Source organism: Oreochromis niloticus, linkage group LG23, assembly GCF_001858045.2.
Source record: "Oreochromis niloticus isolate F11D_XX linkage group LG23, O_niloticus_UMD_NMBU, whole genome shotgun sequence".
Lineage (NCBI taxonomy): Eukaryota > Metazoa > Chordata > Actinopteri > Cichliformes > Cichlidae > Oreochromis > Oreochromis niloticus.
Genome location: NC_031986.2, coordinates 21,584,179 through 21,656,267, shown reverse-complemented (window position 1 = coordinate 21,656,267; position 72,089 = coordinate 21,584,179). Strand labels below are relative to the sequence as shown.

The window sequence follows — 72,089 nt, the reverse complement described above, 5'->3', positions numbered from 1 at the left end:
ATACATTACAGGCTAGATTGCCAAACCAGATCACTTTAAAAGACAAATGCATACAGCAGCTATGAAAGTGAACCCTGTTATTATGGCATATTAATTGATGATAATCTTTTGTGCCAGTTCACCACTTAGAACCGGGCGATCTCTGACCTGTGCGGATGATTAATATAGATGTAGAGCAGAAAAACACAAATGAGCGAACGCATACGCCGCAAATAACTCAGAAGAGTTGTCATATGCTGTGCGCACACGCGGCTGTGCAGACAGCGACAGGACGAAGTAAATAAAGATGAAATATATGCGATGTAATTGTTTTACCCCGGCGTTACATTTAATGCATGAATTATGTCTACAAATGGCAGGTCTCTTCCTTTCACTTTGGAGAGAGAAGTGTATTTACAGACTGCTGGTGGTCCCTGGAGGCCCCCGTTTCCCCTCTCAGCAGTATTTAATACCTCTAAAGTGCATAATTGCTGATCAGAGAGTCTGTGATGCTCTGTTTGGTGTGTAAAGGACTTCTTTCAACAAGGAGAGGAGAAGGGAAGGGGGAAGGAATGCTACACCTCCAGTATCATGTGCCATATTTGTTCACAGTGGCTGGTAGTAGCAGGGGCAAATACAACGGCAGAGTGGCTGTCTCAATAGCGAGCCGGTATCTCTTTACCGGAGTCTTTTTGTGCAAAGGAAGAGGGTTGGTTGTCGTGTAGTGCTGGCTGACCACCGGGTGCACAGAAAGCCACTTAATAAGTAAAAGCTCAGTGTGATTCTGATCTGGCACAGTGACCTCTGGAGAGGCACACCCACCGGCTCTCTCTGTCCCTCGGTGTCCATGTCCCCCCAACCACAATGGGTGGCGGGGACGTGACATCAACATTATTTTCCCCCCACTCCCTAAGCGAGCACCTGCTCAGCCGGCAACCACCACCACCAACAACGCACCGCTACCCCCCCCCCTTCCCTTCAAGCCCCCAGAGTGGTGTCCCCAGCCAGGGCCAAGGCCACGGCGCATTCCAGCCCGACACTGATGCGAGGTGACCGGACTGGACGGTTCACACGGCCCCTCCAGTGGTGCTGGGGCTGCAGCCAGAGTCGCACGCAGACAGCTGGGGGAGATGGGAGAGGCGGAGGAGGAGGAGGAAGAGGACGAGGAGGATGCAGGGCACAAACAGCCATAAGAAAGAACAAGTGGAGTTAAAGTTGACAGGTTCAACAGAGCAGCTGAATGTCAGTAACAGCGGCCAAAGCAGTGCTTGAAAGTAAACACAAAAAGTTGTTGTTGAAGTGGTAATCTGTGTTGTTTATGCAGCTTTTTTCTTTGCTTCTGTCTTAAGTGTTGAGTGTCTGTGGTGTTTTCCAGAGTTTAGTTAGCTACGTGGATGTGTTGTTAATGATGTTTGAGTATCAGGACTTAAAACTTAGGCTAAAATCCCACATTGTCCAATATATAAAATTATATATATAATGTTTTTAATTTTGAATACATAAAGAATATAACATTTATATACTTTCAAGTATATAGATTTTAAATAGATATAATTGTGCTTCAAACATATATTTGCGGAAACCTATATTTGCCCAAATACACTATCCTTCAGGATAATATGAGCACCAATCGACGCTAACACTTTGTTTTTTAAGTTAAAACCTGTGTTTTGTTAAGCAATAATAAGATAATAACTAATTATTTTGTTTAAATAAGGTTTTCTATAGCTATGCATGAAAGAAAATTCTTAAGCTAAAGCTACTGTTATTATTATCTTATATTTTAACGAACTGAAAAGTTTAAGCTAATACTTTAAAACAAACAAACAAAAACCTGCAAAAGAACCTAAGTTAACCATGACTTAAACCCTAAAAATCATGATTAGGTTACAAGGAGGACGTGGTGAAAAATTTTATCAGTTTACATTTGAGTAGCAAAAATTAGCTTTTTAGCTAGCTAATATTGCTAAACATGTAGCTGTTTCTGACATAAAGCTAATATGCAACAGTCTGAATTCTTCGTGTCCTTATTTGTTGTTCTAGAATAAAAATATCCAAGTAATAGACTACATGTAACTGGATCATTAGTGGGTTATGTCACAATGTCTGTTTAAAAGATAAATTAAGCCAGTGTGCTAGCTAAAAGTCATCTTTTCACTCGATTAAAGTACAAAGGCATGTTTTTTGTCACTTATCAAAACAGTTTGGGGTTTTTCACTAAAGGAAAATCACAAAAACTGTGATAATATTTTTAACCTGCGTGAGATTTTAAATATGTTATAAATAAATAGCCAGAAATAGAAGTCCATTAAGTAAGGTAACAGATTCATTGCTTGAATTACATATAGACCAGTTTTGCTTATGTACATTTTAAGGCCTGGAAGGGGTAATTAATTAACATGAATATTTAAAACTATCCGTAAACAACAGGACAAAAATATCAAAGCTGAGGCCTGTTGTAGTTTATCTACTCCTGAAATTAAGCCAAAATGTCCTTCGTGGACTCCAGAAATAATAAAAGTAGCGCTGAGACATTTTCATTCCAAGCCATTCACTCGAGTCTTTAAACATCACTCATGTTGTTAGTCTCTCAGCTTTACTGTTGAACAAAGAGTTGTTGACTGAAGAGGATAATCTTGAGAAGAGGATAAAATATTGAGAAGGTATCATGCTAAAGTAGTGCTTTGCACTGATTCAGTAGCACACTTAAATATTTTCAAACAGTGGGTCTATTAATTATTTATGGAAAACCCCCGTGTGTTCAATTTAAGGCATTATTGTAAGTTTTACGTTGAAATAAAAGGAATGCTCACATTGTGCTTTTACACTGCTACATATACACAGAAATAAAGAATTTACTGTCATTTTTTAGAGCTAAATCAGCAAATATGATAGAAATAGACAATCTTCATGTCTTAATTAAACATATCTGCTCTACGGCGACAAATATTTCACTCCTTCTCAAATGCAAAGATCACTAGCTTGTTCTCCATCAGGAAAGTGTTAATTAATGAAAGCTCGGTGCGCATATATGCAGGCACAACGGCAGCTCCTGCACTCAGGCAGCCACTTATACATTCACACAGCCACACACACAGACACGCAACCTTATTAGCCGCTGTCCTCATGTGGGATCACCGTTTGTTGGTGAACCGTTGCTCCGCTGAATGAAAGGGAGAGAGGCCTGAAATAATTTGTTTAATTTGGAGCAGCTCCCAACTCAGCAGGTGAGAGGAAGGGAGAAAAAGAGTGTGTGTGCGTGTTTTCTTTTTGTGTGCGGTCGTCTTATCAGTGTGTGTTTGGCGGCAGGTCAGGGTCTCACTTCACTTGCCCCAGCTGCAGACCCTCAATTTGTTGGTTTGGGTCACGATGACATGTGGAAACCAAAATCTCCTCCACCCCGTCCACCCGCCCTCCTGCCACTTCCTACCTCACCCGTCCTCTGTTCCCCGACCCCCCCCCCACAAACCCAACTCCTAATTATCTCTGAATAGCAATTTTATTGAACCCTAATTTGTGGTAATGAATTGTGATAGGTGGCGAAGCAGAGAGAAAGAAAAGAATAACTTCACCCGCCTCCTTCCACACACACACACACACACACACACACCTCTCTTTGTTAATTGTTAGGGCAGCCACTCTCACCCAGAGCTGTTGCTGATAATCAGTGTTATTGTCCGTGTTTCACCCTCGCTGACCACAAGATGTTCATATGACGTCCCATTCAGGGTTAGCTACACGAGAACAAATGCAAGCGAGTCGATTTGCCTGTAAAGGTGGGGGTCACGCCAACGCAACGTGACTTTGAAGAAATCTGGCGCCGCACTGGGATCGATGCTGAATAGCAACCCCGTGGCGACCACCTGCATGCAGAAAACAAACACACACAAAAACAAACACTGATGTGTTGCTTTGTCATCTGAGGGGATTCTGAACTGTGGACCTGTGTTTTGGCAGAGCTCAGCCACTTGAAAAGCGGTGAGTGAGGCGGCTGAAGGGCACTCGTCCAGTCGCAACAGGATTCTCCTCTGCGGAGCGTCGTCAAACGGAAACAAGAGTTCTCATCAGCCGGGCCGGGGTCACGGGGTCAAACCGGAGGGCTCTGACACAGATGAGTCTTTCTTTCTACTTTCTCTCTCGGAGAAAGGCACTGAAGGTGCATGCATATCCATAAAGAGTGGACTGCTTCTTTGATATCTAAGGATTTTTTTTATCCCCACTCTCACCAAACGCTTGCTTTTAAGGGGACTTTGGGTTTTTATTGTTTTCTTTTCTATAAGTCTTGCTGGACTTTGTGGTGTGCTATAAACACAATTATTTTGAACACTCTTAATTAGTCAGAATTTTTCTGTGAAGGTTAATTTATTTAAAGCTACTGTTTCTGACCTTTGACACGTCTCAAGATCGATGCAATTTGGACTGAAAATCTTTTAAGAATTTGTTAAAGTTAAATATTATCATTGCAATGCAAAGTAAATATCCCAGATATCAAAAGGGATATTCAGGATATTAGACAGACTGGAAGTCAATGGACCCACTTCCCATCTGCACAGGTCCGTTGTTATTACATTACTGGCCTCATGTAATGAGTAAGTAATGGTGTTTAATAATGTTGTCTTATACTGTAATGTGGCCTTAACAGCATCCTATTTTACTCTGAGCCACCCTCACTAGTGTATCCAGCCATATCTAAAAGCCTTATTTACATTTTTCTGACAGGAAATTAGCAGCATAAACACACCATAGCTCCTCATCTTTCCCATTTGCAAACCATCCCGAAGAACATTATCTCAAGCCATGTGATATCTGAAAACAAAACAACCAAAATGGAATAACACTGTGGGCTTTCAGATGTCTAAAAATCCCAATAATTTAAAGACTAGCTTTGTTTCTTTTTCTCTTTTACCTAGCCAGAGTGAACAAAGCCCCACACAGGCCAACTTTTCCCCCTCATGATTGGAAGGGATCTGCAGCCTATATCTGGTCATACAAACACTGTTTGCTCTGGGCTTCCTGTCTGTGGACTTACATTACAATGTGTAGATTTAGAGATTGGGAAACTAAAGTCACCAGGCTTTTCAGTTGGATAACGGCTTCCTCTCTCTCTCTCTCTCTCTCGGCCCCCCTCCTCCCGCTGTCTCCAGCCCACTGTCTGTCACACTGTCGTCCAATACCAGATGGTAGGCGTTCAACACGGAGAGCAGCGCCGCTAAGCTAAAATACCTGATTACAATTCACCAATACAATTCAAATATCATGGGCAGGCTTAAGGATAATACCTCTGTAACAATATCATTTATTTTTTCTCTGTTCCCTTTATCCTTGTTTTACTGGGAGAAGAGACTGCAAAGCTCTTTCTCAAACAGATAAAAGAAAAGATAACCTTTTTTTCACCCCCCCAGTCCTCTTCCTCTGTTCCTGTGGGGATTATTACTCCCTCCCGTCCCTGTGCCAATAAGAAAAATAAAACCAATAGTAAAATTGAAAAAAAGGGAACACAACTTTGTACTTTTTTATTCCACATATAAGAAAAATTAGCACAAAAAAATAATTCGAGTGCAAATATTTATAGTATGTAAATCTTGCCTTAGCTGACATTTCAAAGACACGACAATAATGAATGAAAATTTTATGCCAAATTCATATTTATGCTGTTTATTCATATTTGACAAATGTATTCAACTCCAGTACTGTCATACATATACATTGTTCTTGTAAATGCATGAAGTGCACTAATAAACTTCACATTAGTGGTGACATATTGAATAAAACCCATGGGCAGTTTGTATATAAATAACAATAATAATAATAATAATAGATACAGTTACATTATAATTTAAGATCCCTATTATAATTTTAATGAAATATTCTGAATGATACCAGAGGGAAAACACATTTTAAGTCAGCTTTATTCAGCATTAAAATATTTTGAGATAGTTCTAAAAGTAAAAATAAATAATTATTTTATTTAAGATTTACTGTATAAATTGATAAAATAGCATATTTTATTCCAAGTTAAGCTATTTAGTTTAATGTGTGTTGTTTTGCTAAAAAGAGAATTTGTAATTCATGCTGTAAATTCTGGTTTTTGATACATCTGATGAAATTCCAAGTTAATAAGCAGCAAAATTCAACATATTTAATTCATTTTTTAGTTGTTTTTTTTGCAGCTTTTTCTTTCAAAAGGATTCAGCAAACATTACTGTACAATGCAGCATATTTTGGATGTTGAATGAAGCGAGACACAGATAAGAAAACTGATCACGCACTCGTCAGTTTTGACATTTTAGGACATTTTGCTTCCATAAGAAACATAAAATGAAAGGAAATGTCTCATACAAAAGTAGATGTTTATTTCTTCTTATTTTACTACACGTTATGTCTTCGTTATTTAATTTAACTCTTGTAATGCAAAACTATATGTGTATTGCAAAGTAAGTCATCAGATGAAATGGAATTTTCAGTTTTATCTCTTAGTTTGTCCGTGAATACAGATTTTTACTAAAAATGTATGTAATTGAACACAACAAATATATACATATATATATATATGTGTGATAGAATACTGTATTTTCTAAAAGTGTGGGGGAAAAATTCCTGGTTGCTGCCAATAACAGAAAACAGATTTTGTCTGCACAGTAAAAACTTCAGTGTGTTAATGAAATAAGAACTTGGTACCTGGCTTTATCCAATGCTCAGATATCCGCTTTGGAAAATGTTTCATAATTGGTACATTTTTGCAAAAATATTGTCTAATTTGCATATTAAAACAGAAAAGTTCTTGTAGTTTAATGTAAGTAATCAGCTTTTTATTCACCTGTAATATCTGTCTTTAAACAACATGCTTTAAACAATAAGTTCATATTAGTTATAGCATCTTGCATTGTTTCATGATAAAACCCTTTAAGAAACCATCGTTTTGTTAAACAACGTAAAAAGAGATGTTATATTACTGTTAAATTTTAAAATTTCATACTCAATGTCAAATTTGAGTTTATACAAAGCAGCAGTGACCTTATGCTTTTTGAAAAAATAAAATAATTAGGTTTTATTAATAAGCGAAAATCAAGATGTGCGACTGGAAATTTGTAGTTTAAACAATGGAAATGACAGTAAACACACGTAAATCTAAAGGCACTTTTCACTCGCACTACCGCGAGTTATAAAGAGTGTGCAGCAATGACAGGAACAAAAAACCCACTGTGAACATTTTTACTTTATGTGTACTGTTACACCACTGACTGTAAGATTTGCTCTACAGGAACTAAACACGAGAAATGATCCTCACACAGTCGACACATAACTTATACATGCGTTAACTTTATACAGACCTGCGATGTGAATGTGTAACAGCTGACACTTGTGTTGCTGCTGTGATGCAGGACCCTCATTTCACCATTTTCAGCTTGACCCTAACGTGCTTGTTTTTAACTTTCTCCAGCTGGTTTGGGGAATGTTCACAAACCCAGCAGTTTTAGGAATTTTCCATCACCCAGAGGAGCACATAAGCTTCAACCAAACACATGAACCCCTTTCCCAAAAGCGGATTTGGGAGGTTTTTCGACTGACAGGCTTTAAAGACAGAAAACAGCGGTTGTTCGCTGTTTGGAGGCGAGGATGTTATTCTTCCATGGCCAGAGTGTGTTTTTCTCTCAGAGTGTGATCTCTGGTGTGGGCAGAGGTGCGTCTAGCCGCCCACACCGCTGGCACTGCTGCCCATGTAGCACCCATAACACTGAACCATTAGTGGCATGGCAGTCTACCCACATCTCAACCACCTTCATTAGTCATTCAGCTCCTTATTTTTGTTTGGTTTCCCCTCTGGCTCCTAATTAATGCTTAATCGAAACTGCTGAACTGAGCTGGTAGAAAATTCATGAATATTAAAATCGACCCTGACGTTTTTTTCTCACTTTCTCCTCATTTTTTTTCCGTTTTCCTTTTTCACTCCCTCTCTCTCTTTTTTTGGTTTTGGCTTGTCAACAGTAGTAGCCAGGCGCCATTAATTTCTGTTGCTGTCACAGATTTAAGACGTCATCTTTTTTTTTTTACTGCTGTGATGGAGGATAGTGGGCAAGATTTTGCCAGTTTGAAGTGAACTCTGAGTTTTTCTTGTCGCTTTGATGTATGTTTTTTCTTCTTCTTTCAATTCAAGGGCACTTGGATGTAGTTCCGCTTTGATGGAGGCCCTTAAGTTGAGCAGACAGAAAACTCATCAGGTTTTAGACCCTCGACGGTGCTACAGATGGAAACAGATAAATGCCGTAACGTCGTAAATTCAAATCCCGTGATGTGTTTGCGGATCATTTTTAATTCACAGAGGAAACTTGTTAAAGTTTTCTTTCAAATCGCATCCCCTAAAACTGATTTCTATTGACCCGTGCTGACAGAGCTGTTTGCCGGCTGGAAGCTCTGCCACTCAATATTTGGTTTTATAAGTTTCAAACTGCCGACTCAGCATTAGCTCTGTTATATGACCAAGGTTACTAAGTTCATTTCCCCCCCTTAAATCCTCTCAAATATTAGTTTCTGAATTGATCAAGCTCTGAAGACTGTTTTTGTCTGGAAGCTTAAAGAATTAAAGGAAGTAGTTTCCAGGCTTGGAAACGACTTTCAGGAGAATAATTCATATGATGAAAAAGGCATGTTTAATATTTAATATCGTATTTGAAAAGTTACAATGTAGCAAGAGTCCCTCGGTTCCTCCAAAATAAAAGCTGCGATTGGGTTTTTATTTATAAGTGCGAAACTTTAGATTTCCAACGATGGCTGCGAGGGAATCTTTACAAATGAGATACGTAAGGAAATGTACAATTACCCAGCTATTCATGCAGCTTACAGAGGATTGCTCCTAAATGTGTTTTCTTGTTACCTCTAATGGGACATGATTATTAATATTTCCTCGGAGGATGCCCCGTCAACTCTGTTCAAAGTTTGTGCGCAGAAAACCATTTAAAAAATATACGCTAGCCCCCGCTGTTTATCATATTTTATTAAAAAAAAAATCTGAATCTGGAATGAATTTATTCCAGCCTCTCTCTCTCTCTTTTTTTTGGGCTTTCATTATTCAAAACCCCACACAAGATGTACTTATATAATAATGTGTGATTGTGGAAGAGCAGCAACAGAGCAGCACAATCACGTCGCTGTTTGTAAAGAAATAAACATATGTCTATATTTGTTGTGACTAAATTGATGGTGGCAGAGCAGGCAAACCAAATTGAAATCTTAGTGACAATTTCTCTGAAGTTGCTCAAATACAATTTGACTTCTGACAAGGGGGGATGCAATTTATAAAACAGAACATGCCATCAGTGGAGGCCGGCATTTGCATAATGAGGATACTTCCATTTCCGCCAGCAATGTTTTTGACAGCCTCTAACTAAAAGCTGTGGCGGAGAGGAGTGAGAAATGTCGATACAAATAATCCAGAAGAGGCAGAAAGAGGGGCGATCAGGGCAGCCACCGGATCCATCAAAGAGCTCGGCGAGCAAAACAAACACAGTTTGGCAAAAGTCAGGGAGAAAAAAAAATGGCAGAGTGCTCAAGCTGCAGTGATGCTAGGTGACCCTGGCATAAAAGGGACAGAGGGGCCTTCTGCCCTGAGCTATGGCGTTGACTTTGAACGCACCGGAGAGGAGTTGGACCGCAGGAAAATCCACTCCAGAGGTTGCTCTGATAGGTTGACAAATATGACTGAACTGACGCTAATGCCATGCAGCTCTTTTGCTCTAATTGTTGATTCAATTTGCTAATGACTAATTTGATTTAAGTGGCAGGCACATCTCCATGTGTGCAGGACATGGAGAGGAGAAGCATAAAAAATAAAAAAAATGGACCGGAGGTGGCGTGATGGCTTGTCACGCAAAGGCTGCGCGCCTATGAATATTCCATGAGAGTTCACACTTAATTGTTTCTGATTTGTTTATTTTTTTCAATACAGTGCTTTAGCACACACTCCATCAGTCTCTGTGTTGACACCCCGTGCACCAACCCACCCCACGCCCCCCCTCCCTCCGCCTCACCACTACCGCCGCCTCCCGCTCATGCCACCCTCTCCTCACCATCCCCCACACTTTCACAAGTGGTGCTCAGATGTCCATCAAACGCAGCAATGAAGGATCACTATAAGTTGTTGGAGCCTGTCAACAAAAGCACTCTACCACTTTGTCCCCCCCCCCCTGCACACCAACACACACCCGTTCTCCCTTGTTGAGTCCTCTGATGTGAAGGAGCAGATGAATTTCTAAGCAGACATTTTCGGGGCCCCCATCGAGAGCCCGCTACCTGTTGCCAATGCAAATGGATTCCGAAACTTGCAAAGATCCGAAAGGAAGTGCATTGTTCCACATGCCGAGCTGAGCTCGAGTCCGCTTGCATGTCGTTTGCCTCTCGGAGCGGACGACGAGATACTTCGGGCGGATCGAGAATAAAGCTCGAACGTGACCCCGGCGCTGCTCTCGAGCACACGGCGGCTCAAAGCGGCCGCCCTGTCCAAGTTTCCAGCGGCGCAGAAAGAAATGGCGAGAGCCAGGATAAACGTTTGAGCGGTGCAAAAACTGTTTGTGCTGATATTAAACGCGTTCCAGAAAACTGTAACATGAGTATCGTATGAAGAGTACTTACCCACATGAAAGCCATGAGGGACGGCCTCAGACTGAGCTCCTCTCCTCTCGCTTACTGGAAGTACTGGCGTCCAACCGTTTGCTGTTTGTAACCGCTCCAAGCCTGTCGAGAGTTCTCATGTAGGGTTTTTTTTCTTTAAAAACCCTGCCTCTCCTATACCTTTTTGTTCTTGCCTTGTTCTGGCCGGTCTTGTAAAGAAGCGAATCGCTTTCCGTTTTGCCTTTTATCCTCTCCCTTGATGGGCCTTTCGAGCTACATGACTTGCAAATCATGCGGTGATACTGAATGGGATTGGCATTTTCGGATGTAAATACATAGAATATTTCATATTTGGTAATGGGCAATGGAAGGCAGATGGAAGTCTAATTATTGTATAATGATATTTTTCCCCTCTCTGTCTGGGCCGGCGATGGTGAATAAATATAGCCGCGCATTCATGTATTAATTCGTCTGTGTGGATATTTATTTGGTGTTTGCTCATGTATTCATTTATTAATTTATACACTTGGGTCGTCTTTGCATCTGGACAAACGAGGCCGCTGCGAAACGAAGAGCTCACCCTCTGTTTTTGAATCGTGTCACCGGAAATTGCGGGGAAGCAGCCAATCAGACGACACTCTAAAAGAGTTTCCCGAAACTCTTGCAAATAAAAGTCAAACTTTGCTCATTTCTGCAAGTTCTCCCCCAAACCCCTCTTCTTCTTACTACCGGATGCGAGTTGGCGATGCAAAGCCCGGAGAAATCCAAGGCAGGTCACAGGAGAGTGACAGTTTAGGGCAGTTTATATTAGTATCGATAAATAAACATTATTTAAAACATCTGTCAGGCCCGGTTAAATATCTTCCGTGTGGTTCAGTGACTTCACCAACCCAGGGCATCGAATATTTAATTATTGTACTAACTGAATAATGAAAAAGTCAATTTCCAGACCGGCACCCCGTATGCAGAAGACAATTGCATTTCTAATATCTGCATCTGAAATCTTCTTCACACACCCTCCCCTTCCTGCGTCCCGTCTCGATGCCTCGCAGGGGCTGCGAAGTCTCCCGCATTACCATAGCTCTCTTCCTGACTAAGTCTGTTCCTCATATTCACTTGTCGTGGCTAATTACGTGTTTAACCCTGTGCTGGTGAGCTTGTTTTACATTCAAATTTATGGGGACCTCGCTGATCTGAAGAAGCAGGAATGAGTGGGGACGCGACAGCCGAGATCAGTCTTCTGGTAATTGATTATCCTCTTAGAAAAAGCGACAGCTTCCAGAGGACTGCCGTCTTGAAGTTGTTGACCTTTGACCTCTGACGGGTTGGAAATGCAGAACGTAAAGGTCACAGGTGGACGGTGGGAGAGCTAGCTGTACGTTCTCTAAAGTATTTAATTTAACTGTTTTTTGGGGACTACTATTACTATTATTATTATTATTATTATTATTATTGTTGTTTCTGTGGAATTTCATTTACATTTTTATTGCCAGCAAATGGGAAAAAATTGCGCTGTTTTCATATAAACACAATGCTGCAGCAATAATTTTCTGATCTTGTTGCTTGTGGAATAAATAATTACGCATATGTTGTCAATATTTACATTTCCACTGTTTAATTTAATTCTAATGGAAGTCCCTGGGCGATACGAGCAGCAGCTAATAGAAGCGAAATGATTAAAGCCCTTTCTCCGTAATAACCCTGCTGAAAACACAACTTGCTGTACTGTAATCTAATGTAGCATTTCGGTGTTTACAGACTTCTGTTGTTGATTTAATTTCCTGATGTGATATTTTTTCAAAGCCTCTTTAAAGGCGTCTTCTCTGATAGGTTTTTATTAGTTTTGGAGTAAAACAACAAGAAGACAATTCCCTGCGTAGGTTCCTGCATTGTAAATACACTCCTTGGACTCGCCTTTTTAATCATTACCACACACCCTCCCCTCTGTACAGTGGTTCCATTGTGTTGTAAGCGCCGTGCATGGTGTGCGTTTGTGTGTGTGTTTGGCATTCAGTACCAGGCTGGGTCAAAGCAGCTTAGTTCCGATCTGTTGGGTGACCTGCCCGAGCCTCGCTGGCCTCACTGACCCGCATGATTTCATTATGGAGAGGTGTGGTGCATGGCCTGTGCACGCACACACACTCGCACACACACGTATGGAGCTACAGCTGGAAAACTAAGACATTTGTACATACACTCAGGGAAAAAAAGGAGCAGGAACATATGTAAATTCATGAAAGGAAAAAAAAGTCTTTCTTACTTCCTGGAAGACGTGTACACGCCACACAACCGGTACTTTGAATTTAAGTCAGTTTTTCATAGTTTTGTGCTTTGACTTAATTCAGGCAATTCACTTTAATTAATCCATGAATTTTCCATTCAAAATTGCATCTGAAAAAAAGGTCAAAATAAAGGTTTCCTAAATTCTAAAAGTAGGTGGGGTACGGTGCTGAAAAACAAGCTGTCCTATTCAAAAGTGCGCCAACGACAAGCTGAAAAAAGTTTTTAAATTCTAAACATCTTGTGGATACACTAGTAACAAAGAACATTAAGAATTATTTCGCCACAGTTCAAAGAAATCTTCAATAAAGAACAAGATTCAACACCCAAAACAGGTTTTATCGGCTCCATTCAAAATTCCTCTGACGAAAGTCTAAAACTGCATTTACAAAATCAAGACATGAGGAAGAAGACGATTGTTGAATGCAATTTGTAACTAACGTGTTTTTGTTTGTAGAAAACCACTGTGGAAATTACTGCCTTAACTGTCGACACCAGCAACGACAATGAATCGATCCTCGGTCCAGCAGTCAATCAGCCGCTCACAGCGATGTCCGATGAAAAGCAGATTTCTGCAATCACACACACACACAGACATACACTTAAAAGAAAAAACACATGTAATTCCATACAGTCACTCTTATTTCTCTGATGTGCTTGGACTGTGTGTTGAGGGTGGTGTACAGCACACCATCACTAGATGGCGATCTAGGTTAAAGCAGGGTGCTGCTGGGAAGCTTGGAAAAGCAGACCGCTGTTGCGTGGCGAGTGATCCTCCTTACTGAAGTGTACACACTAATGGCATGTAGAGCTATGGAATAAGACTAAATTATTCCTGGGATTGGGACTGTCTTTTATACTCGTGAGTGATCCAAGTTCTGAAGGCACAAAAACAACAACAATACAATTTTAATTGCACTTGTTGGGAACACACTACTTCCAATATCTGATTTTTAAAAAATTACGTGAGATTGTGTTTTGACTCTAGCCAACCCCATTTAGATTTAAGCAAGATCAGGATGAGAAATTCATGTCTGACTGTGTTTACAATGACAATAAAGAGGACTGCTTAAAAATATAAATCACAAATATATCAAGAAGTAGTAGAAAGTATACTTTCCATTATTGTTTAATAATGAACATGCTGTTACAAATTTAAATGTTTATAAGGGGAACCAGTGCATATGGCTTAATGTGAAGTTATTTTTAAAAATAATTGTAACATGCAGATGATCATAATCATCCAAAAGCTGTATGAGAGCATTTTTCTGAGTCCCGTAACCGGTGTTGCTGTGGTATTTAATGAAGTGTACGAAACATTAATGGACATTCTGACTAGCTCCGGAGTAGTAAAATGAAAATCATAGGAGGAGAGAACAAGAATGAAGATGGCAAGCAGTTAACAGTTAGTGTGTCCTCGTGCATTGTTATATAACTGTAAAATGCCAAAAGTAAAAAGAAAAAAATGGAGCAAACTGTAGCTGATATACTGACCTGCTTCAGTGGAGTAATATGTGCTATAAGGCGACATGGTTTTCCTTCCAGCACCTTGATAAAATTCTCTGTTGTACTTACCTGGATGGAGAATCAAAAACACAACCAAAAAGCAACCCATGAAGGTAAAACTGTGGCATGTATTTGAGGAAGTTTTTTTTTTTTTCTTTTGCATGCAAAGCTTTACTTTTACAGTTGACCTCTTTCAAAGCGCACACAGTGGACTTGATTCGGAAACCGTTGTCTCCCAGAAAACAGCTGTAAGTTGTCAATATGACTTACAGCTTGGATTTAAAGTTAGGCAACTTCTGCAATAGCATGCGAAATGTGCACTGCTGTCAGCGCCTCTATGGTTAACTTTGTAGTTTCTCTGCTTAAATCTAGCACAACAGTGAGTTAGCAAACTTAAAAGTGGTCCCAGACAACCCTCACACTCAATCTTTTTTTGTTGAGTTTTGGGTCAGGTTGCTCCACTTCCCTTCTCCTTCTTCATAACATAGACTTTGTCTCTCCCTTTGTAGATGGAAATGCTCCTGCTAATCTAGCTTGAGGACATGACCTATCCAGAAGGAAAAGAAGCCATAGACTAGCTTTACTTGGCTAGGCTAAGTACCTCACCCTCCATATCTTACTCTTTGCTTCTTTATTTGAATACATTTTTGTTCTTTTTACTACCAGAATAGCACACTTCCTGCTAACAAGCAATTTATTTTACTAAAGAGCAGGGCCATGTTTTAGCTTGATTTAAGCTAATTCAACTATTAAATTTGCTATGTAGCTAAAACTGTGATAAAAGTTAATACTATTGCTGGTCATTACTTAATTCAAAAGACTAATACTGAGCAACTTTCTGTGAAAAAATACTAATATTTCGGGGGGTTTTTTGGTCCATTTTTATTACAAAAGTGTTATTTCTTGCTAATCTGATGCACAGCATACACTAAACAAACTGTGAGACATTAGCATCCTGTTTTTGCTGGATTGTCACTAGTTCTGCTGAACAAGCTAATAAACTTACGTGGAAGCTGAGATAAACTCCAGGTGTCATAAATTAATAGTAAGAACAGGGCTTGCTTATGTTAGTCATGATGATGATTACTTAAAGATCAATTAAAACACAAGTAGGGCCTATTCAGATTCAAATTTTCTGAAAAAATGAATAATTATTTTTGTGGCTACTGTTTAGATATTTAAACAAACAAAAACAGACAGTGAGAGGGCACTTGCTTCATATGCATCTTCAAGTTACTTATCTAGAAAGAAAATGAATATCTCAGCCAGATGTTTCAAGTTTAGACTCTACACATTGCTGTGATGTTTCATGAACACACAAGACGAGACGGTGTAGGAGAGACGCAAAACCAAAAGAGACCGTTAACAGAAAGGAAAACAATGAAAGGGAATCTATGTTTAAGGCCAAAGAATCAAAGCTCTTTTATTTGCATAACCTGCATGCAAGCATTTACCATACACACACACGCCCCACACGCATACATCCCATCACTGTAGTATCTCATCACTTCTATCTCCGCCTCTTTCCAATCTCCCTCGCCTTCTTTACATCAACTCTTTTTTTCATCCTTTTCTTGTATTTCTCCTCTCTCCCCTTGCTCTCTGCCTATGCAAGTTGTCATTCTCTCACCATAATAGCGCTTCTGCGCCTTCATGTTGCTGGTTGTTTGCTTGAAACGTAATCTGTAGATGTAACAGAGGAAGAAATTGAGTCTAACAAATGGCTTGAAAGGCTCACGCGGCATATCAAGCCCAAACCAACAAAGGCAGACAAAACGCCCGTCTTTTTTCCTCCCCTCAACATCTGAAGTTGATATTTTCAACAGAATAGCGCGCGGCTGACGTTCCCTGAATAAAGAACGCTGCGTTCGCTGCTGTTGTGTTGTGTTACGCTGTCATTCTGACTTGAATGGGAAAGTTGAGGCCCGTTTGTTTGGTTTAGCTGTTGAGGAGAAATGGGTTTGTTTGATTAACATTTTGCTCGCGCATGTCAGTTTCAACTGCATAATTTCTTTGCGGAAATGAAAAGAATTGAGACTGAGGCAGAGTAAAATGTAGAATCTATCTATCTATCTATCTATCTATCTATCTATCTATCTATCTATCTATCTATCTATCTACCTGGTGATTTTGCTCCTACAAGGTGATTTTCAAAGAACTATTATCTGACAACATAAATAATTTGAGTAAACTGGACACGTGATGGACAAAAGAAGTGTCTGTCAAGAAGTCTGTGAAGGTTCTCAGTCATCCAGGTCATCGTAGTCTAAGGAGCTTGGAAAGAAAAGCGTCTGGACTTCTTTGAGTTGCTTGATGATGAGAGGTGAAATGTCTTCAAGCAACTCAAAGAAGTCCAGACGCTTTTCTTTCCAAGCTCCTTAGACTGTCTGTCAAGAAGCCATTCATAAGGAAGGGAAACAGGGAGAAAAGGCTCAGGTATGGAAATTACACAAGAACTAGACTTAAAGCAAGTCATCTGAAATAATGAGTATACAACTTTGTTCAAATCACTGTCAGTGTATACAGAGGAGGTCAAGAGAGAGAGGTACGACAGTGAGTGTCTACAGCCATCTGTAAAACACGGTGGAGGCTCAGTCATGGTTTGAGCTGCATTTCAGTCAGTGGTGTTTGAGATCTTGTGAAAATAGATGAATTATAAACACAGAAAAGTACCATCAGATTTTGATCCACCATCTGGAAAGATTTGGATAAATAACAGCTTCATCTTTCATCATGACAACGATCCCAAACACACTGTCAATGCCGGAAAATCATACCTGGATAGAAAAAGACACAGTGGAGCACTATCAGTCATGGATTGGCCTCCCCACAGACCTCAACATCAGAAGCAGTGTGGGATCATGTTGACAGAGAACAGAACAAAAGGCAGAAACATCCAAAGAAGAGCTTTGAATGTCCTTCAAGAAGCCTGGAGAACTATTCCTGAAGACTACTTAAAGAAATGACAAGAAAGCTGCCTTAGAGAGTTCAGACTGTGCTGAAGAATAAAGGTGGTCACACCAAATATTGACTTTCAAGCTCTCTACAATTGTACAAACTCTGTTTTTTCCCTGCGTGTTTGCATGTTTCAGTAAATCACTGGACATATTTCCTTTCTTCCCAGCAAAATGTAAAGAAATTACAATAATTCAAAACTTTTGCACAGTATTGGATATATAAAATGAAATTGCTCATGGGCTTCAATAGGCTCATGTGAAACGAGCTTAACTGTAACTGTGATTATGGCTATTACTGCACACCGTGACCCACACATTACTACACATTACCTCAAAATGTGTGTGCCTTTACGTGTGTGTCTAACCTAGACCGTCAGCTCTGCCGCAGCAGGTGTAATCTCTTGGTTTCACTAATGCGCAGTGATGACATTGTTTTTGAAATCTCAAAATTGCCTCCCAGTTCACAAAAATCACATTACCCATCCATGGAGTAATGTCCCATTTGGAGAGCAATGCTGCTAGCTTACAGATCAGGCAGGTGCTGCCTCAAATCTCCTATAATGCACTGTGATGTAGAACGCCATAAAAGGGCTGTTTTGCTGCACACAAAAAAATGCTCATTGTTGAAGAATGAACCTCCTATGACTGCATAAAAGCACAGAGTATAAATGTTCAAATGAAACCAGCTTTCTTTCTTTTGTTAAAAATATTCTTTCCTTACATTACAGCTTGCCTCTCACTGTCACTTCCATAGATTAAATCCCAGCTGTTGCTTTTACGGAGCCAAAATACCACTTATTTCGTCTTCACACAAGCTTTTTAACTGCCATTATCTATACATAAACCCAGTCCCTCGTCTGTCACATCTCTAATGGCAAATTCACACAAACCTCTTCCCCTCTCTCTTACACCTGTTTAATTAGCTGTATTGTTAATCACGGGCAAAGTCACATGCTGTATTCAGTGTTGTGAGCAATCTGGCATTTTGATGGGTTTCCTGGGTGTTGATAACAAGTTGGTTTTAGTATTTGTTGGTTTATTATTTTAAATTCCTTTAAAGGGTCTTTTGGGGTCTGACCTGTTCATGTGTAAGTGAGAAAATGTTGATGGTAAAGAAAAACAACTAAACCTGTATCATCAATCCAAAGCAAAGTGGTGGGAAACTTCTTAGACATTTCATCTCATTAAGTCTACCTTAGGGGAAATGCAAAACCACTGAGCAGACATCCAATACAGTACACGTGACATCCCTAATTTCAAATGTATATTCTTCATCTTTGAATTGGGATATTTTTTTTTAGAGTATCGTGAAGACAGAGATTGTACAGGCAGGTAAATACTGAGTTAAGATGTCAGCGTGTTCTTGTGTCAACAATATACATAAGGTGCTTATTGTTATGATAAATGATGAACGGCAAAACAGAGGAAATTGCTCCACGAAGCTAAGAGCTGCAATGAACAAGTTAAAGTACTAATATTACAAGTAATGCAATATATTAAAGAATAGCTCTAACAAAAGTAGCTCTAATATTTAAATGTCTCGATATATTATCCAAAATTGAAATATAAAACATAAAAAACTTTAGTTTAAGTGCCCTTCTTATCATGCAGACAATTAGCTTTCTCTGTAAAGGTTGTGCAGATATTAGGGTGTACAGCCTTTGCAGTGTGTGATTCCTTGTGTTGTTCATTTATGCATTTGGATATCCTCAGTCTCCTGTGAAAGGTAGGTGAAAGGCATTGCCCAACATCGTCCTTGGACAACATTCGTCTTTGCTCTCATTGGTATTGACTCATGTCTTCAGCTTGAAGTTGAGAAAAGTTCAGCATGGGACCGGCACAGTTGACATTGTCCCCAATTATGTTATCTGTCCCCCCTTGAACTCGTTCAACACTGACTTTCTGCAGTCTCTGGTCACCACATGGCTGCGCATCACTTCCTTTACTCTTCAAGTCTCACTGTTAGCCATTTGTCTTTGGGTTACTTCCTGTTTTAGTTATTTTCCTCGGTTTTCATGTTCTTGCCAGCCATTTCTAGTGTCACAAGGGTTGATGGTTCCACCTGTGTCTTTGTACATTCCAGATACCTCAGGAGTCAGAACTCGGTAATTACATCAGTCCCTTGTTGAAATCTGAAATCCTTGAAATCTGAGTTGAGGAGGAATTTTAGATGAAAATTCTAACTGTGAATTCGGAGATTCTGGTTTCTGAATGAGTCTAGAATGCACTATCAAGCCTGTTTGTATATATAGTCTTGTCTTTCCCTTTATTCTTGAAAATGATCACACATTTGCTTGGTGGGTAAAAGATCACTGGTTCAATTCCAGCCAGGGATACAAATCTCCTTTGGGGTTGCGTCTGGAAGGGGAGCTGGCGTAACAAAAAAAGGCAACTCTGAACTAAAATACCAAAAGTAGTACTCATTAGTCACCATGCAGCATGATCCAAATGGTCCATGTAATTACATATTGTATACTGTATTGTAAGTTGAAATTAATGAGTCTCAGTGTGAAAACATCACTTTTGTGTTGTTACAGCTAATAAAGTGGCAGTCTCAGAGGTTTCCATTAAAATATGCATTGCTATATGAGTACTTTGGAGTATTATGAAAGTATGGGAGTATTTATATATTTACATTCCCAGATTAAAATGATTCATTTTAATTAATGTTCAGAAACAGCGACAGTCAAGCCATTTAGTTAGGCTTGGGCACCAGAACTAGTTGGGTAATATTATGCACTTGCCTGATGGTACCTACCTGAAATAGGGATTGACAGTGTGATCGGTGCGTCCCTCTGAGATGTCACCAGCTTAGTGTAGATGACACTTAGGAGCTAAAAACACTGAACAGGAAGAACCAGATACAGTGAACTGTTAGAAGAAGCGCCCCAGGCGAGAGACTTCTCGGAGAACTTTCACTTTCACGTTGCTTTTTGCAGACTCATGGCTCACTTATTTCTTAAGTCCAACTTCACAGAGAGAGTTAAATCTATGACATTTTTTTGAGACTACAGCTTCATGATGTAAATAAGCCTTTATACGTGTAGTGCTTTGTGTCTGCTTTAAGCTATTTCAGATTTTGCATCATCATATCATTTTCTGGTTATATTTTGTATTAGTGATCAGAATCCATAAAGTGTGTGTGCTAACTGTAATAGCAGTGCTGATATAATAAATTTAGTGGAAGGAGGAAGCCAGTTGTTTTTAACAATCATCCTGCGGTGATGTTATTATGACATCATGTTGTGTATGATTGCATTTTTGGACTGTGATTTTACATCTTTGTAACTACACCACATTAGAAGAAAGAAATGTGTGTCTGACCAGCCATTAGCCAAGACCCAAGTATTTGAAGAGACAGCAGGGTGAAGCCATTAATGACTCTTCTCCCTCACTCATTTCTACGTCGAGTAGGTGGGAGGCATACCTTGCATCTGGTCATTAACCGACTCACCTCCGTCATTTCTTTCTTGAAATGATGCACTAAAAAAGAAGGAAAAACTTTGCGTATGTTGCATATAAGTGACAAGGATGGATGATAGTGAAACAATTTGATAAACTGGTGCTAGCCTCATATCCATACAGCCTCCTGTGAGTTTACCTGTTAGGTACAGTGCAGCTGGAACAGATTTTTTCCCCACAAAGAAGCTTTATTCTAAGCTGTGACGCAAAAAAATGAACAGAGTGAAGCCAAACATCACAAAAAGCTCCGGCTCTCAGAAACTGACCGGTGTGCAATATTTTTAGAGACTCAAAGAAACAAAAAAAAGAAAAGTCCAATGAGATGTGAGATGATTGCTGCAGCTTTTAAAGAAAAAACAAGTGACTAATATTTGCTCTTGAACAGCATTCACCATGAATCACCCTGCAAAATGTATTGTAAGCTATTACAAATAATTGCTTTTCCGCTGCCTTCACTTGCACTCATTTCCCTCAATATCTAATTCTTCTGTAATATTTGTGAAACCATATTAGAATCACAGTGAATGTAATACAATGTGTTATCAACCCATTACCTCCCTTCAGGAATCAATAATTCAATCATACAGCGATTTAGATGGAGTTTACACCCTCGCCGCGGCCCACACAGTGCACTGTACATTGCGTCCTTTCCAAGGGGACGCTCCTCTCGTGCCCCCAAGACCCCTTGACCACCCCCACCCCGCCTGTGACTCTAACTGCGCGGTGGGGATCAACCGTGGCCCTCCTCTCCTCATTAACCTCATCTAATTAGATGGCAGGGAAATCCATTGTTCGCCCTAATGAAGCCTCAATGGAAAGACAGGGCCTCGGCTGGCTCTTCTGACACTGCTGTGAAATTACAATCCCTGATCCTCGTCCTCCCTCCCACCTTCCTACCCCTGGCCTCTTTCAGTCTGCGTTGGGGTTTCTTGGAGAGCTTCACCAACGTTGGAGGTTGTCTAGCAGATAGATTGAGAGACAGATGCAGCAAGCTGGCTTTTTTCTCATTCCTATGCTGCTAATTTTGCTCCAGCAGCAAAGCCCAGGGTGGCATTAGCTCTGCTTAACCCTCCAGTATGGATCCCATCCACTAATTACTTAGCTGCAGTGGTTCGCTGAGATTTAAGTACCACCTCAATCCCATTATCTTCCATCCTTACAGCTAGCCCCTGTTGCCCGGGCTCTTTGTAGTGCAGGAGCGGAGGCTGCGGGGTTATTGATATGGGCCTCCCTCGCAGATAAGATCCATGGCGGTGCGAAGGAGGAGGAGAATGGCGGCCTTGGATGGAGAAACAAAACAAAAGGGGAGGGGGGCCTGCACCTATGTGGGTAAACCGAAGGTGGCAACAGGAACACCAGGTTGTGACTCGGGGAGGGGGGTTAAAATTGGATGGGGTGTTTGGAAAGATTATTTGCCCTCCAGTGTTTTCACTCTCTCTCTCTCTTTTTTTTTTTAAAGAGGTGGGGGTTTCGCTCTCTGCTCACCCCAGAGCAACTAATTACAATTCACATGTCACACACTCCACACATAATAAGAGTTAGGAAACAGAATTAAAATATTCCAAAGGCCTGCAGGGGGTGTCATCTCGGGAGAACGAGGGGAAAGTGTGTCTCTTTTTTTATGATGGGGTGGGGAACTGCGCATGTGTTTGTGAGCCAGTGCATGCAGCATGTGCGTGCGTTTGTCAGGGAGAGGTGGGTGGATCGGGGGTGGTGTCGGGGGGGCGATTGGCGGGAGTGCGAAAAATCTACAGCACTCCCCGCTCTGTGCGTTCCCGCCTGCTGCCGTCCCGTCGGCGAGCCCGCCGCCCCTCTTTCTCTTAACACGTCGCCTGCTTGGCACGCCGGCATGGCTGCCTGTTAGGGTGGCGGCGGCTCCTGGTGGTGGAGTTTTCGAGGGGGTGAGGTGGAGGGCAATTGAGTGACATCTGCTCTGCTGAGACGAGGGGGCAGGCGGGCTCCTGGCATCAGCGGCTGTGGTGTCGGAGGCGTTGGCACGAGGCTGGCTGGGTACAGCAGGGGTGGTGGCGCCGGCAGCAGGCGGTGGATGGCCTTAACGGAGAACCGTTTGCTCAAACAGCATGACATCTCCTGGAATGAAAGCACACACGCACACACACACACATGCACAAACACCCACTTTTTTTGGCAAAGCTTGTGCGCTTCCATGCACACAAACTGGCACTCCATCCTTCTCCTCGTTCTGTCACGTCCTCCTCTACTCGCCTGTCTCCCACCTCACACTTCAGGTTTCCTCAAAGCCTTCCCATGTCCAGCGCACACTCGCCGCTCAATGCCCGTTTTCTTTTTTTTTTTAACCCATGTTTTCATCTGCAGTCTGCAAACGTGGACGGTGTCGGCGGCGATACCGGGGTGTTTCATTTATGTCCCCAATTACTTTCTAACTCTCTTCCATCTCTGTCTGTCTTTCATCCTCCTTCTCTTCAGGTTTTCCCCCCTCAAACCAAACACCCTTAATGAACCGTGAAGCTGACACCTGCGAGAAAGCAACAACTACATTAAAAATGAGCGGCAACGTCCCCCAAAACCTCCACCTCGTCACCTGCCACCTCCTGAACGGGACAGGGAAGTGAAAGCACCACGAAGGACTGGGTAGTTGATGCTTTGCTTTGGTTGCTATTAAAGTTTTGAGTTATTAGCAAATAGTAATTTTGAGTAGAGGACAAAGGATTCATGTAACCTAGAAGGTGGTGGTGGTGGTGTGAAAAAAGACGAAGAAGAAGAAGATGAGTGACGTTTATTAGGTTGTATCTAAACGAATCCACCACTCTCCTCTGTCTTGCTCTTAGAAGTTGTTTCCCTCCACTCTCACATCACCGCTGTTGTCGAGGCAACTGTGATGCTGATGCGCTGTAAATTGATTTCCCCGAAAGATGTGATGGATGAATAGAGAATGAACATCTTCATCGCTGACCCCGCCGCCGATTGCTTCTCCACCCTGCCCGCGCCAAAGATGATTGACAAGGCTGCTAACGAGTGCCGTCGCCGGTCGTGTTATAATTTTTTCTTTTTTTCTTTTTTTGCTGCGTTGAAAACAGCCGAGATCTCGCTCGGTCCCGAGGTAATGAGCTTCTGGAGGAAGGAGAGGGAGGAAGAGGAAGAGGAGAGGCTCACCCTGGGAGAGGTGAAATAAAAGAGTGGGAGTAAATAAAAAAGAGAAAAAAAGGGGAGACAAAGCACATGAAAGTAGATTAGAAAGAAGTTGAGGTTATCATCGACTTGAGAGGGGCCATTTCATTGTTTATCTGCTGTCTTGATGGATGTCTTTCAAGCTGGGGCTTTCTTAGCCGCGGTACATTCGTTTCCCAATCGCTGAGAGGCAAGAATTTTCAAAAGGCCCCCATAAAACGTGGTATTTGCATTAAAAGTATTTGATGTAAAACAACAACAAAAAAAAAAGTGCTACGCGCTGCAGATTGCATATCAGGACGCGCACGCGTGCGCACGCTCGGCCCCGTGTGCCTGTGTGTGGGCAATGCATGCATTTATTGTGTTTGCATATGCATGTAGGCATGTGTAAGGCTCTGGCATGTGTGTGTTTGCGTGTAATTTATTCCTCCACGTGGGGGCTGAGGGCAGGTCTCCCTCTTTCCCTCTCTCTCTGTTTATTTGGATGATTAGGAGGTGACAATATGTTGCTGATGATCAGGTTTATAATCAGCTACCATCGCAGATTATTCTAACCTTGATTAAAGACCTGCGGTCTCCCTATCATCTCCCAGCTCAGCCTAACAAGATAGGACGACGCTCTGATTAATGCCAGAGAGCGACTAGTCATGACACAAAAGGACAGGCCTGCATCACCGCGGGAGGACTGTCACGCACCACACTTTGTCTTTCTGATTTGTCTGCTTGATGCAGGACCTTTGTCTTAATTATTTGCCTTTAACAAATGAATCCGTGTGAGACTGATTCACTTTTCATTACCGCAGTAATAAGGATGGCGTTGTTGACGCCTGCCATGATTACATGGCTCCAGAATCTTGCCGCGGCACATCCACAAGCCCCCCCCCCTTTACAGAATAAGTCATGAACTCGTCACCAAACTTTTCTTTTGTCTTCGCTGACAATCATTACTGCGACATGTGCACGTGTCTGTGTGTGTGTTTATGCGGGGGTTTGTGTTTTCCTGGCAGAGCGTTTGATTCATTATGCTGCGAGGTGTTGTTGAGGTCCCGGAGGTGTGTAGGAGAGGATTGAATGAATGAGTCGCTCTCACAGGTTGTCAGATGATGGAGGCGCTGATCCAGCGTCTCTGGCAATCAACCGGACGGAGGCAGACACAGAAGCCGCTGGCCTTTGATTCACTTCAGCCACTCTCCCCCTCTTCCTGTGGGAGTGGGATCATCACATACGGATACTGCTGGCGAAAACAAACCTCTAGTTTAACGGCCGTGTCACACCGAAGAGGAGGCTCAGTGATCCACCATTAGGCACAATTTGTTTCCTGTTTTCTTTCCTGAATCACAGTAAAAGTCAGATCTCGCATCTGTGCGTTTGACACTGGATACGTGTAACCTTGGCAACTCCACATTACGATGGTAAATGGTAGCCTGCCTGATGATCTTATCGGAACACGATTATTTTTACTAAGAGGCTAAAGCTACTCACTGGCTTTCCCCCAAAGCCTTCATTTACCACCTTTTTACTTCAGTGTGATTTTTCTTTTTACAGCCAGTGTTAGCTTCAAAGTCCCAAACAACCAACAAGATCCTTCGTCTAAGGCAGGCGTGGGTAACATTTTTGTTCAGACGGCCAGACTCACTTTGGTGTGATAAGCAAAGGGCAGTAACCACATAGAGGTGTGACATGCTAGGAGGCCCCAGTGGCCTAATGGATAAGGCACTGGTTTACTAAGCCAGGGATTGTAAGTCCGAGTCCCATCTGGGGTGATTTCCAGCAGAGTGGCGCAGTGAGAGTGTGCTGGGCCTGTAACGCAGAGGTCGATTGAGCGAAACCAGGCCCTTTACACAGCCAGCTTTGTGTCATTAAGGACACTATTTAATGTGTCCATTAATGGTCACTGTTTATATATGTACTTATTGGCCAAGTCATTCCTAGTACCTGTTTGGACCCTGCCTTAATTCTTAATGGCACAGGGTGCTGGAATCATTCGTCATAGATTTTGGTCCATGTTGACATGATGTGAATCTCCTGTTCCACCACATCCTAAAGATGCTCTATTGGACTGAGATCTGGTGTTTGCGGAGGCCATTTGAGTACAGTGGACTCATCGTCATGTTCAAGGAAACTCTTTGATTTGGGTATATTCACCCTGCCCTGAGACTCATCAGACCAGCGAACGTTTGCCAGTTTTTTATGGTCCAGTTTTGTGTTTTATAGCCTCAATTTCCAGTTCATAGCTTACAGGAGTGGTACCCATTGCGGACTTCTGCTGCTTTCAGAGATGCTCTTACACATACCTTGGTCGCAACAAGTGGTTGTTTTAATTTACTGTTGTCTTCCTATTAGCTCAAAGCAGCCTGGCCATTCACCTCTCATATCAACAAGGCATTTTCTCCCAGAAAACTGCCGCTCACTTTTTCGTATCATTATCTGGAAACACTAGAAATGCTTATGTGGGAAAATCCCAGCAGATCATCACTTTCTGAAATAGTCAGACCAGCCCATCTGACACCAACAGCAATGCGACGTTCAAAGTTGCTTCAATCAGAATCAAAAATGATGTTGGTCTTGAAACTTGATTGTCCAATTGCTTTTGAACCTCTGAAAATGCGGAACTGTTTATAAAAAAAGCTGTGAAGCCAACAACCTGCACTTCAGTCACATGTTAGTTATTTGATTTAAAACACGCTGTGATGGTCTAAAGTAAAAACGTCCACAAACTTATGGACCTGATTGTATCTAACAGTATAGATGACCTTCTCACTTATTTACAGCCCTGTCATATGTAAATTATCAGTCCCATTGCTAGTCCCGGTGGTCATGCTGCCTTCAGGTTTGAGAAAAGTTTAACTTGGGTCACCGAGGGTTATTTAGCCTGTCGTTGCTAGTCTTTGAATTTCAGTCCTCAGTCTGATTAAATATACAACAGTGTGGGTCTGTGGGATACAAAGCTAAGGTCAACAAAACAGCATTAATCATTACTGCAGCCTTCAAACGTATTCTTTTACCCGTTTTATTATTCATGTTGAACTGTAATATGGCTTTTGTAAACATCAGCATTATAACATCAAGTACATAAAAAAAACACATTAAAACATACAAACCTCAATTTTTGTTATTTTTCCCAATTTTTTTAAGGGCGGTTCAAGTTTTTAGGTTTTCTCTGTTAAAATTTATATTTCATATTCAAACCACATCTTTATTTTTCATCATAAAACACAATGCAGTTTGTAATCCCAATATCAACAAACAAAGGTCAACCAATTACCAAAATTCAAAGCGCAAAAACAAACTCATTAATTTTATCTAATGAAGTTAATATTAAAAACGAAATTTCAATTATTACACATCGAGAAACTAAAATGTTTATTCTCCGTGTGCAGATTAAACAAACTTTTCTTGTGCCTTTCGGTGACCGTAGCAACGCCGTAGTTCCCCAGATGGGCAAAAATAAATAAATAAATAAATAAAAATCAGCATTTCAGCTTGTTTACTCGAGGACAGAAACCAAGTGTGCTCTATTCGTCCGAATTGTTCTCGCGTCCAGGTGCTCTTTGGACAAGGTGCCTTGCATGGAGCCACGCTGAGCTGTGGGACAGTCTAAATGGAGGAGGTCCAGCCACTGATTGTCCCTCTCCTCTTTGATATTAAAAGCATTCTAGTGAGAATAATTTGTGTTTAGTGCCCCGCTGCGGATCGAGCCGTCCTGTTTGACCAACCGAGCTGACCTAATTCATCCTCTCCAAGAGCGCACAAGTGTTTGTGTGCTAAATGCAGAATAGCTGTTGTGACTAGCCGGGCGCACACAGAGCCTTGTTGTTGTTGCCGAGCGAGCCTGTGTGTGCGTTTGAGGGCCACTGAGTACGTGACCTCTCATCTAGCATCTCCAAAGCGCCGGCTCAGCGGGCGGGTAATTCATGCCAAAGCTTCGGCCGCCCCGCTGCTCGGAGCACGTGCCCTCCCTTCCCCCCGCCCCTAGCAGCCCCTCCCACCGAATGCCCCCTGACCCATGTCTCCGTGGCAATGGGGTGTCCCGTCACAGTGAACACCTGGCACCTGGCCACCCCGTCTTCTTCTCCTCTTTCTTTTCTCTGTGTTCCCTCCCTCACAGGCCTCATCGGGGGGTTCTATAATGAAGTTTCACATCTTCATTCAGGGAGCGACAGGAAGTGGTCCAAGCCTGGAGCGCTGTCAACATGTTGAAGGATGTTTCAGTTCTCGGGAAAATGCTTTTCGTCTTCCTGCAGGACTGTTCTGTTTTTGTGCCCTTCAAACTTCACGGACACGTGAAGTTTGGCTGGATCTTGATCTTCGCTGTGGGCTTCTGTCAAAATTTAGTTGTTTTTAATCAGGTCAGTCCAAAGACCAAAATTGACGTTGTCTCTGTTTAACCTTTGACCTCTGCTCTAACCTTTCCGACTGTAGTGGCAAGAAATCTGTAACCCTGCACAGATTAAAGCCCCGATCGTTCCCTTCTACTTTTATTCTTCCCTCTTTCCTGCTTTCCCTTCCGCCTCCAGACATGACATCATGCGGCCACTGTCTCGGCGAATCGCTGGGCTCCTGTCTCATCTCTCTCCTTATTACATGCCGATTAGCCCTACAAAGTGTTATAAAAAGGTGTCTAATGCAATTACCCTAGTTAGGACATTTTAATAGTGTGCTGCGCCTCAGCGATGTATGTGCCGTCCAGGCGCTGACATTAAATCAATAATCAGCCTGTCACGCCTGCTTGTTAATTCACAGCTTTGCATTTTATACCCCAACATGGTGAGATTGATTATTGGTAGCGGGGGTTTTGAAGTGGGGCAAAGGGATTTATAATGATATGTGTAATGGAGTATGGGCCACGTTGCTTTAATTTGCATGGTAGATACTAACTGAGATTTCATCTGTGGGATGCTCGCAGCCTCTAATTTGTTCGGATAAATTGCGATATGGAAGAACAGTAGTTTTATTGAGTGTGCAAATGACTCTTTGTACTTGAATGTGTGTATGTGTGTGTGTGTGTGTGCTGGAGGAAGGGAATGACTGAGTGAGAGCACTTCCTTTGTTTCTGTGTCCCCACCACAATCATAACGCCATTACTCAGCACTCATTTCTAAATTATCTTACTTATTAGTGGATAAATGCGAGTATTCATAGCTCATTATATCACTGTCACATTTTCCCCCCTCAAACTGGCCACTGCAACTTCTTTAATTTGAAAAAAATGGGAGATGGGACAGAAGAAGTGTGACAGGAGTGGGTGTGACGGGGATCATAACAACAGAAATCAGCTTACAGGCAAGTCGAAGGTTTTAAAGAGTTTATAAAAATCAAGGATAATAGAGTTCAAACTCAACAGACTGTCTGTGAAATACATTTTTTTCCCCATTTTGATTTGTGTCGTGATAGTATTTGATACTATATTATTTAATATTTTATAGTGTGCACTATACTTTTCTAGTAAAGGGTCAGACCCCCTTTTTCCTTCACATCTTAGTTACTCTCTGATCCTCGTCTGGTTTCATGAGTCTCCACGAACAACAGAAACACCACCCAAATAAAGTGGAGCTCAGAGCAAAGCTCAGGAGCTCAATAGACATTTTCCACATTCTGCTGCAGGTCACAATGGATCAGCTGTACACTGAACAATATGCAGCTCACTGTCTGCAGCCCCAGTGACCTAATGGATGGCCTCCTAAGCCACGGATTGTGGGTTCAAGTCCCATCTGGGGTGATTTCTAGCACCGTGGTGCAGCAGAAGTGTGCAGTGCCCATAACCCATGGGTCAAACCATCCCCTGCTAGCACTTTTAAACAAGCAGCTTTCTGTCATTATTGCAAAGGAAATCTTTATAAATGCACTCACTGCTAGAACATGGCTGTATCCTGATATAGAGACATGGTGAGCGCGTCTTCAGAGTCTTAAATCACCTTTCTTCCCTGTCCTCATGCTCCGTTTAAACTTCAGCAGGCTCTCTTCATCATGCTTACATGCACCGAGTTGCTGCAAGGTGATAGGCTGATTGGATATCTGTGTAAACAAGGACATTCATAAACTGATAAAGTGAACAGTTAGTGTATGCTACCTAAATCTGTAAAGATGTCCATCAAATCACAGAGCTGGATATATGCACAGTCAAAGATTAAACACAGTCTCAGTGGAATGTTTCTCTTTTTCATTTTATGTTTTTATTTTTCACATTTTATCAAAAAACAAAACAAAATCATCTGAGTTCCCCAGTGAGCTGCTCTAAGTTGAACTTTCTTCACAGTGTTGATATTGTGCTTTCTACCAAATATGTGCAATCTGATCCTCGCTCACTTTGCTACTGAATAAATGTTTCAACAGCGGCCCAGTGAGAGGAAGACTAAATCAACAATGCACCTTTAAAGCCACCCAATGAGTGATGAGGACTATTTATCAAATTCATTTTACATTGTGGGCCACAAATAACTCGCTCAAGTGGGCCCGACCAGTGAAAGTCCCCCTTTCTCTCAATAAAGAGAAATAAAACTGAACATTTAATCCCAGAGGGACTTTTAACAGTGCAATTTCAACAGCGTGTCTCAGTTTTTCCACATGATAAAGAAATGTTGGTGTAGTAGATAAAAGAGCTCTGTTAGCATGACTGTTTGGGCTTAAACTGTAAGAAATAAATGAGTAAAATTACAGAAAAAGTTATAAAACATAAAGAAAATGTCCTTTCTTTTGTTCAGACTCACTGTAAAAAAAAACAAAGCAAAAGTTTCTATAGTCAGTAGTTAAAAAGCAAACAAAATCAGAAAATTTCTGTTACTTAATTTTTTAAGTAACAGAAATTAATTTCTTTTGGTGTGACATGAATCACCGTGCTCCTTCACATTTTCCAAAGTCCTCCAGTCGGCTGGATAGGAATCGTTGTCAGGCAGATTCTGGGCCCCAGGCCTTATGTATGTTTTCCCAGAAAAAGATAAAGAAATGCAGGATGGCTCAAAACGTTTGCACAGCACCCTGCATCTTACTACTCAGCAACAAGCAAGAATTAGTGACAGGTAAATAGCTTCCTCACTGGGCTTCTGTGATATGGCACAACACTTTCACGCCCGAAGAAAGCCAAGTAACACCCACAGGAGGTGTGAGTGTCACGGCGCCCCGAGCAGACCTCCATCATCGTCTTCTCTTAGTCTTAATTAGACCTTCATCGAGGGGAGTCACTCACTATGGCAGCGAGTATTAGCGGCCCCTGAGAAAACACGATCCCATGGCTTCCCATTGGAAATGACCAGCTCCTGCTCTGCCTGCCACCCCGAGCTCTGCAAACTCTGTTTGGGCTCCATTTATGCAAAAGCACACCTCAGCACTCCCCAAAGGGAGAAAGAAAGCCTCCCTCTAACTTTTAAAATCTCCAGCATTTGTTTCTCGGTGCGTCCCGACGTCTTAGCAGATGAAAGGTATGAGAAAAGTGCGCAAATTTATCATTTATCACTTTAGAACTTGGAACAGGAAGGAGGTGGGGGGGGGGACGACAACAACCTGCTCAACCTTGGAGGAGCGGCATGGAAATCAAGATGAGGCTTTCATGAATGTGACAAAGTCTCAACACTTTCCTCCTCCCTGATGCATAAAGTATGTTTCGCCCTTGCAATTCAAGGTTGTGAATAATGTGTTTTTCTCTAAACATTTTAATTAAAAAACATCCATATACGGCGATTCAAAGAATTATGATGCAGCTACCCCTCCGCCCCACCACCACCACCACTCCTACCCACCCCTCCCTTCTAAGCCGAAGTAATTCTGCAGCGACGCAATGACGCCTCAGTTTCCTTCAAGGAGATCGCTGAAAGCCGTATTAATCATTGTCTGGTGCTGGCCCACCTTCCCCGGGTGTTTTGCATCCCGCGACATCACTTTCAAAGTCTACCTCCTAAACTCGGGAGAGTGACAAAGTGGTTCTAAAAGACTAACGGCGTTGAGCATATGGCAGAGGGTGGTGGTGGTGGTGGTGGTGGAGTGGTGGAGTGGGGGGACAGCCAGGCTCCCTAGCCAATCCAAAGAAGATGAAGGAAGGTGTTGGGGGAAGGAGGGAAGAGAAAGGATGCAGAAATGACGATTCTCATAAAGAACAAGCACCTCATGTTTCCAACTCTACTTTCTACCCTTTGCCGGTGAAACTCCATGCTAAGCTGCGTCTGTGTGGATGAAAATGTCCCTCCTCAGAGCGGGAGGTGATATTTTCCAGGGAGCAACCTGCACACATGCATTAATAAATACACATTCTTAGTATCTTGGTGAGTGTTTGCCTCACAAACAAATGAATTCCTCTCCATGTTCCTATTTCCTGGCGGCCTCTGATTGGTTCTGACAGATATTCGGGGTTTTTGGTGAAGTAATTAGTGAGCCTCGGGGTGCGAGCTGAGGAGAGGCCTTCAGCGCTGGGTTACTTCACAGTCTTTCCTCTCTCCTTCTCAGGTAATTGCTAGCAGCTGCACAGCCTGGGAACTGAGTTTAAAAGGAGCTTTGCATCGATTCCCTTTATACCCCCTCCTTTCCCACTTTCCTTCTCCCGTTTCCTCATCCGTGCCAGCACAGCCTCCCCAGTGATGCCTCAGATCCTGCAGACCGCTCAGATGTGCCCGATGCTGCAACAAGCTGGAGCCACTGCCGACACAAGTACTCGGGTGACTGCAGCCGAGTAAATATTACAAATTTTGTTTACCTACGGTATCCTAAAGGGGCAAAACAGAGAGCAGTTTTATGTTTTTGTATGAAAGAAAAATGCACTCCAACCTCTTTCCCTCCAGAGGAAAACAAACAGAGTGTGTCTAAGTAATTGTTCATCACCACCTACAGGTTCGCACAGGCCTGCAGAGCCCTGGACCGCTTAGGATGCACTTATGATTCTCTTCTTTCTGCATCCGTCTTGTTGCACAAGTACAAGTACACAGTGGGAGGACACCCATGAGCGATCTGAGCAGCAAAAGTTTGGAAAACGAAACGTGGTCAAGGTTACACCAGAACTTTGGCTGAGATTTGGCAAGTCTATTATTCAGAGAATTGAAACATTTTCAGTAAAAATTAAAAATTAACTCAAAGACTTTTTTTCCCCCCTCGCACGATCAACCGAGGTCGCTGCATTGGATGATCCCTCCGCCCTTTCCACTCTTTCCGCCTCCCACACCTCGCTTTCCTCCACAGCTGAGATGTCAAACTCATTTTACATTGTGGCCCACACCAGTAAAACTTCCCTTTTTGTCAGTGTAAATAACTTTAAATACCCTTTTAATTCATGAAATATTTTAATATAAGAAAAAGAAGAGAAACGCAAGTCAGTTTTTACTGTAAAGCCACCATTAAAAAAAACCTGTTTTTATGGAAACAGTAAAAAAAAAACAGGGAACTTTCTGTAATTTAATTGTTTATCTGTTTATTAAATGTACGAAAATATCCCATATTCATCACCTCATCCACAATTTTATAAGATTTCTAGTGTGTATACTTTATGGCGACTCTTTCAGGGATTGTTGAGGCTGAAACAAGCTGGACATGTGAAAGTTCACGCTGACGTCTATTCCAACCTAGGAAGTGTTATGAACAGCTGGTCGGATCGGCAAAGCGTGTTTCTGGAATATTATGTTTTTGTTGCTGCAAGCGCTTTTTATGCAGTTTTTGCAAAGCTATATGTGGAAGGAAACTGTGACCAGTGTTGGGGAGTAACGGAATACATGTACCGCCGTTACGTATTCAGAATACAAAATATGAGTAACTGTATTTCGTTACAGTTACCGTTTAAAAAGGTGGTATTCAGAATACAGTTACTTTGGTGAAATAAATGGAATACACGGCGGTACTTCCCTGTTTCATCTTGTCGCGGGTCAGGACTGTTTGGGTTTGTTTGACAGCTACGTTCTGTTGTTCGCCATGGTTACAGGGTGACCTCTCTCTCTGCGTGTTTCCTGGGTGAGAGAGCGCTTTTTTGTTGTTGTTGTTGTGCTAAGCTAAAAGGCAGAATGCTACAGGCATAGCTCTAAAGCATGTAGCCTGATGGGCAGTGTAGTCCGTGCTGCAGGGAGAATGGACTACCATACACGTTATGTGTCTGTGAGCGAGGGAGGGAGAGAAAGGAAAAGTCCGAGCTGTCACGGAGCAAAAACGGGAGCTGGAAGCATGTAAATATAATAATAACCACAGCAGCCAAGAAGAGTGCCTGAGGAGCCCATTTGTAAGTAAGCTATTAAGACTCAACTGTACACTGTGTTCGTGTTTTCCTCCGGAAAAAATAAGTTCCGTTGGAGCAGCCTTTCAACGCCTCTCTCTGTCTCCCGCAAGCAAAGTTGACCCAGACAACAAAGTAAAGCTAGTTTTCGGCTACCAGCCCGACAGGGAACCGGACGTATTAGCCAGAGGTCCCTTTACTACTGTTCGGAGCCGCGGACCTTCAGTAACAGTAATAAATCACAGCAATAGGACATTCATGTAGTTTTAAACAGCATGATAATATATTAAGTATTCCAAAGTATTCAGAATACGTTACTCTCATTGAGTAACGTAACGGAATACGTTACAGAATACATTTTGGGGCATGTATTCAGTATTCTGTAGTGGAATACATTTTAAAAGTAACCTTCCCAACACTGACTGTGACCTAGGACAAGCTGATGGCATAAGATGTAAGTACAACTCCTCCGGTTTCATATGCAAAAAAAATTATTGCGCTAGCTTACGGTTGCAGAGCTACCGGGATTTAAAAATAGTTACGCAAAACAGAGCGTGCCCGCTCCGACCGGTTTTAAAGGGTTAAGGACTCTCAGCAAAGCTGTTTCGGTGCTCTGGTGTGGTTTGAAACAAGACTGAAATTTATCACAGATGTCATGTGCATCCAGGTAAGGCTGGAGTTGGGAGAGAACTATCTTCTCTAAGATTTTGGAGAGGAACGGAAGTTTGGAGATCGGCCTATAATTAACGAGGTCACTATGGTCAAGACACCTCTTTTTAAGAACAGGTTTCACTACAGCATCTTTAAAAACAGAGGGAACATAGCCAGAAGACAATGATGAATTCATTAAAAATAAGAAACTGGGCCCAATTACATCAAAGCCATCCTTCACAATGCGAGGCGGGAGAGTATCATGTGCAGAACTAGTATTTTTCAGTTGCTCGACAATTTGCAAGGTACACAGTGACACTGGCTCAAACTGATGAAAGGTTGAAACACAAGATAGGCTGCTTTGGCACGTTTAGCAGCAACTTGAAACTCCAAGAAAGAGAAAAAAAAAAAAAAGAAAAAAGAAGAAAAGAAAGAGAAAAAAAGAAGAAGAAGAAAAAAAAAGAAGAAAAAAAGAAGAAAAAAGAAGAAAAAAAAAAGAAGAAAAGAAAGAGAAAAAAAAAATGAAACAAGCTGCTCGTTTTCTTACAGTGAGTTAGATAGACAGCCAGCAGATTGGGTGCTGAAAGGAAGAAAGGTTAGAGTTCATTCTAATTACTTATGAACACACTGTTAATATTTTGCTCGCCGTATAAGCGAACAACTGCTTCCGTGCGCGCTAAAACTAATGGCACCAATCATTTGCTATATAAATTGGCCTAGTTCTGCTGTCAGAGTATGAGCTCCTTTCTGTTTCTTGTCATTTCAAGCCATCATTGTATTTGCATCGCTGACATATCAAAGAATCCATACAGTCTTTGTACTGTGAGACAAAACCGCAATAATAAAGCGCCACAAAGGGAACAGAGTGAAAAGTTGTGACAACATGAAACGCCACAGAAATGTGAATCCAAAGTCACCAAGAGTGACTGATGGAAACTTAATCCTCAAGAAAAAAGAACAACAAAAAAACAAGTTGTCTTGTGGAGGTTGAGATGTTTCATCTGAAAAGTGAAAATCTTTTAAATGATAGAGGACAAAATGTTGTTAATCACAATATTGGCATCTAATCATAATTATTAATCACTGTGATTCGTCCGGTGGTGCCGATCCACCTAATTGATAAAAAAAATTTCATTGATGTTAAAGGTGTAAAAGTGCCTACATCTATCAAACAGGTAAGGGGCGGGGAATAAGCATGGTCGGCTAGAGAGATGCACACTTTATTAGATACAACTGTTCAGGTACTCGGTTAAAACAGTGAACATTTAAACAGATTGGCTAAAACGAAAAAAAAAAAAAACAAGAACAGAAACCTGAAGCTGACCAAATTTGGACAGCAGAAGAGGAAATGCTGCCTGGTCTGATGGGTCTTCATTTCTGCTGCCACACCCATATGGTACAGTCAAAATGTGGCATAAAAAGCAAGAATCCATTGTGCTTTTTAACACCTCAGCTGCTTATGTTGGTGTGATGACTTTCTCTTCAGGGTTCAACCAGCTGTCTAAAAGTCTTAGCAGAGGATGGTTTCGATCCATCGACCTCTGGGTTATGGGCCCAGCACGCTTCCGCTGCGCCACTCTGCTGGAAATCACCCCAGATGGGACTCGAACCCACAATCCCTGGCTTAGGAGGCCAGTGCCTTATCCATTAGGCCACTGGGGCTGCACACAGTGAGCCTAAACATGCTGCATATTGTTCAGTGTACAGCTGATCCATTGTGACCTGCAGCAGAATGGAGAAAATGTCGATTCAGCTCCTGAGCTGTGCTCTGAGCTCCACTTTGTTTGGATGTTCCTGTTGTTTGTGGACATGAAACCACACAAGGACTAGAGAGTAACTAAGATCTGGATCACTGGCTCTATTACATTAAACATTAAGCCTTTAAAGAGTCTTTGGAGCATCTTGCTGATTTCATGTGACAATTAATTAAAACAGCTCTGATTGTAAAAGGGATTCTTAGCACACTTTGGGCCGCTTAGTACCAACGGAGCATTAGTTAAACACCAATGAACAGTGTTGTTCCATCCCTATATGGCCACAGTGTACCATCTTCTGATAGCACGCCGTGTCACAAAGCTAAGATCATCTCAAACATGACAATGAGAATGACTCCACAGTCACCAGATCTCAACACCATTGGTATGTGGTGGAATGAGAGATTTACATCATGGATCTGCAGCCGTTTCCACCAATAAGAACTGTAACCTGGCTACCTATAGTCAGCTTTGATCCTCATAACCGGAGGTTGCATTGGGGTCGCTGAGCAGTCTGTGAAGGATACCTTAGATATTCTTCATTATGTCAAGGCAGTTGATAAGTTTAGTTATTTTTCTCAAATGTTTTTTGCAGCAACAAAAATCCAGGACTTGAAACACCTTTTATGTGCTTTGGTGTGAATTCAATGTAGCTTTACACTATTTCATTTGGACCAAAGCGCTAGTCCTCTTGACCTAAATTGTCTCCCTGCTGCCATTCTAAGAAAGTCATATATGCCTGCAGCAGATTGTTGTAACAGTTAAATGTGCAGCCTGGTCTTTAAATGTATCGTAGCAATCTTGTGGGAGTCATAAGCCCAGTAATTCCTCCACATGGTGAAATAATAAGGAGTAAGAGGCCATTTCCTTAGGTACACCCCGTGGTGCAAGAGCTTTTCATTCATGAAATTTTCATATTTCAAAATAATGCCCCCACTCACGCTGGCAAGTGGACTCATGAACAGCAGGAGCGGGTGAAATACCTTTCATGTCCCTCTGAATCACCACATCTGAACATTACCGAGCCTGCGGAAACAGATTTCCACCCCCTGGAAGCTTTCCCAAAAAAGGTCCAACAATGCCAAGAAGTTCGAGACTTCTCTTAATGACTTGATGTGTTTATGGGCTGATGAGCTTTTCGGTGGTTTTTTTGTACCTCCACACGTCTCAAAGAGAAGAATCTGATGAAAGTAGCGTACAGAAGTCGTCTTAATGCATTCATCCTGTCTCTGACAACAAGATAGGAGCTGACAGAATGCACGCCTGACATCCACCAGCATCCGAACGCTTGATTGGCTTATAGTATTTACATGCTCAGTGATACAGTACATCAAAAATATAAATTTTCTTGACATGAAATAAAACAAACCCTAAGGGCCTTTATATTTAAAAAACTCTCTTCATCTCCTTCAAAAAAGATGACAAGCAAAGACAAAGCTGAATTGGATAACGGAGACCTAAATGACAAGAAAACATAGAGCGGTGTGATATACAGTACCAATAACAAAATGCTTAAGTGACAAGCAAAGGAAATAAAATGAAACACAGCGCTAACGCTTCACCTCACATAAACACATCACTGCGTGAGCCTGAATGCTTGCAGAGATGGCAGGAGAGTGACATTTCATTGTACAGCTTGCTGGGTTTAATGTAAACCTCTTACAGGGTTGGTATAGATCACATTTCTCTTTAACACAAAAGGTTATTGTTCAGGGATCCGTAAAACACTGCTGAATGGACTCATTCTCCTCTTTTAATTAACATCACAGGCACATCATAATGTCACCACTTTCTCCTTTTGTCTCCCAACTGGCACTTCTTCTTCTGTTTTCTATAAAAAAAATACAAAAATATTCGCTCATGGACCCTTGGCAGGAGGAGGGGGGGGGAGTGTGTGAAAGGCAGAGAGGCAGGGGATTGCCAGGAAGGAAATATTGTAGCGAAACAACAGCCGAGGCAGGTGTTTTTGTTTGAGCGGTCCTCTTTGGCATTTCTCAGCTGCTGAAGAACATCACTGCAATTATAGGCGACAATAGCTGCACGCGCACAGTGTAGGTTCATTACCTATAACAACCTCGGGCTTTTTAATCTGGATCCTATCAGTTCTTTCTGTTTACTCCCGCTTTTTCCTTTTCATGTCCCGCTAACAAAACACAGGGATAAAAATCTGCTGCAAATGGTATAGATGAGCTCCCATAAATTCACTTGCTAACTCCTGTGCAGCCAGATGTTCACATCTGCTAAGCGACTATAAATCCATAAGAGACAGGAAGTCATTTCCAGTGGCAGGAAGACACAGCTGACATGTGGCAACAAGTTGAAACTGAGTGAAGACGTCGGGAAAAGTCGAGAAACATTTATCTTTATGCCGTGTGCCGTGATGCATGGATGCACCGGCTCATGGGAGCAATCGCATCGTGTTTGCTTACCTACTGTTGTGTGTCAGGGCTCAGAAACATCAGTGACAACAAATCTGGAGCTTCTTTCTACAGTCCTGTGAAAAAAAGTTTTTCCAGTCCTGAAAGCAGCTTGTAGAAACACTTTTAGGAGCAATAACTTGAAATAATCTTTTTCTGTGTGACTTTATCGGTTTCTTGTTTTGTTGATTTGTCTGATTTATAAATCTGCTTCAGTTCAGTGAGGTTTGTGAGAATTTGTTCATGCACAGCTCTCTTACCGTGCCACATCTGGACTTCGACTGGGCCATAATAACACTTTGATTCTTTTCTTTCTGTTCTTCTGTTGTAGATTTGCTTGGAACCATTGTCCTGTTGCACGACCCAGTTTGGTGAAAGCTTTATCTATTGGACAGATGTCTCACATTTGACTCTAGAGTAATTTGGCATACAGATGAGTTCATGGCTGACTCAGTGACTGCAAGGTGCCGAAATCATCACCCCTCCACCACCGTGCTCGTGCTGACAGCTAGTATGAGGTGTTTGCGCTGATATGCCCCATCTAAAGTCTCAGTGCAGATTTTATATGCACTTATTCTCATGAAGATAAAGTTGGTTCCACTTTAAATCATCGTAACTACTGCAGTAAAAAGAAAAAGAACCACAAACGTTAAGACAGGGAAAAAATGGTATGAATTTCTCCCCTTGCTGGATCAGAGCGAGTGTTGCCAACTGTTTCCAAGGTGGGTAGAGTTAACCTAGAATAATCTACAGCCGCTCTAGCAAGCATGTTGGGCTGTACTGCTAATTGCTGAGACAAGCAGGCTGTTACATTTTATGGGAAAATCTGGTTTTTGGTTTTCTGTTAGAAGAAAAGAGTAAAAATAGGACAGCACTTCCTTTCAGCTAGGAAAAATATCATTTTGGCGACCACTGTTAGGCTTTTGCCAAATGCTGTAACGTACTTGTTACTTTTAAGAAAAGTAACAATTGTCTGACTGCAATTACTCAGACAGATTGGTGAAGGTTAAATAATTACCGCCTCATTTATAAATGCAAGCAGAATTCATGTCTTTGCAATTGGTTGACAGCTGCTTGCCAGTTAGTTGTATTCTTGCTATAAATATTAAAGCAAGGTTGCTGAAACACCTATGTCATTTTAAATCATCATCGTGCAGCAAATACATCACTGATTGTGGATGAAATCCTTTTTAGACCTATAAGGTTCTGACTGGACTTTGAATCTAAGTCATTAATGTGAATTTCTGTGTGTGTACATTTGCAAAGATGGCATCAGATTTGTAATTTTTGCCTATTTTTCACAGTCAGTCACTGTATTATCACAAACAGACAGCTGTGATTGCCAGCTTGACCCAAACTGATAGCAGAAGGACTTCATCTTATTGCCTTTTTCTTACCGCTTGATGCGTCAAAGTCACTTTGTAGATGGCAGCTAACTGCGAGTGGTTGCACACCTGCTCCTTGTGTTCAAAGCAACCATTTCAAAGGCAACAAGATTGCAAGTTTGTTGCACCTGGTCAACTATAGTCTCAAATCACTGTTTTTCCAAGTGTAATTGCAAACAAAAAGTGGTCACTGTAACGTAAGTATGCATGATAATGATGTTGTGAAGTGCACTGGTCAAACCGTATCCAGTTTCCAAGAGACTCTGACACAAATGTACTTTTAATTTTGGCGTGCCCTCATTATAAATACAATCCAGGGTTAGAGCCTTTAAATGTATCTCAGCTGACCTCTGAGCAGTCTTTGTGATGTTGAAGCCCGACGAGCTGCAGACCATAAGCAGTCACCAGATAGCTGTTATCACATCCAACCTCACTTCTCGTTGCCTCCTGGCTACCCAGGGGCACGCTGAAAGGTTAAACGAGTTACGACAAAATTAATTTTCTCTCCTGGATTTCTTTAACCTAAACACCACAGGGTGACTTTCACAGTCTGGGAAAGTGGGGTCGTCACACGGTGATCCACAGAGAGGGTGCGAGTGGACAAAGCTTTGTTCAGGCCTCCCCCCTTGTCCCTCTCATTGAGCCGTTCACTCCATCACTCCCTTACACCGAACAGGAAATCTCGGTCTCATCCACGGAGATGTCAGATGAGAAACGCTTTCTCCGGAGAGCAGGAGCATCCGACAGTACAGAGAACAGCTGATTCTATTCTGAGAACAAGTTTTCCTCTTTATCTCTGCTTGCTGACAGGCTGACAGACAGCTGGTTTGATTGGCAGATGCACAGGCAGGTTGATAAACTGTAACACCCCCCCCTCCCACATTAACATGGCTCTATATACGTCTGAACTCCAGCAGCTTATACCATCTTACAAGTGTGTTATTGTACATTATTTTGTTGCTATATTTGGTGAAAATTTGGTGGCGGAGGAGGAAAGTGGTGTAGATTTCTGAAAATAAGAAATGAGAGTACTTACTCTGCTGCAGCTCTTCAGTACTTGGATTTTGTCAGTGCTATTTGTTTGTACTTTTCATTTGTTCTCGTCCAGTTACTCTATATTTCATTTAGCATCAGAAACATTGAACTGTGAAATATATTCCCCCATATTTGTTTTGATGTATTTAAACATTTTTTTTATGTTCTTCTACTTTTTATTTCCTTTTCCTTTCACTGCAGCAATAATCGCCAGAAAAACTGAGCCGTAAACAATTTCTTCTTTTGCTACATGTTAAAAGTACAGCAGTGAAAACTAGAAAAAGGACACATCCCCCTAAATTCTACTCTTGCCCTGTGTCAGCTTGGCTATAGATGGGTAAGTTACTATCCTTTTAGCAACTAATAGGTTGTTGATGACTAATTTAGGGTTGTGGTTAATATAACATCCACCTGTCTATATGGCTCTGACACGCTGACCACAAAACAAGCTGCCTAATAAGCAGCTGGCCAAAATGGGAGTCTTCTAGTTTCTGGGAATGCATTTGACCCGAACCCCAATTATTTTGCAAGTAACTGGTGGATGTCAGGAGGTTAAATAGGATCTGTTTGTTTATGTTTGGAGAAAGAAGGAAGATGCATATTTTTTTCTTTAAGTTTTTGTGAAATTATTTTGTTTCTGTGTGCAAGGTAAAATAATGAAAGCATCCAAAAAAAAGCTAGGATAGTAAATAGGCTATAGGGTGGGTCAATAAATAACTATCCATTTGTTAATAGTGGCACAGCCTTCTGTCGCTACGTACAGTCTAAAATACTATCAAAAGTCTATGTAAGATGTAATGCATTAGATTTAATACACAAAATACTGAATATAAAATTAAAAAGCTTAAACTTGATTGACTCTGAGTGGGTAGAATATAAAAATTGTATTTGGATATGACAGCAATATACCTGTATGCGTTCTCAGTTATTCAAGCTGCTTGAGTTGAAGACTGCTTAACTTCTTCTTGCAGGTTCGTGAAGATTGTCACCTCTCATTAAAAAGGCTTCTTCAGCAAATGGGGAGTCCCAGATATTTAATAAATACCTAACCCTCCCCGAAGCGAAGCAGTGACACCAACTATCAGTCACCTGTGACAGTCAAAACTCATTCACACCTTGGCCCATGCGACCCTCAGTAGACTGCTATTTATATAGTACTCAATTTTCTTACTAAAAGCCTCAGTTACACAACATTTTCTATGCCTGAACACTTTTAACCTCACACTCACAAACTCACACTCCAGCGGATACGTCGAGGGGTAACTTGGGGTTTGATATCTTGCTTAAGGATACTTTGACATGCAGGCTGGAGTGGATCAAACCACTGACCTTCCAGTTACTAGACCCTTAATAACTCACATGATGACAAGGTGGGTCAGCGACCCTCAGGAACACCTCCAAGATGGCATCCATCCATCTTCTTGCTGCATATCCAGGTCCAAGTTGTGAGTTGCTTTCCCCACCCACCTCCTCTAGAACTTCCGGTGGGACACTAAAGCATTTCCAAGCCAACCAAGAGACATAATCACTCTAATGTGTCTTTGTCCTCCCAGCTGGACAAAACACCTCACCTAGGAAGTGTCCAGGACTCATCCTGGTCAAAACCCCCAAATACCTAAACTGACTACTGAGAGCTCTGACACCCTTTAGAGGAAGATCATTTTAGCCACATGAAACCGCAATCACTTCCTTCCTCGCCTCACTTAAGAAGTGACAACAACTTTTAAAAGTAAACAAGCCATTTGGATGAGAAGTGAAACGCCTTCAGAAGGAACCCTCCGAAAAAAGAGGTCCGGTTGCATTCATTGTCTTACGGCACATGAATTCACCCTCCACAATAGCTAGATATTTAATTTGCTGCTGCGACTGCAAGACACTTTGCAACCCACTATAACCCACACTCACTGACAGCTGCTCTCTTCCACACAGCAGTCTGCTACTGCAGAACACAGACACCAGATATAAACTATGTCAAATATAAACTGGGTTAAATGGCTTTTTGATTCTTTTTCATTATTTCTATTGTTTTATTTAAACCTAAAGTGGTCCTGACTGAAATTTTGTAACAAAAATTGACGAAAAACAAAAAACTGTATGGAAACAAACCACAACACATCAGTAAGCTGGTCATCAGTCAGATACGTAGACACAGAGACAGCCCATTAGGTTCACAGACAGGGCGTCTTCTGTCTCTGTTTACCCTTTGAAAAGCAACAAGACAATTGGAAGGTCAGAGGTCAAAAGGTTGTCTGGGCAGCAGCATTAATTTTAACACTGTGTGGTGGCTTAAGAGAAAAATGATATCTGCTGAGAGTGTTAAACTGCCCCTGGGGCCTTTTGGGCATTTGTGTGACAGGTAATTATTTTGAAGTTAACTGAAAAATCTGAGCCAGACCATCTGCAGAGAAGCCGAGCAGTCGACACGTCTCTGCAAGACAATCAGCCACCGCAGAGAGTCGTACTCTTAAATGTGCATAATAATTTGCAGTTAAATCTTGTATTTATACCACAGCTGTAAATTATACTTTCGTATCCAAGCTATAGCGTAATGATTGCGAACATTTCCTCCACCCTCCATCTTCCAAAACCTCTGACAATGTGCACAATAGCATATTGTAATTATGGACATGGAAATGTTCTTCATCTCTTTTTTTCCCCACTTCCCTCCTGCTGTGATGATAGCAGCATTATGTTACCATGATAGATTAGGGAGATTTACTCGGAAACAACAAATTATGGACAACATCCTAGTCTTTGATCTGCTTAGATTTCAATTTTACTTTATACCTTTTGGCAAAGGTTAAAATCCTCCCAGTTATCGTTTGATCACCCATCTTTTCAGCCATTTAAAAGCTCCAGAAACAGGTTTTATTGGAGAGAATTGGAGTAAAAGCACAAGACTTAATGCCCTGATGGTGTTCCTGTGACCCTGAAATGATCATGTATGTAACAAGGGAGGGTCTACACGTGTGAAACGTGTGAACTTGACAAGTACAGTAGTAGGTGAACCATCAGAGCTCAGACCTGGAGATCATGAGGTCAGTGAGGGCGCCAAGGAGCCAGCTGGTGGTTGTCAGAGGGGGCGTACATCTCCAGGACACTGGTAACCTTACTGTAGCTCCTTTAGTTTAGTTTTTTTTTCATTCAAAGCTGCTCTGAACAGTAAGTTCAGTAACATTTGCAATTTTTATTCAACTGTGTCTTCTTTTCCTTTCTTGTCCAGTTGTGCCAATTGAATCTACAATTTCTGGCTTTATGCAGCACAAAAGCCAGTGAATGCTGAAATTAAGCTTAAAAACCTACATCTGCTGGAAGGTGAATTTGTCTTTAAAGCCTCCATCAGATGTCGATTTTCGAAGTGTATGACCTGTAAAGAAAGACCCTGTGGGCGAGTACACTGGAAAGAAAAATTATCCATCAATAGGTCAAATAGAAAGCTGAGAGTCATGTTTTCAGAAGCAGTGGTCAGTAATGCTGACGACTGGTGGAAAAATGGTGAGCTTAACTTGGAAGTTTCAAAGTGGTAATATATTTTTCTATTGTCACTAAAAGTGCACCTGTCAAAGATCAAGTGGTGGAAACCTTGGAGAAAATGTGGTGGGAATGTTAGCGTGTGTTTTAACCCTCAGCTCTTTACCACAACAGTCAAACAGGAAACAAAGTGAAGCTTATATGCATCACCAGCACGATGAAGACAGCAGGTGTGGATCTGATTGAAAATCTGAGGAGATGATGGGACATGATGCACGCTGATAGAGACAAGCTCAATAACCACAGGACAAGAAAACACTCAGCACTGCAATGCGCTACTGAGCACTGAAATGTGATCAGAGTGCCTTCCTTAATCACCAGCGTTTTTTCCCCTTTAGGGATTACTACCAAACTGCATGTCCTCCTTCACTACATCCATGAACCCAGAGGTGGGAAGTAACAAAGTACAAATACTTTCTTACTATACTTCAGTAGAATATTCAGGTATCTGTACTTTGCTTGAGTAGTTTTTTTTCTGACAGCTTTCTACTTCCTACATTTTCGTTACTTTTGCTTTGATGCATATTAAACCGATTAACAGTCTAAACAGTCTAACCCCTGACTATGGCAAGTCAGGGATTAGAGTGGCTCTGTGTTTTTATTTATTTATTCTTTTTTTTGCCACAACACTGGAAGGACTGCTGGTGTCTGTAAGTTGTGTTCGCGGTACTTTAGCATCTAGCTAGCCCTACTGAAGGGGAGCGAGCATAAAGGGAGGAACTTGTTCTGGCAGGTAATTTCAAATGCAACGTTTCTATCAGCTCAACAAACATCAGCAAACACACAAACTGTTTGTGTGCAGTTTGTGTCACAGTGTGTTGCTAGCTAAAGGTCCAGCTGCTGTTTTTCACAGGGAGAGAAAAGAAAGAGCTAACTTCACTCAGAGATGGAGAAAGATAAAGACAGAAGAGGAAGAAAAGAGGTTAGACTTAAAGGTAAGGACTGCTCATTTAAAGCTTACATGTAAGTCCTCATTTTTTAAAATCAGATATTGGGTCTGTACATGTGACATTATGTTTTTTCATTTTATGAAACATGCTGCAAAACAAACTGCGGTAGACTGTGTTATTTAAAGGTTCCATGAAAATCCTCTGCAGGTTAATGCAGGATAAACAGGTTAGATTGCTGTACTTTGATGGGTTTGAAGTAAAGAACAGTGTGTGACTGGTGCAAGGTGTGGTTTCATGGTCAGAGTTAGGTCACATCAAGTGTAGCAGAAATTCATATCAATTTTAGCAGATGATGCTGAGATCTAGTCCACCTTCATACTAACTTTATAATGTCTGATATATAGACAGCACAAACAGTGTACTTTCAGTGTAGGGCAGCGATCCCCAACCTTTTTTGTGGCACGGACGGGTTTATGTCTGACAATATTTTCATGGACCGGCCTTTAAGGTGTCACGGAAAAATTCAACAAAATAAAGCCAGTACCGGTAGCAAAGAAAAGAAGATTTATCCATAACACATGGGGAAAGACCCGGGGAAAGCGAGTTAATGAGAAAAATGATTAAAAAAAATAACGATAAAAACCTATAAAAATCCTGAAAACCATAAATTTCACACCCGAGCCTCAACTCTCTCGGCCCAGTACCAAACGACTCACGGACCGGCCCGGGGATTGGGGATCACAGCCTGTACACTGTGAAAATGTACTTGAGCTCTCAATAGAAATGATCGAGTATCATTTGTTGTTGTGATTTGGCGCTATATACAAAATTGAACTAAACTAAACTAAATAGAAACGTCCTCCAAACAACAACTTTTACTTGAATAAAGAAGTTTAATCAGTACTTCAACTTTTACTGGAGTATTTCTTAACACTATTATATGTACTTTTGCCATGAACCTTTTCTGCTGTCTTCTCCTTTCCCTCCTGCTTGGCAGCTACATATCCAGCATCCTTTGTTCTTTCCTTCTCTCTCACTGTCTCCTAACATGCCTTTCCCCTCTCCTGTTCTTTTGTCTTGACCAACAGCAGCAGAGGCAATTGTTCTTAATTTTATTCTCGATGATCTACATGTTCCATTTGTCAAAGATTTTACACCAGATCTCCTTCCTGACACATCCCACCCCAATTATCAGGGCTTGGGATCGGCATTAGGAGTACAATGGCTTGTGCCCTTCCTCCCCTGTAGCTGGGTCACAAACTGGAGAATTTTCTTTTTGGTTCATTACTTAGTAGTTTATCTCACCAGACAGTAGATTTTTGGCATTTTTCAGATTTTCCTTGCTTATGGAATAAACAACACAATACCAATTCAACTGAGAGCTTAGCCAGGTGTTGCAGGCTCATCTTTGCAGATGTTGTGGATCTTTTGACTTCATTAGGTGGCAACCTCCAGCTTTCGCTGGACCAGTTCTCAGTTGGACAAGGGTGGGGTGCCCACTCTGAGTCTGGGACGAGTTCCTGCCTCAAGTGGAGCAGTTTAAATGTGTTGGGGTCTTGTCAGTGTGTGGGTACAGTGGAACGGGTGATTGTTGGAGAAACTTGGGCCATGTGGTAAACAGAGAAGTCCCTACCTCAAGTATCGTCACGAGCGCTGGACAGTGATTGAAAGAATGAGATCACAGATAGAAACGGTGGAAATGACCTTCCTTTAAAATTTAGAGAAACGTTGAGGGCTTAGAAAACAGCAGCTGCTCCTCCATAATGAAAGGAGCCAGTTCAGACATCTGACTCGGATGACCTCTGACCTCAGTGTTGGAGTTATGACCCAGACTCAGGACACGCTGGAGAGATCGCATCTCTCAGGTGGCTCGGGAATGCCTTGGTGTTTCCCCAGGTGAGCGTAAGCAGGTGGCTGGAGAGGGTTAGGTCTGTTTAGGCTGCTTCCCCCATGAGCTGAACCCAGATAAGCACCTGAATATCAATAGATGGATGGATTGCTATATTTCTAAGGCAATACATTAAGAAGAAGTGGAGACATTTTCACATAGACTTTTATACAATGTAATTTTTTGGGGGAAGTCAGAAGAGTCGCCCTCTGTTGGTCAATAGAAAGAGTGCAATGCAAATCAATGTGCACAAACCATGAATGCCTTAATTGCTGGGACTGTACTTTTCTGCATAAAGTTGGCAAATGTTGATTCTCGTTTAGAATAAGCCATTGTGAGGGTGGTAGAGGTCACTTCTTTACTTAGAAATTGTAGTTTTGTTAATAATTAAATATAATTATTAATATTTTTGCAGTCTTGCAGTTTTTTTGATGAAACCACATCCCCTAGAACTCATATATATAGTACAGTACACACTCCAGTACTGTAGTCTACAGTACTGGAGTGTGCATGGGGTGGAATTAAGTGTCAGTCGGTGTTTTCTGTGTCCTTGCTACAGCTCAGCATGATGGGAAAAACACTCCCTGTGACCGCTAACTGCACTAAAAAAAAGGCTTGCTGACGGTATTTGTTCCTGCCCGTGACTCCCACTGAATGTAGCACCGGCAGTGCAAACAGCCCCGCTTGTTATCCAATTGTGCTTCTGCCAGGTATGGCAGGCAGGGTAGTGTTTGCGGAGTTGACTTGAAGTCCCGAAAAGCAGTCTCCGTGTGACAGCCTGTCAGTCATTACCTATGGCGTCTTGCCTGGCACGACTCTCTCGCACACTCTGCCAGCACCGACGCTTCAAACTGTTGTGCGCCGCTTGTTTGTCCTTGCGGGGATGTCTGTCATTTCGCTCGCAACCTGCTCCCGTCGAACTTTTATTTTCAGCTTGTCCTTGTGTTTATTAGCCCCCGTTGCACTGTAAATCTCTGTCTGTGCCTCTCGCACAGCGTTCGGCCCGACTTCAACCGAACACCTTCTCAGACTAGCGACTCTGCAGCACATCGTGAGCATTTCCTGTCAGTTACAATCAATCTTCACCGGCCAATTAGAACCCAATGATACCATTATCACTTCAAAAGAAGACAAAAAGAGGAGGAAAAGGGAAGGGACGGGATGGAGGGATGCAAAGAGGGAGGTAGAGGGGAGAGATCCAGCCTGTAATTAGTGGCCCTAACTGGAAGAGAGAACAGGGGGCCACATGGTTAGGGCATCTGTGGCCGAGCATACACACACACGCACACACACACGGTCCCGCTGGCGTCTGGGGGTCCGGCGGTGTCAGCCCTACTCTGGGCCAGCGGCCAGCGCCTCTGTCCCTGTCATGTGGGCCCGTTAATGAGGAAGTCACATATGGACTAGGGACCCTCGTTAGGCAGGCGAACAGGGAAGCAGACACACACACACACATACATGCCATAATGTGGTAGCGAACACACACACATATAAACAGGTGCAGGTGAGGGCACACGCACAGATTGATGGACACCACGCATTGCAAGCAAGCCGGGGGCAGAGAAAGAACATCCTGTCATGGACGACATGAGGGCAGCACCAGACGGGGCCACACACACACACACACACACACACACACACACACACACACACACACACACACACACACAAGTCCATCAGTGGTGCTCACTCAAACACACACGGTACTGCAGGCCTCAGAGCAACACAAGCTCCCCCTTGTTAATGAACTGAACTGACTAGAGAGCCGTGCTGAGAGCAGACCAGCTACTGTACTTTAGGGAGGGCAGTTGGATCAAGTAGCTGGATGCTGTGGAGCCTCGTTGAAACCCACCAAGCAAGTTACAATTGTTCCAGGTGACTGTGAATGATGGTTAAAGTCGTAACCCTTGACATTTTTCACAGAAATAAATGTTTTTTTCTGTGCTCCCTGTGACTCGACCTGGACGCCTTGTTGTTTGAAGCCTTTGCATTTGCTTTGAAAACACATTCAAATGGATTTTAAACCCTGACTGTCATTTCCTTCGCTGCAAGGCTCTTTGTTTTATGTGGTATTTCATGTAGTGAAATACTCAGGGCATTTCTTTTAGAGGATTAAACGGTTTAAAGTCTATTTTACCTGGAGTTTGTGTGCTTCCTGTGGCAAGATCACCATTGCCACACACTCTTAATGAGGCCCTCTTAAAACAGGCACTTTTTTTTTTAAATGATGAAGGCACAGAAAGTAAAGATGCCATCAAAATGAATTAATTACTTTGGATTTTATTGTTTTGAAAAGATGATCCCAGTTTTTATCTCAAGTTGGATCTTACTCATATTTAGATGTCTAGCTTTGTTTGTTGAAGTTTTGCTTCTGTGTGCCATTTTTGATTTTTAGGGCTTTTGAAGATGCTTTACAATAAAACCATCTGGGCAGAAAAGTGCTCAGTCTTATTTTAACTGACTTACATAGGTTATGACAAAAGATATAAACCAAGCTCAGCGCAATTGAAGCTTACTGAGGGGGAGTTGGGTCACTAAAGAAAAAGAATGAATTTGGGTGATGACCTCAGAATTCAGTAAAAAAAAAAAAAGAAGAATCCTCAAATAACAGTGAGAATTCTGAGGAAAAAAATCTGACTTCTGAGATTAACATCAAGTGTTTGAGGAAAAAGAAATCAGGTTTCTGAGAAAAAACATCTGAAATTGGACATAAGATGTAAGGTAAGAAGCCTAAAAAAAAATCTGGGATTAAGGTCAGACTTTTTGGGGAAAGAAAATCTGAATTCTGAAGTGAAAATTAGAATTCTCAGAGAAAACAAACAAAATTCAAGGATTAAGATCAGAAATCTGATATTAAAATCAGAATTCCAAGATTATAATCAGATTTGTGAGGAAAAAATCTGAATTCAGATAAAAATGTCAGAATTCTGAGAAAATCCCCCCAAAACATATAATTTTCCAGTAACTAATCCTTTGCATAGAATATTATACATTGTATATAGCACCTATTTAACACAACAGTCATCTCCAGGCACTTTACATTGTAAGGTAAAGACCTTATGGTATTATAGCAAGAAACCCAATTAATTCCCTTTAGCAAGAACTTGGTGACAGTGGGGAAATAACTCAGGAAGGGCAGCACATCTGCCTGAACCAGCTGGGGAGAGACACAAAATGCTGTTCACTGCTTGGATCTACTGCAGAAATATCAAACAAGCAGCATCTTTTCAATAAAAATGATAGCCGAAGTTACAAAAATAAGACCCGCACTGTGACACAATATCCTTTATATATACTTTAATGTCTGAAACAAACACAAGTACAAAGATAAGAATCAAAAGCTTTTAAATGTTGCATTTAATAGATCCAGTTGCAGCTTTAGTGATAATAGTTTGGAGGAAAAAAAGTCATGATTTCAAGCTAAAGATAAATTCTAAAACACAACACGAGGCATCGCCTGTTCTTTCCCTCTCATTAGGATTTGCACTCCAGACCTCTCACTCCTGAAACCTAAAAAAGTACCTCAGCTCATCTCCTAAATTTGAGGTGAAAGCACACTATACATGCAAACGTCTTTGGCTTACTATGGTAGACTCCACTTTTCTGTAAACGCTCTCCACAAGATTGAGCTCTATAGAAGATTTTGTCCAGTCATCCAGAAGAACATCTGTAAGGTCAGAGAGGGACGATGGACTCTGTTCTAGTTCCTCCAAAAGGTCTTTGATGGGATTGAGATGAGTGATCTGTGCGGGCCAGTAAAGCTCTTCCACACCAGACTCATCCAAACATGGACCTTGCAGACAATTGAATGTAACAGGGAATTTCAGAGATTGCTAAACTGCAGTTTTGCTAACATTAGCCATCAAAAGTGATCGGTTATAAACAGTCAGAGGGGTCGTTTCAGTAAACCTCCTGTTTTTTGCTCGGCTGAAACTCTTCTGTCCATGTGGGTTGACTGACAGGTGACGTTTGGGTAAAAACGCTACAATCGGACTCCAGCTACCTGTTTTTCCTGCGCAGGTGCTGCTCTCGGACTGACCGGTGAGACAAAAAAAAGGGGGGCAGGACACAACGGGGGCGATGGCTCAGCTGCTGCCCAGACCTTCAGTCCTGCCTTAGCCGTGTGTGTGTGTGTGTCTGTGTGTGTGTGTGTGCGGATGGGAAGAGGAGGGGTGGCGGCGGCATCATGGGGGCAACGCTCTTTCACACGGGCCTCTCACCAGCTGTCACCCCCAGCACACCGCTGAATGGGGCCTGTCACTCTGCCGGCCCCGTCGGGATTTAACTGGTCAAGATAGAGCAGGGAGAGAGAGCAGAAAGGACGATGTGGGGTGGGGATGGGAGAAGAGAGGAGGAAAGAAAATGAAATACAAAAGCGGCTCAGAGAAAGCTGGAGAGCAGGGATTAGGGCGCACATGTGTAGAAGACACTAATGCATCTTACACTAACTTCAACCTCAGCACCCCCCTCCTCCTCCTCCTACCCTCCCCTTCCCTCTCAAAGCCCAGGATTAGAGATCCCGGGTGGGCAAAGGAGAAGCACATAGGCCCAGGTCTCCACATCTCCTACTCGGGGGTTATTATCCACGTAGCCCCCTTTAGCTTATTACAGGCCTCATCCTGCTATTTATCATCCCTTTGTGTCATATTATTTTTCCTGCTTTTGGAATACATTATATTTTCCTTAAGTTAAGATGCGGATCAGACGGGCTTAGAAGACTTGAAGTTGGAGGGGGCTGGGGTTTGGGTTAAGGGTGTCTTGTTTGCCACATCTGCTCGCCGCCCGTTTGCCACGACGGAGGCTGAGAAAGAAAACACAGGGGTCGCTCGAAAATCTGAACCTGCCGGGTTAAACCTCTCCCCACGGTTTACTCCGTCCCTCCCTCCTCAGCTCATCCCTCTCCTCTCCGTCGCTCTTCCCCTTCGCTTCTTTCCGTGCCTCTGTCTCTCGCCCGGCTGCCTTTTTGTTTGTCGAGGATGATAGCGTGAGAGCGGCAGGTTTCGGCTCAGGCAAAGTCCTCTTTTCTGAAGACCTGAGGGAGGTGAGGCAGGAGGGGAGGGGAGCGGAGGTGGGTGCTGTTCACCGCTGATACTGCTGCTGTCACAATCCTTCCTCTCTCACACTCACGCACACATTGGCCCATTCAAATTCAAATGAGGTTTACTGGCATAACCATAAGTGAGTACAGTACTGCCGAAGAAAGGAGGTCGTGCAAGGGTTAAAATGGGACTGTGACATCAGATGGTTGCAACACATTTGGAATAAAAGCGCGCAGGCTGAAAGACTCAGTAGGTTCAAACAGATTAGAGACAATAAAAGCAATTATGAAGAAACTCAGCACACTTCCGGGTTTCAAACTAAAGAATTTAACAGATTTTTGTTTGGTTTTGAAAAAATAAAAACCTTTTGTATTCTTTGAGTTTTATTTTGTTAATTTTTTTTAAGTGTAGCAGCAAACATTTGTTATTGGACGTGTTGGTTTCTCCAGGTTGTAGGTTTGTAGGCACAGCAACCTCACAAAGCTGGCTGTGACATTTGTCTCTATTTTTATTCACGTCTAGTTCAGTTTGGGGGTTATATGCCAATAATCAGCCCCTTATAGAAAGACGATTACTGTGCATTTTGTGCTTGATTCATTTTTTTACAAAGTAAAAATTAATTGCTGTTAAAATAAAGAAAACTTTGCACAGTAATGTACCATTTTCTTTTGAAGGAATCTACTGTACTTTGTCTGTTAAGTCATGCTTGAGTTTCACTCTGTTGCTTAAAGTCTGTCCTGATACCAGAGCAAAGAAAGAAGTATTAGAAATAACCAAGTTACTGAGACTTCACTGTTGAGCACAAACACTCATGGGAATGCAGCTATTTAAGTTCAAAACACCAGCTCAGTAGTGCAGTGATGGTTATTTTAATTATGCTGCATTTAGACTCGGACTGTTGAGGACACATGATGTGTTTTCTGGTGTTTGTGTGGCTGAGAATGGTGTTAAGATTTAGCTTGCAATGAGCCGTGATGACAGAGACTGCTGAAACATTTTATCACGTCTGGCCATTTTGGGGTGTTGAAATGTTAAAAGCAACACACTTCCTGCATCAGAAGCTAACATCTTATCATGAAAGACAAGAAAATGAATTTAGGAAACAGATCACAGGGCATCAAAACTACTTTAGCATGAAGAATGCTGGTTTTGTAGATGATATTTACAGCAAAAAGCTGATTTATGTACAATAGAACTACTAAAATTACAGTATTTTACTGTAAAAATGTAAATTATGTGTCACACTGTAACATTTTATAGTCATAAACTACTTTCTGTAAAATAGAACCACTAAAAAGACAATATTGTTCTGTAAAATGTAAATTATGTGTCGCACTGAAACATTTCACAGTACTAAACTGTTTTATGTACAATAGGGCCACTAAAATTACACATATTTACTGTAAAAACTTAAAGATTGGTGCAACATTGTAACATTTTACCGCAATAAACTACTTTATGTATCACTGACCCACTAAAATTACAGTATTTTACTGTAAAAATGTAAATTATGTGTCGCACTGTAAAATTTTACAGTGATAACCTGTTGTCTGTATAACAGGACCTCTAAAATGACAGCATCATAGTGTAAAAATTAAAATGATATGCGGCACTGTAACATTTAGCAGTACTGTTGTAGATTTAAGCAGGTTCACTGTGAAATAACAGTTTCATGCTTGTAAACTGAGCTGCTGCTGTCGTTGAACAGGGACAGTTTGTACAGTGTGCCTCATTGTTATACACTGTATGGTCTTTGAACCATTTCCCCCCACATAGTCTTGTATCATCCTTTTGGCACTAATCCCTTGGAAACTTTTACATCACCTACAGTAAAACTTTAAGAGGTGAGGAAATAAAAACAGGAGTCGAGTATTTTCAACCCTACTAGTCGGAAATATTTTACATGGCATGTGCATGTGTTTCTCCCCTTTTTTTCTCCACCGGGTTAGAGAAAATTCAACCATGCACATCATGAATAGCCAAAAATCACAGCATCTTGCCCATAGGGGTCACTAGCACTTCACCAAATGACTGAGGATTTGCAATGGAAAAGAGCTGCTGGTGGATTGTCAGGGAGCGAGCGCACGTGTGCTTGTGGCCTTTCCACACACACACACATACACACACATACATACACATACATACACCCGATACCTTCCCATATGCTGAGCTCCTAGCTCGTCCACCGGCAGCTCTCACCCCCTACGTGTATGTAGCGTTTTCCCAGCATGCCTCTTTCTTGCAGCAGTGTGCCCCATTATCTGCATTTCTTCACATGGTGTGGAAGGGAAGCGAGGCCTCGGCAAGTTGGCCGTGGCTCAAGCCGGCCCTGATTAGCGGGGGCTACATGGATGTGACACGTCCTCTCTGCCAGAGCGTGATCCCCCCCACCCCCATTCATGCTGCCACACACACACACACACACCAGTCTACTGCCTGGAAGAGTAGACAGGCCTCAAGCAAAATCCAACACCCCACCGCACAGACACACACACACCACTAATGCAAATGAGCTCTCTGGTCAGCCATGCTGAAAAGGCAAGAGAAGGCAGGAGCGTATGGCCAAACAGCGGGGCTACCACCCAAACCCACCACCTCCTCCTCACCCCTCTCCATCACTCACCCCATGAGCACACACATGCACAAACCCACAGGAGCAGCACAAACCAAATACACTATATCTTCCTCGCCAACACCCTCACAGCGCTCTGTCCTCTCCTCTCGCTCGCACTCCCACCTCTCGTCCTCCAGACACACACACACACACCTATACACACACACCTAAATCTGCCCCTGTGCTGCCTCATGTGTTTATCATGCGCAGTGTTGCCCTGAGATTCTGTCTAAGAGGGCGAAAACGCACCTCAGCAGGATGGACTTTTGAGATGAGGAGAAAGTTAAGTTTTAATGAGCGCCCCGAGAAATCAATGAGTCGTGGGTATGCGGTTCAACACTGATGCTGGAACTCGTCGGGAAAATAATAAAGCAGAAAAAGAGAAAGGAAAACAAATTGTGCAGTTTGAACATTTTTCCACACTGAAAACAGGGACACCATCACCACTGCGATCGGTGGAGTTCAGCACATTCAGATTCGACTTCTTTCACTTTATTTATATGTGAACATACATATAAAAAGTGTGTATTCAATTGCATGAATGAATTTGGGTTTCATGACACAATTAAAAACAGTTTCTTCTCAACATCTAAAGAGAAGACGTTTACACATTTCATTTTGTGCTCTACGTTCTGCAGAGGAGCTACAGGTGGCTTTTTCTAAGGAAGCAAGGAGTGATTTGCACCGAGTGTGTAGGTTCAGAAAGACGCTCAGACCCATTCGGGGCTTTAAAGGGATTACAGAGAAGGCTGTGAAGGAGGCATGTGGCTGTTTCTCTTGAGAGAGCACTGCTGTAAATCTTTACGTATCACACTGCATGAGCCGCACCTTTATGCATCGTAACATGCCGTGAATTTGCATGGCTGCTGCTTGGCCAGCTCTCGGGACTTCCTGGTAAAATGAATAAATAAAGAGAGGAAAGTTGTGCAACATGCCAAGTCTGTAACGGCCAGAAATAACTTTCCCTTAGAGGACTTGTAAAACTATCGTACAAGTAAAGAAATAATATAAGAGTTTGTTGGAGTTTGGGCGCGTGTACCATTGCGGCTGTAGGTTTAATTTATTGGCAGGTGAAACATATTAAACATTAAATATTAATGTTTAAAATAATTTTAAAAAGACATACATTTATTATCATTTATTATTTGACAAATTTCAATTTAAAAATGTTATCAATGAGCACAGAGGAGTTTAGTGTTGCAGTTCTGCTAAGTTGACTTTAAATTGTGTCATTTTTTTTCCATTCGTCAAATAAAATTAATTATAATAAAACTTAAAAATCGTATTAAAAATAAATAAATGAAGGCAGACTAAATTATTTTAAAGGCAGTGGTTGTTAGCCATAATATATTTACATGAAAGGCAGGCAGTGGAAGTGGATGGCCTACTTCTTATTCTACACATTGCCTGCCTCTTCTCTCTGCTCACCTTTCCTGGAGATGCTTTTCTTTTTTTCTCTTTTTTTCCACCTTTATTATTTTACCGCTTAAACTACAATCCCATTTCTCAGGCTGTAAAATACTAACTTAAATGTACGTTCACTTATTTAAAAACTTGTAGGTTTAACACAAGTGTTGCTGTTTGATTTCTCATATTAATTTGTGCTTTATTGTTGTTGTTATCGATACAAAACAGGTCGCAACGCGGCGGAGACGCACGGGTCGCCGAGGTCCAACTAACCACCGCGCACGTGTCCCTTTGAGGCCCTAACAGAGCATTTTAGCTGACACACAAGCACGCCATTAAAGCAAGTGGCCTCATTTTCGCTCTCCCTCGCTCTTTAGATTCACTTGCAGCATCAATTTCTGCCTCTAATTCTGAATCCCAGCAGAGCGACTTCCATTCTTTCATCACACCAGCATTGTCTTCAGCTCTCATTAGGCAGCCTCTCTCTCCCTCTCCATTTCCCTCCCTCTCTCCTTCTGCTAGGAAACACCCATTTTGTTGACTACACAGTCAGGTCAGACATCAATCAACGCTCAGCAGAGAGAGCGAGCAGAGACAGAAAGTTGAAGTCCAGGGAGATGAAGACGATGCCGTATGCTTTGGTTCTTTGTGGCTAGTCCTTCCTAACTGCATATCCCTAAAGCCTAATATTTGTGTTCCTTCTTTTCTTTTTAATTTATTTTTTAAAATCTTGAGTATATTTCTCTTCAAAAATACACTCGATACTTATTTAAAAAACTTGCAGAGGTTAGAAAAAGTAAAAAAATTAAAAAAAATAAATAATCAAAAAATAAAAATAATAATATTAATAATAAATTATATTAAAAAAGATTCTGGGAACACATTTTAATCAAATGTTGAGCAAAATTTATATTGAAATAATAATAATGACACAGTAATTATGCAGTAATTACACAGTAATTACATTTTTATTGACTGTGGCAAGAAAAATCCGTTAATTAAACGTCCGATATCTGTTAAAAAATTAAAAAGTATGCCAGTTATTGTTTTTGCAATTTCAAAACGCAACACTGGATTGTTAAGTATTTAAATGTGGGGAAAAAAACAGTGTTTATGTTCATACATGCAAAAAAAACCAAAACTGTGTCAATTAATAGTTATTTTCACTCTTATTGTACAAAGCAATATCAAAGTCAAGATTAAAGCTGCAAGCATGCAAATGACAGTAAACACAAAGCCTGTCACACCTACTGCACCAGCATTTCAATATTGTGACAAAGCAATAGATCAAAACAAGAGCACATGCTGTTTATTGCTCCTCTGTCGCTCATCGGAGGCGAGTGTGTACACAATTTTCACCCGGGTCGGGGTCAACAATTCGCATCTTAGCAAGGGCGCGAACTTGACCCCGAAGCGGTGACCCCCCGAGGTTCCTGAGGAATACCTGGAACATTTCTCTTACTCTTTATCTCCCCCCGCCTCCTCCACAATCCCCCCTCGCCTTGTCCCACGAGCTACAGCACATGCTCCGTCCTGCACGTTCTCCTAGGTGCGCAGCCGCCCAGTGATAAAAATGTTACAGCAACATCAGGGCCTGTCAGGGAAGGAGACGGCAGTTGTGCGGAGGGGGAGGCGGCGGTGGTAACGGCGGTGGTTGGTTAGGGTCGGAGGGGGCGGGCTGGGGAGGCTACGGGAGGTTTTCACTCAGAGGAGGAAAGAAAAGGGGGCAGAGGAGAGTGGGAGAAAAAAAATCACAATAACCGATGAAAGGATGAGATGTGAAGAGGGAAAAATGTTACTTCTGGAGGCATTTTTCTCAAACCAATGAGAACAGAGCTTTTCACCTTTGTGGTGCAAAGGTCAGGTTTCGCCGCAGGGCGAGTCAGCCCAGACTTAGAGAAGCAACTTTCCCTTTTTTTTTTCCCTCCATGGAGGGATAAAAGTGAGTCAGTGTGTGTGTGTGTGTGTGTGTGGGCGAGACTCTGTACATGTGTGCATGAAAGCACAAACCTGCCCTCATAGAAAACAAGCCGCTGTGTATTATTATGCTGCTAATGAAGCTGTTTAATGGCAGGTGTATGTTTGCACGTCACCAGGGTGTTAAACATGGCAGACCCCTGTTTTAGCCTCACACTCCTTCTCCTTCTTCTTCGTGTCTTTGTTTTTAACCAGCAGGTTCCTGCTTGTAAAGATTTACAGTAAAATTAAAAATCAGGATGAAAAGACGATCACGTGTCCATGAAAGCTAAAAGCAATAAAGTGACTGCAGATCTGATGAGGCACAGGCTGGTGACGAGCTGAGGTATCAAATCAGTTTGAAATCGACCACACCAGCTATTTCCTACTGTTAATAATATCTTTATATATAACAAAAACCCCATTTGAAAAAAAATTAAAACTCACACTTACACAATGTAGAATAATATAAATATCTGTAGCACCAGCTATGGTCAGGCAACCTCTCCATGTGACAAAAATATAATTTGACATAACAATATGACAAATTTTTGGATAAATTAAAGAGCGTTGGTATTTAATTTGACTTAATAAAAACAGAAATAGGTTTGTTAACGTCTTTTAAAAAAAAGATAATTATATATGTCTTTTATGTATTTATTTTTCAGGCTTTTTGGAAAATATTCTCCTAGACCTTCAGTTTAAAATTCAAAACCCTCACAGTTGTGGATATGAGCCTCTCAGTAGCTAATGCAGACCTTTTTATAAATTCCAGGTAGCCAGGACGCCTATTTTGGAGCTTAGGTGTGTTATGAGCACACGGTGTAATCAGTCATTAGCTGATTTACTGACTTGAGTGCAGTGTGACGGTATTATTGCTATGACTAAAGAAATAAACATAAATTAAAGCACTGCTAGAGAGAAACTGAGAGAGAGGGAAAGCTTTTATTAAGGAAGAGTTAAAAATCACAGCGGCGTAAAAGACGTCTGATGGCTGATGACAACATTATGAACACTGACACAGTGATCAGTCTTACACATCAAGTTAAAGCCCAGCATTAAATATCATAAAGTAATCAAACAAAACGAACCCAAACTGCTTGTTACACAAGAGCGCTCCTCTGCTGTGTAACAACACTGCTGCATTCATTCATGAGCGTCAGTTTTTTAAATGTACACAGCAAATCTTCATGTCTCGGTGCTCCCCCACACTGTAACACGGGACACTGAAGGCATCGAGCAGAATAAAATGTAGGCCACTCAAACACTAAAGGACATGCAGAGCTGAGCCGGGGACGAGAAATGTGCAGCGCGCTATACGTTCGTGTGGTGGAAGACCCTGACTGTGGGATTTTTTTATATATTACTCTGCATGTAAAAAGCCCACTAGTGGGGGGAAAAAAGTAAAGGCAGAGACAAAGAGGGGAGCAGTTAGACTAACAGATGAATGGAGTAAAAGAGGGAGTGAGTGAAAAGAGAGAGAGCTGTGGACTGAAAAAAAGAGAGCGAGAAGTCTGATTAATAATTGCAAGGCTGCTAGGTGCCGATCTTCTGGCTTCTCACTTCAGTGGGCCGGTGCGGGGATCTCGCCTTCGGCCGTGTCGGTGGGGCTCATTAGGGAACCTCTAGGGACCTGACAGAAATTGTTAGCGGGATGTGATGGCCGAATCAGACGCCCCCCCCTCCTCCTCTTTGCTACCACCACCACTATTCCCTCCACCCATGCTTCCTCCCCTAATTCCCTCCGCCCGCCCACCAATGTGCCCCCTATACCCGGACAGGAAAAGAAGGGGGAAAAAAAAAGAAGGGGACCACCAGTCCTCCCAAACAGCCCCCTGGTCTATAACAAGGCCGCCTGTACTACACCTGTAATCAAACTGGCTCCCTCCGAAGAAGAAGACGGTAAAAAAAAAAAAAAAGCACTGGGGGGAGTGCGACCATGCTACAGGCCCCGCTCTGATTGGAGCCGGCGGAAGACGAGGCGAGGAGTACCAGAGCCGCGATCCATAATTGATGTGTGCGCACAATTACAGGCCTCCAGACATCAGCAAAGTGTTGCACAAGCGCGCCTCAAGGATAGTTGAATTTTGAACAGGCGTTGCATAAAAATCAAGGATCACTCTGTTCCTCTGACTGCCCACCTCCACCTCCTCCTCCACCCCTCACTACATCTCTCTTTCCTGAATTTTGATACTACTGTCTGTCCAGTGTGTGTGTGTCTAAAATGTGCCAAGCTAGTATAATGGATGAGTGACTGTGGGCTCACTTCACTGGATATGCATACGATTTCTCCGTCTAGTGCATATTTTTGACTTTAAGGGCATTCATTTGCACTTGTCCACTCCCATGAGCTACACGCGGTTGATCTATTTATTTTCTGCAGACGAGCGGCAGCATGATCACGATCCATGTTTACCTCGAAGAAAGAAAAAAGGGGGAAAAAAAGAAAGAAGTGAATTAAAGTTGTTTGTTTGGAGTCTTGAGCCGCCTATGGAGTTGTAAAGGCCTAGATCAGGGGGTGTCGAACACAAGGCCCGGGGGACCAGAATTGGCCTGGCGAAGACTTTGGAAAATGCTTATTTTTTTTTTTTGTATATTAGTTTTAGAAGCCGATAAAGACCTCCCACACAGCCATTAATACTACACCAAAGTAATCATGTAAAAGATAAACAATTAAATGATAGAAAATTTGCCGTTTATCAGTATCTACTACAGAAATTTCAGTTAAAAAACCTCAAAACAACAACAAAAACTTTATTTTTTGCATACAGGACAATCTGGGCAATGAGCTATGATCTTTTCTGTAATTTTACACATTTATCATATAAAAAAATGGAGACCTTCATTTAAAATTGCCATAATTTATCTTATATAAAATATCTCAGGGGTTAAATGTGTAGTTAAACGTCTTCACACTGACAGAAAGGGCAGTTTCACTGACTCAATTAAGATCGATCCCTGCGCTAAATGTTCCCACTAAATAGAACGAGTTCATTGAGTTTCGAAGGTTTTTAAAATTTTGTTTAAATTAGATCAATGACCAAACCTACCAGAACACCCTAAATTAATTAACCACAGCACAAAGAAGTCATATTGTGCTCAATAAATGAAAGCAATGGTGCTCGCTTGAACTACTTAAATGGACCAAATCATAAAAATAGTCCACTTAGAGATTCACAGTCATCCAAAGGTGATTCTTATGCATCTAAATTATTTATTATTCCCTCTAGAAAAGCTTTGTTTTGAAGCTACAGTCACAATAGTTGCCTCCACGCTCAGAAGTTGCACCATAAAAATGTTTTCTTGTGTGCAAGTGCAGAGTCAGAGCACAGTCACCCAAAAGGCCCCACTGAATAATCTCTCTCGGAAATGAAAAGATTATTGATGATTAAGTCTCCGTACGCATGGGCGCTCCAGCACTAATTTGTCAGTTCAGGGAGGTTGGAATATAAAAAATAGAAAAAAAAAATCTGCAAAGTTTTTAAGAAATTTACATAAACCCTCATTTTTCAAGGAGGTGTGAACATGAGTGGACTGAAGTGTGTGCGAGTGTGTTTAAGTGAAAGCTTTAAACGGAAAGAGATTATGTCGTACAGTGCATCGCTCAAACCCTGGAGGTTATTGACCTCACCGAAACGCACTGCAACACAAAATATCTGCACACATTCAGATCTACTGATTGCATTTTCAGCAAAGGAGCGAATCTCCTCCGACTTTTAATGCAGCAGCTGTCAAAGTGAGGTCACTCTCAGACACTGTATCAATGGGCTAATGAAAACTGTGATATGATGACATATAATGATAAGTGAACCTTCGAAAGGTTTTAAATATTTTTAAGGACGACAAAAGATGGCAAACGTGTTTAAATAAGGTGTCCTTGGAAAAACCTGTGACAGCTCCCATCTTAAGGTAATTTAAAACATCTTTTGTTTATAATTCTAGACTTTCAAAAGCCTAACATCAAAATTATTGCATGTCCATAAGCATCATTGCCTCGTTGGGTCACAGAGGAATAATAAAATATTGAGTTGATCCAAAACAGTAAAAAAATGCACATTGAAACCAGCTGACACTCTAACAGTGAGCACATTTGGGGTCATTTGTACATCAACAAAGATAATTAATGACACATGTATGCAAAATGTATGAACACAATGTTATGGGGTTGTGGCATTCCAGCTGTGGATGTGGCTCAGGAAGTAGAGTGGGTCGTCTACCAATTGGCATGTCAGTGGTTTGATCCCTGGTTCCTCCAAACTGGGGGATAGTGATCCCTGAATCTCCCTGTGTGAATGTCAGGTTAGAAGTTGTGAATGAATGAGGCTTGTAGTAAGAAAGCACTTTGAATGGTCAGATTGAATAGAAATGCACCACACAAGTATCAGTCCATTAACCGAGAGCTGCCTGCCTTACTACTTTACTGTAACAACCCACTGTAAATACATCAATATCCATCTGATGTGCTCATTATTCAAGGCACTGTTCTGAATGGCTAAGAGTTTATTTTTAGCAGAGCAGATGAGGCTGTCCACAGGACAGTAAGCCATTATAAAGGAAAAATAAAAATCTCAAGCTGCTTGCACACAGCGATTCACAGTAGCGCGGTGATCAGCAACCAAACTAGCCCAATGACATTCACCAACTACAAGCAGTGGGCCAAAAAAATGCTGACGAAGCAAGTTGGCCGATCCCAAAATAAGATCAAAATTTGAGGCAAGCGAGTGAAGTGATTGCCAGTGATAGCACTGGATATCCTCACCTGGTAGTAAATACATTAGAGGGTTACCAAGGCAACTGGAGCCAGAAATGACCGCCAACGACCGACTGTCAGCTCAAAAGCGATGCACGATCAGCGGTTGAGCACACAAACCGGACACACTGGTACTCCGTAGGCCCCCGAAGATTCTTATCTAGATCAGATATTTCGATGTCGTCATGTTGCCTAGTAACCACCTGACAATGGGCTTCAATGACCCACTTGTAGCATTTATGCACCTTTCTGACTTTAAAGAGCGTCACATGATCTTTATTTCCCAACAAGTAATTTATATCTGATAAACCTGAATTATGAATTATGGAGGTGGTTTGATAAGCAACCACCTAAAGCAGTGTAAAATCACAAATCAAACAATGCAGTAGCATGGGCATGTAGTAGTAACTTCACCATACTTCACAACAAGAGTCACCTGAAGGCGCTTTATAATGTAAGATAAAGACCCTACAAGACCCCAACAATCAAATGACCCCCTTTGAGGAAGCACTTGGCAACAGTCGGAGGAAAAACCTCCAGCAGAACCAGGCTCAGGGCTGGGCGGCCGTCTGCCACGAAGGGAAACACTTGCTGCCATATTTGGGATGATTGTTTCGTACAGGGCTTGAAAACACTGATGGATAATCCCCTTAAAATCCTTCTGAAACAACATGAAATCCAGCACTGGGTTCTTTTATGGAATTTTAGACTGTCTGCTTCACTCCTGATGGAGACTTACCTGTTTGAATAAAGGTTATAATAGAAATCTGTATTTTCATTTCTGTGTGCTTTTTTTTTTTTAAATACAGTTTAATGTCAATAAAAACAAATTAAAAAAATAGTGAAAAGTATACACACCGGGTGATGTAATAATTGTATCTCATGAATAAATTAAAAGTTTTTTCAACTTTTCTTTTTTATTTGCATAAATAAACAAAGAATTTAAAAAAATTACCAAAAATTTCAGAGAAATTTTACAGGTTTTCACTTGAGCTTTGCACAAAAACCTGATAAACCCTGACTGCACGGCAGCGGGGAATGCATTACAGCTTTTTGCTGGATCGTTAAAGAATAAAGTTGTGCGGAATTAATAAGTTAAACTCTCGCACTGGTGTTGAAATTCAGAAGGTGAACTTGTTCAGTAATCAGAAGATGACCTTAAGAGTTTTTTCTTCTTCTTCTCCTTTTTTTTTTCTCCCACAGTCAGCCGTTTACATGTACGGTCTCTCGGCTCAAATGTGCCTCTGTGTGGGAGTCGGGTGGGGGAGAAGAATATTCTAATGATCCAAACGCTCGCACTTGTGCACGCAGGCTGACCCTGGAGTTCAGGTGGAAAAGCTGCAGCGTTTCTCTTTGGAAATAAACCAGATGACTTCAGATGCGAGCAGCCGAATCAACCCCGGTGCGAACTGGTGCAAACAAAACCAATCTGCATCTTCCTCAGTGGAGATGTTTATACAGGAATGAAGACGAAGGGAACGCGTTGGCCTCGCAGCTCACGGTGCCGAATCTAGTGTCTTCACCCTTGAGTGTCAACAGGTGAAAGTGGGCGATAACGCCGTTTGATGTTGCCAGACAGAATTTCTACCACCCAACTTCACTTCTTCTTCTTCTCCTAGACCTCTCAGCAGACTTCAAAGCCCCCCCTCCTCCCTCCTCTATCTCTCTCTTCTCACTTTAATCCACTGCAGCAGAGCCCTTCAGTTCAAAGCGCTCAGGAACCCACCCCACCTCACCCCTCACCTCCACCCCTCTGCGCTCAAAAAAAAAAGAAAAAAACTGCAACCCAAACTTTTTCTTCACCCACCTCCCCATCCGCCTCCTCTCCTTCCTCCCTCTGCTGAGTAGCAATTACAGCTCTGCTAGCGCGCTGACCAGCTCCCGCTATTAATTAATCCCACAAAGAGCGTTCATTTCCTGGCTTTCTCAGATTGACAAGAGATGAAGGAGCAAGGGGTATGTGCGAGTGAGGAAGGGAGGGGTGGGCCAGAGATGCCTGATTCAAAGGCAATTCAGTCTGACCAAGAGAAGAAGAGAGAGTAAAAAGGGAGACGAGAAGAAAGACCTGCACTCCTAAAGTAGGTGGAGGTGGAGGGCACATTTGATACAGGGCGCTACTTGAATGTGATTGAATGCTTTGTTGCCGCAGGCTCTTTGCTAATCTTTACCTGCACAAAAATTCACAGCGCTGGAAAATGCCCGCTTGAAGGGGCTTGTGAGTTGAGAGGCTTTGGCCTGGGTGGCCGAGACGGTTGGGAAGAGGTTTCATGTCCTGCCTGCGCGCTCTCACTTCCTTTTTGCCCACTGGACTTTCTTCTCCGAAAGAAAGGGAACTGCTTGTCTTCTAACGAACAGCTTGGTCGGATGGATGGGTGGGTGGCAGGGTGGTGGTTGGAGGGGCATGAAACCCCAAGTGAATGAAAAGAAAAGGAGGCTGAGAGAGTAGAAGGGGCGGAGCTGGAGAGGAGCGTCGCCAAAAAAAAGAGGAGCAAATGATGGTGAAGGGATTGAGAAGGTTCATTCATGGCCTGCATGCTGTTATGTTTGAAAGGTGTGACACAATCTAATGGGTGGACTTTTCTTATTATGTGTAGAGAGCTGTTATTTCCTGGGTGGCCATTGCATCTGGCTGCAGAATGGAGAAACTACCTGGAGGCGAAAGTTCGGGCCAAATGTATCCTACTGTCATTAAGTCCAGCCTAACTTGAAATTTAAATAGAAACCTATCAGCATGCTCTGAGGCAACATTCATTTCCTGGCAGGCCAGCTTTTTGCTTGAAAGGACCATAAACACCTTTATAAACAATTTTTTCAAGTTGCATTAGTTGATTTACAATTGCTGCTACCTCTGCAATCCTCTTTGCAACCCACCCCAGCTCCTATTTTTCTGACTTAATGAGTGTCACGTGTGTTTCTCACTGACCACATTTTAACAATTACTGCTGAGACACCAAAGACGATCCTTGAAGTGCTTGTGTCTGACTTTAAGAGCATTTGAAATGACACTCATAGTAAGAAAGTGCTTAAATTAAGTAGAAAGGCACTATGAAAGTTAGCTATACTGTTACCAATATTGCTATTTAATTTATTTAAATTTATTTATATAGCACCAAATCACAGCAAATGTTGCCTCGGAGCGCTTTATATTATAAGGTAAAAACCCTAAAATAATACAGAGGAAACCCCAACAATCAAACGACCCCTATGAGCATGCATTTGGCGAGAGTGGAAAGGAAAAACTCCTTTTTACAGGAAGAAACCTTTGATAGGACCAGGCTCAGGCAGGAGGTGGGACACAGGACAAAAAAGAAAACACACATTATAGGACAGCGTTGTATCCTTCATTCAGAACTCCCCTCTAAAAAAACGACAATAATTAAACTTCAAAAAAAATGATAGATAGACTGGGAACCTGTACGGGGTGTATACTGCCTTTTGCCCTGTGACCCTGAATTGGGCAAGAGGTTAAGAAAATCTTCATCTTCTTCTAAATCAAGTGGACTAAAGCAAACTTTTACATGTTAGTTCTGTTTTATAATCTAAAAAAAAAGGTTCCATGAAAGGTAGCTGGCCACTTTAGCCCAACTGTTAACCTTACTGGCTTCAATTTAACAAATACAGTTTTGGAAAGTCAGTTCAAATAGACACTTTATTGTGTCTGATTGCAAAGTGATTCAGCGGAGATACCCTTGTGACCATCTGGTGTAGAAGTCTCTTCCCCCTTTAAGATGAAGTCATCCTCACGCTGTTAAATTAGCTGTTCTAAGGACAAGAAGCGCAAACATGAAGTAAACCCGGTCATTCGGTCAAGATGAAGGAATTAAAGAAACAGCCAAACATGCTTTTCTTAATAATTATTCAGTGCATTTTAAATGGCTCTTAGAAAACATAAAACTCACCTTAGCCTTACACAGCATCAATAAACCTTCACTCACTTGATGAAGCATCCATATTTCACATAATCAATTTCTTTGCGGTGGCTGATTGAGGGCCTGAAATTCATTTTGAGTTGTTGCAGTCGATACAGTTTCAAATATTAACGTAAAGTCGGCTCCTCTCTGCACATTGCCTTCAGGAGAGTTACAGCAAAAATTATTTCTAGAGATCCTAGTTTTTATTTTGGCATCAACACTTAACCTAAAAAACAACAAATACCTCGCCTTACCGAATTTCCTAATGACCTGTGTTGATGACTATAATAGCACTCCTGCAGGTGACGTTTCTCCACCTAAAATTCTGTTTAACTTGGAAATTTGGGGGATTTTTGGTTTCATATGTTTTTGACTTGACTTTAGTTTGAGTTGAAAACTCGGAGGATTTTCAAATTGATGCCATAGGTGTATCTGCTAAAAATCTTGGACGAGTTCCAATCCTGGTGACCTTGTTCTCAAGGTCAGAGGTTGGAGAGCTCTGACCTTAGATACAATGGCATTGATACGATAGGTGTATCTAATACGAGGCTAAGGGGGAGCATTTTTTATGCAGTGCCATGAGGTCAAATAACCTGCAAAACTATTACAATTTTACTTCAGCAATATCTACGAGTGCACTTGTTACCAAATGCAGTAGTCTGATTGGTCAGATGTGTTTATTCACATTTTAAAAATTGGAAAAATCGAACTATAGATGCTGCAAATTCATTAAGAATAGATGAGTCAGAAAAATATTTATAACACACGAAATATTTGTGCAAATTTTACACGTCCTGCTTGTAAAGGCCTTAAATATTGCTCTCAGGTGGAGCTCTGTGCACTTGGAGAGCTTCTTCGTATTATATGGGAGTAGTACAATATATAGTATATCTCATCATATAAATATTATCCCACCAAACAGTCATCACAAAAGAGGAAATTAGCAACAGACATCGATTAAACAAAATTGCACTGAAATAAAACAGCATAAAGTTAAAGCTAAACCTTCTTTACAGAAGCACATTTTACACATGAGCTGAGTGTTTGTAACTTTCCAAAAAAGTGCAGCAAAGTGGCTGATCATGTTTCCTCATTCGAGGGGAAAGCACTGGCAGGTGTGAAAGAAAAAAAAACTCAAACAGAGGAAGTGAAAATGTAAATATTGAGCCAGAGGATGGAGAGGAGGGGTTAGGAATAAAGGCCATTTTCACTGACCCCAAATGTCTGCAGGTCCAGACCTGGCTGTCTCTTCAGGCTACGCCAGATGTTCCACACACATGTTACGATATCACACCAACCCACACTTTTCTGAAACAAAAAAAAGCAGTTTTTCTTGTTTTTCTATCATTCATCACCCTTATGTCAAAAGTCATTAATCCACAGTTGTTTTCATAGATGAAAATTAATGGTTCCACCTGATTGGATGTGATCCCCGTTTCCTGTTTTATGTGTGGCCAGAGCTCGGAGTTTGTTTTTCTTTTATTGGGGTTAAGTCATTTTCTAATTTTGACCGGGATTCGTGAACCTCAGATAAATTTCTACTCTTGGATCAGCCGTCAGTTTTACAAGTCGCGTCTGCGGGCGTTCAAAATATGAGCCGACACTCCACAAACAGAGAGCTTCCTTCAGGATAATTTGGTCCTCCGGGATGGACTTAGGAGCCATTAACAAACTTCCCTCTGCTGTTCCAGCGGGCCACGATCGTGAGAAAAGCTAACACTTAAAGAAACAACAACTTAATTTTCCCTCCTTGTTTGGTCGACCTGATTAGCAGACTGCTAATTCTCCTCCCCGGTGTAATTAATCACATTGACACCTGTACTCCGGGCTTCAGTCTCACTCTCTGCCAATCGGCTTGCGACGGCTGTGCTGCAGGCACATCTGAAAGTGTTATTTTTGTCATCTCATTAAGAGGGCTCAGAAAGCTGCAAAACAGAGTCCAGGATGCCAGGTCTTTGATATGTGCAATTTTATATTTCCACTTTTTCTTGAAGAAAAATGAACCAGAGTGATTTTTTTTTCCTACCGTCAACTATCAAATGACGGATCTTGGTGCTGTTTGAGTGATTGAGAAGTAAAAAGATCACATAAGCCTACTCGAAGCTGTCTCGCTGTATATGAATATGCCCATTATAATAAATTAAAATAAAGATTTTTCAGAGCATTGTCTGCTGTAATAACTGCTCTTGACTGTCAGGGTGGTCTCGTTTACCTCATTAAGTTGCGTGAAACTGAATAAAAGTCATGTTAAATCATTATTAGCAGCCAAAATCTGTATTTTTTTTAGTGTTGTTAGTTTATTCCCCTTTTTGTGTATTTACCTGTATTTGCCACCATGGTGGTATCAATTTTGGGTAATTGGTGCAGAGGGTGTGGTTTTGCATTACTTGTCAATGCTGATGTGGCATGCAGACCTCATGTGGATCCTGGGAAGATTGAATGGAATCTAACAGAAATCTAAGTAAGGGGTCTCCAGGCTGATACACCTCAACTTCGCATGGAGATCTGAAGTGGTAACTCTGGACTGGCAGACTAAGGTGGTGGGTCACATCTTTAAGCAGAATGCTAGAACAGCTCTTTATCCTATTGAGGATATTTAAGGCTGCGTGGAAGTTTGTCGAGTCTAACTGTGCTTTGTGGACTTGGAGAAGGCATTCGACCTCGTCTGGGTATCATGTGAGGGGTGCTTCGGGACTATAGCATGTCTAGCACGTTGTCACGAGCCATTTGGTGACTGTAAAGTTGTTGCGAGCATGCTGGTAGCATGTCGGACTTGTTCCCGGTGTGTGTTGGACTCTGTCAGGACTGCCCTTTGTCAATGATTCTGTTCATAGTTGTTATGGTGGTGGTCTTCAGCTCGCACTGGAGTGGTTCACAGCCGAATGTGAAGTGGCAGGAATGAGAATCAGTACCTCCAAGTCTGAGAACATAATCCACAGGTGGAACACGTTGGAGTTCCCACTCCACCCTGGGATGAGTATCTCAGGGTCTTTTTACAAGTAAGGGGAGCAGCGGGAAATTCATAGATGGGTTGAGGACACAACTGCAGTGGTGTGGAAGCTGTACCAGTCGGTCTTGGTGAAGAGAGATGTGAGCATGACAGCCAAGCTCTCGATTTACCGCTTTGCCTATGGTCCTAACCGCACCTACAGTCACGAAATTTGGTTAATGACTGAATGAATGAGATTGTGGATATGAGTGGCGGAAATAAGCTTTCACTGAAGGATGGCTGGAGTCTCCCTTAGAGATAGGGTGAGGAGTTCAGCCATTTAAGAGGAGCTCACAGTAGACCTTCTACTTGCTGTTGGACGACCAGCAAGCCCTGATCACATGACTTCAGGGACCTGCTGGGGATGTACTGATGTAAAAGATCTCTGATATAGGTTGGTGTTTGTCCATGCAGAGTCCTGAATGTCAGAGTCAAAATCTTGAAGTGGATTCTGAATTTTATGGGGAGCCAGTGCAACTGGATCAGCAGAGGTGTAACGTGAGAGTATTTAGAAGATTTGGTCAGAAGCTTTGTGGCAGCATTCTGAACAACTTGCAGACGATCCACAGAAGCTTTACATAAACACATGAACAAAGAATTACAATAATCCAAACGAGATGAGACAAATGCATGGATGACCATTTCTAGTTCTGAGCGTGAAACAATGGGACTCAGCTTAGCATTATTTTTATAAATGATAAAAACAGGAGCGAACCAATAAATTAGCATGAGTGTCCAAAGTCAGAGCTGAGTCAAAAGTTACACCAAGGTTCCCGATAGAAGGTTTGGCAAATGTAGCGAGAGGGCCTAAGTTTTCCATAACCATAGGTACCAAGTTTTTGGGAGCACAAACAAGGACTTCAGTTTTCTCCTCATTTAGCTGAAGATGGTTTGGACATCTGACAAGGATGAGGCCCCCCCCCCGCCATCCTTGGGGTTAAGATTACATCTCTCAGCTGGCCTGGGAATGGCTCGATGTCCCCCTGGATAAACTTAAAGGAGGTGGCTAAGGAGAGCTAGGTCTGGATGGGCTGCTACCACCATCACAATTGATGGATTGATGGCAAAATCAATACCAGCAAAATATTGTTTATTTGGTGGCTTTAAATAAGGGAAGAGTACAGGTGTATTCCCCCAAACCCAAAATTCCAGTAATGACTTGTGTTTAATGTAAGTGTAAAGAGCTCTGGAAGAAGTATAGGCATGCAGGGCGACGGGAATGAATTGTAATTTGCTGCTAATCAAACAGCAGCTGTGCCTACAGAGAAGAGTGATCTGTTTTGTTTGCGCCGTGCTGCTGAAGTTGTGGCATTTAGTGTTCTTTCCCCCACCCACAACAAGCCACTGATTCAGGTCAGGACTCAAAGGAAATTTTAAACATTTTCTTTCTAAATCTGTTTGTTTTGTTGTAATCCCTGTGGAGGTTCCATTTTGAGAGGCAAAATTAAAGGTAGAACACAGAGGCTGTGAAAAAAGAGGAACATAACCACAATTCCATTACCCACTGTCCCGTTTAAAAACCCTGAGTTAAGCATTTTGCATTTTCTGTCTGATATTCATACACCAGGGGCAAATCTGACCCTTTAACGTCTGTTCTCCTCTAATGTATAACATGCATGGCATGCATTACTGAGTAAGACTTGAAAATAGTGACAGAGACCATAAACTTATGAGGAAGTTCATGATGTCCTTCCTAATGCAACCCCCAAGAGATTTGTGCAATCAAACTTCAAGGAGACACAAATGTGTAAACCAC

At 41.9% G+C, this 72,089-nt stretch overlaps 1 long non-coding RNA gene and 2 other non-coding genes across 4 annotated transcripts; all 3 read right to left on the bottom strand.

The window, feature by feature from the left end:
- Positions 1–13,011: 13,011 nt before the first annotated feature.
- LOC112843755 (uncharacterized) lies at positions 13,012–14,988 on the bottom strand. 2 transcript variants are annotated; one of them, XR_003216241.1, is made up of 3 exons: positions 14,546–14,988; positions 14,359–14,439; positions 13,012–13,436 (listed from the first exon to the last, which is right to left on the bottom strand). It is a non-coding gene; the product is annotated as an uncharacterized LOC112843755 (long non-coding RNA). The 2 variants fall into 2 exon arrangements; XR_003216242.1 differs by lacking the exon at positions 13,012–13,436 and adding an exon at positions 13,603–13,742.
- Positions 14,989–36,278: 21,290 nt separating this feature from the next.
- On the bottom strand, positions 36,279–36,350 carry trnam-cau (transfer RNA methionine (anticodon CAU)). The gene has a single exon. It is a non-coding gene; the product is annotated as a tRNA-Met (tRNA).
- Positions 36,351–36,356: 6 nt separating this feature from the next.
- trnar-ccu (transfer RNA arginine (anticodon CCU)) lies at positions 36,357–36,429 on the bottom strand. The gene has a single exon. It is a non-coding gene; the product is annotated as a tRNA-Arg (tRNA).
- Between the last annotated feature and the right edge of the window lie 35,660 nt (positions 36,430–72,089).